At 37.5% G+C, this 72,089-nt stretch overlaps 1 protein-coding gene across 1 annotated transcript; it reads left to right on the forward strand.

The window, feature by feature from the left end:
* The first annotated feature begins 37,637 nt into the window (after window positions 1-37,637).
* Window positions 37,638-52,059, forward strand: LOC145791358 (disease resistance protein RML1A-like). Its single transcript, XM_082871710.1, has 10 exons — window positions 37,638-37,763; window positions 37,851-37,940; window positions 38,070-38,240; window positions 39,196-39,318; window positions 39,473-39,612; window positions 39,758-39,808; window positions 47,968-48,982; window positions 49,345-49,740; window positions 50,325-51,365; window positions 51,487-52,059. Exons 1-10 carry the CDS (start codon window positions 37,638-37,640, stop codon window positions 52,057-52,059), a joined length of 3,726 nt encoding a protein of 1,241 aa, XP_082727836.1.
* The last annotated feature ends 20,030 nt before the right edge of the window (window positions 52,060-72,089 follow it).

The following is a 72,089-nucleotide window of genomic DNA, read 5'->3' on the forward strand; positions in this document are numbered from 1 at the left end:
CAAATAGTATGCTCAACACTCAACTATCATCTATAGATAACATGTATCCATGTAAAGGGAAGGAAGCCTGGTATAAAAAATAACATGGCGTGAACAGAAGAAACATGAAACAGTGATAAACAATCACAAACCTATTTATACCAAATTCCAAACAAATCAGAAGACTGCTGGGAAAAAGGAAAATCAGAAGATTTGGCCATATAGCCAACAACGAATACAAAGAGGTTAGAAAATTCCCAATAATGTTCTTCTGTAATCATGAAAATAAATAATGTAAATAGAGACAAATTATGTGAGGTGTGTGTATATTCTTTGTTTCTTCTGAAAAGTACTCAACTCAACAAATCAATATCCCAATTACTTGGGGTCAATTATTTGCTCCAATTAATTCTATTTGAAGTTATATCCTCAATTAAATTTAAGTTAATCATGTTATTTCTTATCACCACATCTCAGGTTCTCCTCGGTTTTCCTCTATTTTTTTTAGGAATCGTACAATCACACAACCATCTTGATACTTTTCCATTTTTTTGTACAACTGGTCACCTCATCCACATAGAACTAGTTTCCTATTTCAAAATCCATTTCTCCTTAATCATTCTATTCTCAAGGAGAGCTAAAATTTCTTGTCTTTAAAAAAAAATGTATTAGAAAAAAAAAATCAAAGGGGATGCCACTTATGTAGAAAAAGAAGAAAAAACAAAACAAAACAAAACGAATCAGGAAAAGACACACACACGAAAAAATAAAGGCATATATATCACCTCTGATATCAAAAGACTCTACAAAATTCACAAATTGAGTAAGTCTCAAGGCAACAATTCCCATGACCCAACTACATGAATGCCACCTGTATATCATGTGCATCTTGAACCATATATGCAACCAGAGTCAACACACAATCAGTCAACAAAAAATTCAACCAATGATCTGGTCTAGAAGGTCTTTAAAAACTTGGTTTTTCATGTTATGTAAACTATGTTTTAAATAATGTGATTCGCAAAACAAGAGAGTTCCCTTTCGAATACAAACAAATTATTGAAGATGTGTGACCTATTGGGAAGAAAAATATAAGAACAAAAAGAAGATGCCACACACCAAAAAACTAAGGCAAAAAAGAAGATGCCACACACGAAAAAACTAAGGCAAAAAAGAAGAAGAGAGAGATTCCATAAAACTTACCTTCAATGCCTCCCATGCAGTAGCATGATCTTCTGGTGCCTGCACAAGGAACAATGAAATAACACATTGTCCTCAAAAACATTTGATGGAATATCCAACATACAACTAGCAAAGGCCCAATACCAATTTTGCAGTTTCATCTTCAAGGTCTGAAGCTGCAATCCAGTCATGGTAAAAACAAACACTTATCATCCTATTGTCCTAACAGTTGATGAAACAGAGCTTCTTATTCCTAGAGAACAAGTTTATCAGAAATTTCGTTTTGTTGAATGTAAGTTCTATGATAAGAGTTTTTACATATGCTTTACTGGAACTCAATATAGACAATTCCTAAAGTATATAATTTTTGTAGATATAAATATAGAACTTTATTCAGTTATTTCCACACAATATAATTTAATATAATCAATTCAATCATAGAACCTCACACAGATCTAACCTAGACGGTCCTTGTTGGAATATGTGAATCCTGTATATTGTGTGAATCCGGTATATTGTGTGATTACGGGATTTTAGGCATATTTCCTTATATTTGATTTTATTGTTATTCTACCTTCCTAAATTGTAACTATAGCGACCCCGGTCTTTTCCCATTTGATTATTTTATCCGGACTTAGGTTCCGTAGATTCTGTCCTTGTATAATTGTTGTTGTTGTCCCTTATTTTCTCATTTGGAATTATAGGATGAATTTGGGCAGGTTTGTTTCAGGTTGGTTGGCTTTAGAAACCAAGTGTTACTGTCCAGGTTTTTGGTTCTTCGCTCGAGCGAGGAGTTGTTCGCTCGAGCGAATGGTTGCGTTTGATTTGGACCTGTAGTTGTTCATTCTTGGCTCGAGCGAGATTTTCTTCGCTCGAGCGAGTTAGTTCGTTCTTCGCTCGAGCAATAGTTCCTTCGCTCGAGCGTGTGTCTTGTTGCAGACCTGAGCGTTTGAGTTCTTCGCTCGATCGAGATTTCTTTCGCTCGAGCGAGCTTTTGAGTTGTTGGCTCGAGCAAGGCTTCCTTGGCTCGAGCGTAGTTTCTCTGTGTCTGGTCGCTCGAGCGACCAAGTCTTCGCTCGAGTGAGCCTGTCCAGTTTATATACCCAGCAGCGGGTTTTGATCAGTCTTTTCTTATTCTTTTTGGTTCTAAGCCCTAGGTCCGACTTCTCTCCCTCAAAATTCATCTTCTCTTTAAGTGTTCATCTACTTCTAGTGTGAATCCATCTTAAGTTCTTTGTAAGAAAGATAGAGGGCGGCTTGGGCTTCATTCTAATCTGAACATTTGGTGATTTGGAGCACATTGGAATTTGGGCATTCATCTCTGTCTTCCTCATTTGGGTTGTTTTCTTTGAGGTAGGGATTTCCTACTCCATTTTATAGGTTTTGTTCTAAGTTTTGGTATTTTAACATGTTGGGGATACTTTGGTAAATTTTGGGAAAAACCCTAGTTGTATTATTGAATTAATTTGTATAAGTAATTCATGGAATTGGGAAAAGAGGGTTAAATTCATGAAGTTCATTGATTAAATGGCATCATTGGGTAATTGGTATCATTTGTATATTGAATTGTTGACATAGTTATTTTCAGTTTAGAAATAACTGTTTTGGGCTATCGGTGGAGGATAGTCGTGATTGTTGTAGACATTGCATGTGAATTAGGAATAACTGAAACTAATCACATTGGTTAAGTCATTAATTTTGACTATGGCATTGATACAGAAAATACGTGTATTGATTGAGCATTGCATTTGCATACATTGTTTTGTGTGTGGGAGGAGATAGGGGATGTACTCCACGGTTTAGGGGAAGATAGGGGATGGACCTCTAAACCGGATTTTGTTTGGGAGGAGATAGGGGATGGACTCCATTAGCATCACTTTTATGTGTGCTTATTTATATAGAAGTGTTTTATTGATACAGCACTAAAATGTGTATCAATCTGGAAGTATGAAGTGTTTGATTTGAGCTTGAGTCTCATTTGTTTGTTGATATTGGAAGAATGTGAATATTATATATGTGATTCACTGTTGTAAGTTTGGCCAGGTTCTGAGCCATGTTGGTAAAATTGGAAAGTAAAACGTATCTTAGACAATAGTGTCATGAGATTGTAAAATGAAGTAATTGATTATCTTGGTTAACCATCTGTTGAATACTATTACTTTATTCATTGCTTATAAGTGGTTTAGTATATTTCTACTGGGCTGTGGCTCACCCTTTATGGGAACATCATTTTCAGGTTCAGGTGATAAACTACCTCCAAGGACTTAGCTTGGGAGGGTTTGGCTTTTGGATTGGAGAAGACTACCTTTAGTTAATTGTCTTTAATTATTATTACATGTAAACATTCAAGCCTAGGGCTTTTCTTGTATTGAGTTAGAACTCATATCTTTGTATCCAAGTGTTGGCTTGGAAAGATGTATGCCTGTAGGGCGTTTTATTCGATGTTACATGTAATGCTTTATTTAATATTACTCTGATGAATGAATTCATAAATTGTCTTCTTTAAATAATGCATGTCAATGATATATAATGGGTTAATTTTGAGGGCGTTACAACTTGGTATCAGAGCGTACCGGGTTTGAATACTTTGGGTACGTGGGAAGTGATTAGTATCACATTGGGTTCGTCTCGTTTGGTAGAGACTTAGTGTGATGTTATATGCTTATTTGATAACATGTTTATGTGATTATGTGGGTATGGAATGTAGTTTCTAGGATGTTGATTGGACCCTTGAGTTTCTAGTAGTCTTGTTGGAAAGGCACTTGATCACTGCTGCTTCCAACCGGAACTATAGTAACGCATTGGGACTATCATTATCCGGGAATGAAATTCGTAGGTGCTTATGTGATTATGTGCTTACGTGGAATGAATTATTGTTGTCCATTGCATTAGGACGCGAGTGTTTAGCTTCGGCACATTTATTAATGTGCTAATGTCTTTGTTTCCTTTATTAGGATGTCAGGACGAGGACGAGGTCGCGGTAGGCGTGGTAGGCCGGGTAGGCAGGAGGTGCCTGTGCCAGAAGAGATTCCGGCAGTTCAAGAGGGAATTGGCCAGGCCAATGTGGCCGAGCCAGTAGGCCAGCAGGCTATGGGCGCTCTAGCCCGAGAGATAGCAGGAGCATTCAGGGAGTCAGTAGGCATTCTCAGAGCTGAGAATCAAGCTCAGGTTGTTGCTGCTGATGCAGGACCATCCTTTCTGAAGAGGGAGTTCTTCCGGTCTAATCCGGATGAATTTGTGGGTGATCCAAAAGAGCCGCTTAAGGCAGATGAATGGCTCGAACAGACAACGAAGACGTTTGAGATGCTTGGCATCGAAGACGAGGGGTTGAAAGTGACCTTGGCATCTTTCCAGTTGAAAGGGGATGCGGGTCAGTGGTGGAAGTTTACTAAGGGGCGTATAGGAGATACGTGGGAGGCTTTTGTGAATGCTTTCCAAGAGAAGTTCTTATCTCCGGCTGTCAGGGAGAAGCTGCGAGACCAGTTTTGTCAGCTTAAGCAGTCGAGTTCTTCAGTGGCCGAGTTTGAGGCTGCATTTACTAGCTTGTCCAGGTTTGCACCTGAGTTGGTGGCGTCTGAGGAACGCCGTTGTATTGAGTTTGAGAAGAAGTTGAGGCGTGGCCTCAAGCTGAGAGTTGGGGGAACTATGATTCGGGATTATGGGCGTATGGTTGATGCTGCAGCCCACATGGAGATTATGATGCAGGAGGAGGAGGAAGGGCAGAAGGGCTCCAAGAGGAGTCAGGATAGTCAGAATGATGGTAGGAGACAGAAGGGTTTTAATCCCCAGCAGTCTCAGGGTAGCTTTTCGAGATCGACTTTTCCTGTACCGAGTGCTAGTTCGGGGAAAGGCAGTCAGGGAGACATTACCTGTTTCAAGTGTGGCCAGCTGGGCCACAAGTCTCCAGTTTGTCCTCAGAGGGGAGGAGTTCAGAGAGCAGCACCTTCTTCGGCTCGATCTCAGAGCCAGAGTCAGGGTAGAGGTCAGCCACTCTCGTGTTATCAGTGTGGTCAGCTAGGGCATATGAAGAGGTATTGCCCGCAGTTGGGTGGCACATCTGGTGCATCTGGTTTGAGGCCGATTCAGGGTCAGCAGCCAGCTCAGTCGGGTCAGGCCTCGAAGGCCAATCAGGGTGGGGCTTCATCGTCTCAGTCGGTGCAGCAATCTTATGCTCCTAGGGTTGAGCAGGTTGATCAGAGGTCGTCTGGGCGCGTGTATACTGTTACCGCGCAGGATCTTGTGCCAGCACCATCAGTTGTGAGAGGTACCTTCTTGTTTTGCAACTCGGTTGCTAATGTTTTGATTGATACGGGTGCATCTCATTCCTTTGTGTCTGCTGCATTTGCATCTGTTTTGGAGTTGGAGCTAGCACAGTTAGCATCTCCTATATGTGTAGTATCACCTCTTGGAGGTGAATTGATTTTGAAACAAGGCGTTAGGGGTTGTGATATAGAGGTAGATTATCATAGAATCCCATTTTCCTTTGTCGTTATGCGTATGAGGGGTTTCGATGTTATTTTGGGTATGGACTGGTTATCGTCATACCGGGCAGTTATTGATTGCTATCGCCAGAGGGTCACTTGTTGTACCGTGAGCGGAGAGTATTTTCATTTTCTGGGGGACCGAGTTGGTGATGTGTTGCCACCGGGGTATGTTCGGCGAGGAAGGAGTGAGCTTAGTGGGCTACGTGCTAACCTTTTGATTAGTGAGGATAATCAGACTCAGATTGTGTTGCCAAGGGTGGTTTGTGAGTACTCGGACGTCTTTCCCGAGGATCTTGTTGGTTTGCCACCGCATAGGGAGATTGAGTTCTCCATTGACCTAGTGCCCGGCACAACGCCGATTTCGATGGCACCTTATCGTTTTGCCCCAGCTGAGTTAGTTGAGTTGAAGATCCAACTCCAAGAGTTGCTAGATAAGGGTTTTATACGCCCTAGTGTTTCACCGTGGGGAGCACCGGCCCTCTTTGTTAAAAAGAAAGGTGGTGCTTTGAGACTTTGTATAGATTATCGGAAGTTGAATCGGGCTACGATCAATAATAAGTACCCTATGCCCTGTATAGATGATCTGTTTGACCAGTTGAAGGGTTCCCGTTGTTTCTCTAAGATAGACTTGAGATCGGGTTACCACCAGTTGAGGGTCAGGGAAGAGGATATTTCGAAGACGGCATTCCGTACGCGGTATGGCCATTATGAGTTTCTGGTGATGCCATTCGGACTCACCAATGCACCGGCAGTCTTTATGGACTTGATGAACCGGATCTTTCGGGAATTCTTGGATCAGTTTGTAGTTGTTTTTGTGGATGATATCCTTATCTATTCGCCTTCTGAGGAGGAACACGAGAAACACTTGAGAGTGGTGCTTGAGTTACTTAGAGCCCATAGACTGTATGCCAAGTTTGGGAAGTGTGAGTTCTGGCTGAGAGAAGTCAAATTCTTAGGCCATGTGGTATCCGGTGAAGGAGTGTCTGTTGATACATCCAAGATAGAGGCAGTGCAGGATTGGGCACAGCCTAAGAGTGTATTTGAGATCCGCAGTTTTCTGGGATTAGCTGGGTATTACCGTCGGTTTGTGAAAGATTTCTCCAGGTTAGCATCACCGTTGACTAGACTGACTCGGAAGGGAGTCAAATTTGTATGGAGTGAGACTTGTGAAAAGTCGTTTCAGGAGTTGAAAGTTAGACTGACTACCGCTCCAGTATTGATTATTCCAGAGAGAGGGTTGGGTTATACAGTCTATTGTGACGCCTCACGAGAGGGTCTGGGTTGTGTGTTAATGCAAGAGGGGAAAGTAGTTGCCTATGGCTCACGTCAGTTGAAAATTCACGAGCAGAATTACCCTACACATGATCTAGAGTTAGCAGCTGTGATATTTGCCTTGAAGATTTGGAGGCATTATCTTTATGGTGAGAGGTTCGAGGTGTTCTCGGATCATAAGAGTTTGAAGTATTTGTTTACATAGAAAGACTTGAACTTGAGGCAGAGGAGGTGGATGGAGTTCATAGAGGATTATGACTTTGAGTTGCATTATCATCCGGGAAAGGCCAATGTGGTGGCCGATGCCCTTAGCAGGAAACCTGTTGGTGACATAGCTAGTATAGCTATTCGAGAATGCGAGATGTTGGGTGCACTTGGGGAGTTTGATTTATTTTTGGGCGAATCCGTTGAGGCTGCGGCCTTGTTTTCTGTTGTTGTTCAGCCTACGCTTGTGACTCAAGTGTTAGAGGCTCAGAGAGGTGACCTTGAGGTAGAATCTCTCCATGAGAAGATTTCCGGTGGAAAGGTTGAGAAAGGTTTGACGGTGTATCCCGACCTTAGTGTGAGATACCGAGACCGTCTGTTTGTGCCGGAGTCTTGCCGAGAGGAAGTACTCCGAGATTTTCATCATTCACGCCTTGCGGTGCATCCGGGAGGCACTAAGATGTATCGAGATTTGAGTCGCCAGTTCTGGTGGCGGGGTATGAAGAGAGATGTGGCAGCTTTCGTATCTAAGTGCCTTACTTGCCAGCAAGTGAAGGCCGAGCATCAGAGGCCAGCGGGTTTGTTGCAACCCTTGCCTATTGCCGAGTGGAAGTGGGAGCATGTCACTATGGACTTCGTTGTAGGTCTTCCGAGGACTCAGCGGGGTAGTGATGCTATTTGGGTAGTTGTGGACCGGTTGACTAAGTCGGCGCATTTTATTCCTATGCGTGTTAGAGATTCAGTCGATCATCTTGCCGATTTGTATATTCGGGACATAGTGAGGTTACACGGGGTTCCAGTGACGATCGTCTCAGATAGAGATCCTCGTTTTACAACCAGGTTGTGGCAGAGTTTGCAGAGTGCCTTAGGCACTAAGTTGACCTTTAGCACGGCTTATCATCCTCAGACTGACGGACAGTCCGAGCGTACTATTCAGATACTTGAGGATATGCTTCGGGGTTGTGTTCTAGACTTTAGTGGATCGTGGGAGAGGCATTTGCCGTTGGTAGAGTTTGCCTACAACAACAGTTTCCAGTCTAGTATCGGTATGGCACCATTTGAGGCCTTGTATGGCCGACCGTGTAGATCTCCTGTTTGTTGGGCTGAGGTGGGTGATACACCTCTGTTGGGTCCGGAGTTGGTGAGGGAAACGACGGAGAAAGTTGAGCTTATCCGTAAGAGGCTTGTTACAGCACAGAGTCGTCAGAAATCGTATGCCGACCGTAGGAGGAGACCTTTGGTGTTTGAGGTGGGTGATCATGTCTTTCTGAAGATATCACCTAGACGGGGTTTGATGAGGTTTGGGAAGAGTGGGAAGTTGTCCCCTCGGTTCATTGGTCCGTTCGAGATCCTTGAGAGAATTGGCGAGGCTGCTTATCGCTTAGCTTTGCCGCCGCAGTTGTCCGGAGTACATGACGTGTTTCATGTGAGTATGCTTCGGAAGTATGAGCCGGATACATCACATGTGTTGGATTGGACCGATTTAGTGGTTGATGTGGATGTCTCGTATGAGGAGAGACCGGTTCGGGTATTGGATAGGCGGGATCAAGTTTTGCGAGGCAAGACCATCCCTTTGGTAAAGGTTTTGTGGAAACATCATGGAGTGGAGGAAGCCACTTGGGAGCGTGAATTGGAAGTCCGCGAAAAATACCCGGACATGTTTATTCATTTGTAATCTTGTATTTAGATTTTGTAATATTGTTGAACTTAAGGGCTTTACATATATCTTAAATTGTAAAACGTTGAGTATGTTTTGGTGAATGGGTGTATCTTGAAACTTGCTTCATTATAGAAGTTTAGTATAACATTGCATATGTTGATTACATTGCTGAGTGTGTTATATATATCATGCAATTGAATATGATATGGGGATTGTTAACATTGGAAGGAATAATGCATAATATTGTTACAGGTTGAAATATATGTTATTTTGTACATGTTGTGAGATGCCTCTTGATAAAGAGATGAAGTGACCAGCATTGGGTCAAGCTGTCTTTTATTGTTTTTTAATATCATTGGGGAATTGAGAGAAAAATCTGTTTTCAAAAACTTAAGCTTAATTTGGGGGACGAAATTCTTTGAAGGGGGGGAGGTTATAGCGACCCCGGTCTTTTCCCATTTGATTATTTTATCCGGACTTAGGTTCCGTAGATTCTGTCCTTGTATAATTGTTGTTGTTGTCCCTTATTTTCTCATTTGGAATTATAGGATGAATTTGGGCAGGTTTGTTTCAGGTTGGTTGGCTTTAGAAACCAAGTGTTACTGTCCAGGTTTTTGGTTCTTCGCTCGAGCGAGGAGTTGTTCGCTCGAGCGAATGGTTGCGTTTGATTTGGACCTGTAGCTGTTCATTCTTGGCTCTAGCGAGATTTTCTTCGCTCGAGCGAGTTAGTTCGTTCTTCGCTCGAGCAATAGTTCCTTCGCTCGAGCGTGTGTCTTGTTGCAGACCTGAGGGTTTGAGTTCTTCGCTCGATCGAGATTTCTTTCGCTCGAGCGAGCTTTTGAGTTGTTGGCTCGAGCAAGGCTTCCTTGGCTCGAGCGTAGTTTCTCTGTGTCTGGTCGCTCGAGCGACCAAGTCTTCGCTCGAGCGAGCCTGTCCAGTTTATATACCCAGCAGCGGGTTTTGATCAGTCTTTTCTTATTCTTTTTGGTTCTAAGCCCTAGGTCCGACTTCTCTCCCTCAAAATTCATCTTCTCTTTAAGTGTTCATCTACTTCTAGTGTGAATCCATCTTAAGTTCTTTGTAAGAAAGATAGAGGGCGGCTTGGGCTTCATTCTAATCTGAACATTTGGTGATTTGGAGCACATTGGAATTTGGGCATTCATCTCTGTCTTCCTCATTTGGGTTGTTTTCTTTGAGGTAGGGATTTCCTACTCCATTTTATAGGTTTTGTTCTAAGTTTTGGTATTTTAACATGTTGGGGATACTTTGGTAAATTTTGGGAAAAACCCTAGTTGTATTATTGAATTAATTTGTATAAGTAATTCATGGAATTGGGAAAAGAGGGTTAAATTCATGAAGTTCATTGATTAAATGGCGTCATTGGGTAATTGGTATCATTTGTATATTGAATTGTTGACATAGTTATTTTCAGTTTAGAAATAACTGTTTTGGGCTATCGGTGGAGGATAATCGTGATTGTTGTAGACATTGCATGTGAATTAGGAATAACTGAAACTAATCACATTGGTTAAGTCATTAATTTTGACTATGGCATTGATACAGAAAATACGTGTATTGATTGAGCATTGCATTTGCATACATTGTTTTGTGTGTGGGAGGAGATAGGGGATGTACTCCACGGTTTAGGGGAAGATAGGGGATGGACCTCTAAACCGGATTTTGTTTGGGAGGAGATAGGGGATGGACTCCATTAGCATCACTTTTATGTGTGCTTATTTATATAGAAGTGTTTTATTGATACAGCACTAAAATGTGTATCAATCTGGAAGTATGAAGTGTTTGATTTGAGCTTGAGTCTCATTTGTTTGTTGATATTGGAAGAATGTGAATATTATATATGTGATTCACTGTTGTAAGTTTGGCCAGGTTCTGAGCCATGTTGGTAAAATTGGAAAGTAAAACGTATCTTAGACAATAGTGTCATGAGATTGTAAAATGAAGTAATTGATTATCTTGGTTAACCATCTGTTGAATACTATTACTTTATTCATTGCTTATAAGTGGTTTAGTATATTTCTACTGGGCTGTGGCTCACCCTTTATGGGAACATCATTTTCAGGTTCAGGTGATAAACTACCTCCAAGGACTTAGCTTGGGAGGGTTTGGCTTTTGGATTGGAGAAGACTACCTTTAGTTAATTGTCTTTAATTATTATTACATGTAAACATTCAAGCCTAGGGCTTTTCTTGTATTGAGTTAGAACTCATATCTTTGTATCCAAGTGTTGGCTTGGAAAGATGTATGCCTGTAGGGCGTTTTATTCGATGTTACATGTAATGCTTTATTTAATATTACTCTGATGAATGAATTCATAAATTGTCTTCTTTAAATAATGCATGTCAATGATATATAACCATGTTTAAACCAATTACAACAATGATAGTAATTTAATTTCATCATCATGACCCATCCACCGGTCATTCATTCTCATCACCATGATAAACACGTTCTCATTGCTGAATATACAATTCAAATTTCCAAAACATATGCAACGTTTATATTACATTAACATGACAAGATTTTCAATACAAGTTCAAAAATCAACAAATAGGTCTGGATACTTCTCATGGACTTCCAACTCACGTTCCCAAGTTGCTTCATTAACCCCGTGATGTTTCCCAAACACTTTCACCAAAGGAATTATCTTGCCACGCAAGATTTGGTCTCGAGTGTCTAAAACTCTAACCGGTCTCTTCTCATACGAGACATCCTCACCTATCTCTAGCTCAGTCTAATCCAACACATGTGATGGATCTGGCTCATACTTCTGGAGCATACAGATATGAAACACGTCATGAATCCCGAAAAGCTATAGCAGGAAGGCCAAACGATAGGCTACCTCTCCAATACGCTCTAGGATCTCAAAAGGTCCAATAAACCTAGGAGACAACTTCCCACTCTTCCCAAACCTCATGAAACCTCGTTTATGTAATATTTTTAAGAAGACGTGATCTCCTACCTCAAAGGACAACGGTCTCCTCCAACAGTCGGCATAGCTCTTCTGACGACTATAAGCCGTGACCAACCTCTTACGAATAAGTGCAACCTTCTCTGTTGTTTCTCGGACTAACTCAAGACCTATCATCGGTGTATCACCCACCTCGGTCCAACACACAAGAGATCTATACGATTGGCCATACAAGGCCTCAAATGGTGCCATGCCAATGCTCGCCTGAAAGCTATTGTTATAGGCAAACTCCACTAAGGGCAAGTGCTTCTTCCACAACCCTTTAAAGTCAAGAACACAACTCTGAAGCATATCATCAAGGATCTGGATGGTATGCTCGAACTGCCCATCATTCTGAGGATGATAAGCGGTGTTAAAGGTCAACTTAGTGCCTAAGGCATTCTGTAGACTCTGCCACAACCAAGCCGTAAAACGCAAATCTCTATCCAAAACAATAGTGACTGGGATCCCATGATGTCGAACAATGTCCCTAATATAAAGGTCAACAAGATAACCTACCGAGTCACTCGTGCACAGAGGTACAAAATGCGCTGACTTAGTCAACTGATCAACTATCACCCAAATGGCATCATTACCCCGTTGAGTCCTCCGAAGACCTACAACAAAATCCATCATAACATGCTTCCATTTCCACTCGGAAGGGTTGTAACAAACCTCTTGGCCTCTGATGCTCGGCCTTCACTTGCTAACAAGTAAGGCACCTCGACACAAACACGGCTACATCCTTCTTCATTCCCCTCTTCCCTGAACTAGCGGCCAAGGTCACGGTGCATTTTTGTGCCTCCAGGATGTACTGCTACGCGTGAATGGTAGAACTCTCAGAGTACCTCCTCTCGACGAGACTTCATCACAAAGAGACAGTCAAGGTATCTAACACTCGAGTCAGAATACACGTTCATGCCCTTCTCCACCTTCTCACTAAATATCTTCTCTCGGAGGGCTTCTACCTCAAGATCACCCCGTTGTGCTTCTATAACTTGGCTTAGGCTGTGCAACCACCGTAAACAAAGCTACTGACTCAACGAACTCGCCAAGGTGCAAGTCAAACTCACTAATAGCACCCAACATCTCCTATTCCTGAATGACAAAGCTAGCTATACTGCTAAAGGATTTTATACTCAAGGCATCGGCCACTACATTGGCCTTCCCCGGATGATAGTGCAACTCAATGTCATAATCCTCCATAAATTCCATTCACATTCTCTACCTCAGATTCAGATCTTTTTGTGAAAACAGATACTTTAAACTCTTGTGATTGGAAAATACCTCAAACCTCTCACCATACAAGTAGTGCCTCCAAATCTTCAAAGCAAAGATCACAGCTGCTAATTCTAAGTCGTGAGTGGGATAATTTCTCTTGTGTGCTTTCAACTGTTGCGAACCATAAGCTACTACCTTCCCCTCCTACATCAAGACACAACCCAAACCTTCTTGAGATGTGTCACAATATATAGAATAGCCCAAACCCCTCTCTGGAATAATCAACACTGAAGCAGTGGTAACTCTAATCTTAAGCTCCTGAAATGACTTCTCACAAGTCTCACTCCATACAAACTTAATTCCCTTCCTCGTCAATCTAGTCAACGGTGAGGCTAATCTAGAGAAATCCTTCACAAACCGACGATAATACCCAGCTGACCCCAAGAAAGTACGAATTTCAAAGACATTCTTAGGTTGTTCCCAATCTTGCATTGCTTCTATCTTAGAAGAGTCTCCTATCACTCCTTCCCCAGATACTACATGGCCTAAGAATTTTACTTCTTTCAGCCAGAATTCACACTTTTTGAACTTAGCATACAACTTGTGGGCTCTAAGCAATTCAAACACAACTCGCAAGTGTTCCTCGTGTTTCTCTTCAGAGGGTGAATAAAGCAGGATGTCGTCAACAAAGACGACCACAAAACGGTCAAGGAACTCTCGAAAGATCCCATTTATCAAATCCATAAACATTGCAGGTGCGTTGGTTAATGCAAAAGGCATCACTAAGAATTCGTAATGGCCATACCGTGTACGAAATGTTGTTTTCTGGATATCCCTCCTCTTTTACTCTTAACTGATAATAACCCGATCTCAAGTCTATCTTAGAAAAGCAACAAGACCCCTTCAACTGATCAGAGAAATTATCTATACGAGGCATTGGGTATTTGTCCTTAATCGTTACCTGGTTCAATTTCCAATAGTAAGTACAAAGTCGCAATGTGCCATCCTTCTTCTTAGCAAAGAAAGCCGGTGCTCCCCAAGACGATGTGCTAAGGTGGATAAAGCCCTTATCTAGTAATTCTTGGAGTTGAATCTTCAACTCACTCAACTCAACGGGTGCAAATCTGTACAGTGGTATAGAAATCGGTGTTGTGCCAGACACTAAGTCCGTAAAGAACTCAATCTCACGGTGTGGTGGTAAACTAGTGAGATCCTCCGGAAAGATGTCCGGGGATTCACAAACTACCCTCGATAACTCAACTAGAACCGTATTACTCTCGGCACCCAACAATGTAGCAAGTAGGAGACTAAGCTCGCCCTGACCATGTGGATCACATAATGACAATAGGGCTCTGTCAACCCTGTCTCCAAAGAAATAGAAACAATCACCACTCGAGGTACATACAGTAACCCTCTGACAGTAACAATCTATAACCACTTGATAATACGATAACCAATCCATACCCAATATTGTCACACCCCAAATCTGGACATAACCAGCCGTGGCTCACAGGGACTCAGCCCAAGGCTCACGTAAGCCTAACCACTAATCCATAATCACATTGAACAACTATACAAAAGTCCAGTAATAAATGACCAAACTCAATCCAGTGACATGCCACAAGTATAAACAGAAAAACCAATCGTAATCAATACCATCAGAACTTATAGGATATAAGTAGCCCACATATCAAAATAATCCTAAATGAACCTCAATAAAAAATAAAAAGAAATATGCACAAACTGGACATGACAATCTAAAACAAAATAAATGAGTGTCCTAGAGGTCCATGCAATTGAGTCCCCACTACACCATAAGTCTACTCTATGTCTTTCTAACAACTGGAAATGATAAACAACTAAGTCAGCTGATAGCTTACTAGGTAGCAAAATGGATAGTAAATATAGTTTTGAAAACAGGGTTCAATTCTAAAATAAGATATATATCATAGAAACTAGATTAGCATACAGTTTGGTAAAGAGAATTGTTTCAAAAAGAAGGTTCCACAATTCAACAGTTAAAATACTCATGTTTTTCAAGAACATGTTAAATGACATTTTCCACTTAAAACAGATTACAACATGAACACCAATAATTTTTTGGGTACCAAGAAAATAACAAGTAATATGCCACACAGTTCTCAAAGCTATAAGCCCTGTTGGATCCAATACCGAACTAAGAGTCATCCTCAAGGTGGCAACCTAGGCCTTTTCTCTAAAACGATCCGATTGAAGGTCACCTAGTTTAACGTAGGTTTTTTCCTTACAATCGTTGAGCACTAGGGTCATCACGGCCCAACCCGGATCTGTTCCCTAGTGGCCAGAGTGACCACACACAGCGGAATAATTTCCCTGGACTAAATACACAGATGGTCCAAATATTCAATGCACATGAGTTTCACAAAATATGGTAGTTCAACATTATAAACAGGAGACCAAAACAAATAGTTTACAGTATGCCAAGTTCACACATGTTTCAGAAATAATTTGATTCCATTGATAATATAATAATTTATCAAAACAGTTTAGTCCTGAAACAACAATTTAATTTTCCAGGGTAGGGGAACATTTATAAAAATATGTAGCATGAAACTACTCACCTGAAAATGGAATAATGTAATCCTCGAATAAAGTATAAAAGTCCAACTAGTGCCCTGAACCAAGTATGAAAACTACAGGTTACTACTAATTTAAAAATACTAAAGAATAATAACAAAGTACCCCAAACTAAAGCGCACTAACACGGCTCAACCCAACTCACTGTTACTCTTAAATATTACCTAAGCTCATGTTCTTCAATGTAACGCCCTCAAAATTAACCCATTATATATATATCATTGACATGCATTATTTAAAGAAAACATTTTATTAATTCATAATAATATTCATCAGAGTCTTACTAAACAAAAGCATTACATGTAACATCAAATTAAATGCCCTACAGGCTTACATCTTTCCAAGCCAACACTTGGACACAAAAGTATGAGTTCTAACTCAAATACAAATAAAGCCCTAGGCTTGTGTGTTTATCAAATAAAACAAATAACTAAAGATGGTCTTCAAAATCCAAATCCTGCCAAGCTAAGTCCTTGGAGGTAGCTTATCACCTGGACTTGAAAATGATGTTCCCATAAAGGGTGAGCCACAGCCCAGTAGAAATATACTAAACCAAATATAAGCAATGAATAAAGCAATAGCATTCAATAGATGGTTAACTAAGATAATCAATTACAACATTTTACAGTCTCATAACACTAATGTCAATGACACATTCCACTTTCCAACATTATCAATATGGCTCAGAACCTGGCCAAACTTACAACAGTGAATTATATATATCATATTCACATTCTTCCAATGTCAACAAACAAATGAGACTCAAGCTCAAATCAAAACACTTCATACTTCCAGATTGATGCACATTTTAGTGTTGTATCAATAAAACACTTCTATATAAATAAGCACACATAAAAGTGATGCTAATGGAGTCCATCCCCTATCTCCTCCCAAACAAAATCCGGTTTAGAGGTCCATCCCCTATCTTCCCCTAAACCGTGGAGTACATCCCCTATCTCCTCCCACACAAAGCAATGTATGTAAACACATAACATATGCAACACACAATCAATACACATAATGTCTGTATTAATTCAACAGTCAAAATTGATGATTTAATCAATGATTAGTTTCAGTTATCCCTAATCCACATGCAGTGCCTACAACAATCACAGCTATCCTCCACCGATAGCCCAAAACAGTTATTTCTAGACTGAAAATAAATATATCAACAATTCAATGGGTGAGTGATTTAAATTTTCCAACTACACCTCTTAATCAATGAATTCCTCAGTTCCATGAATTTAACCATATTTCCCCAATTTCCTTTAATTAATTATACAAATTAACTTATTAATACCACTAGGGTTTTTCCCCAAAATTACCAAAGTACCCCCAACATATCAAAATACCAAAACTTAGAACAAAACTTATAGAATGGAGTAGGAAATCCCTACCTCAAAGAAGATAACCCAAATGGAGAAGACAAAGATGAATACCCAAATTCCAATGTGCTCCAAATCACCAAATATTCAGATTAAATGGAAGATCGACTCACTCTATCTTTTTAATAAAGGATCTAAGGTAGAAACGCACTCTAAGTAGATCAAACCTAAGAGAGAAGGTGAGTAGAGGGAGAGAAAAGTCGGACCTAGGGTTTTGGAATTAAAAGGAGGATAAAAACTGATTAAAATCCCGCTGCTGCCTATTAAAACTGGACAGGCTCGCTCGAGCGAATACTTGGTCGCTCGAGCGACCAGACACACGAAAACCTCGCTCGAGCGAAGAAAAGCTCGCTCGAGCCAAGAATGCAATGCTTCAGGTCTGCAACCCTGGAGCACGCTCGAGCGACAGAATGCTCGCTCGAGCTAGGAACTCGAAAACATACACCTCCCTCGCTCAAGCGAAGAAGATCTCGCTCGAGCGAATAAGCACTACCCTCAGGTCTAAACCAAATTTAGTCGCTCGCTCGAGCGAAGAAAAGCTGGATCGAGCCAGAAGACACAAACTACAACCCTCGCTCGAGCGAAAAATCCCTGGCTCGAGCGACCAACTCAAAAACTGGACAGCAACACTTGGTTTACGAACCCAACCAACCTGAAACAAACCTGCCCAACACATCCTATAACTTCAAATAAGAAAATATGGGACAACATCAACAATTATAATGACAGAATCTACGGAACCTAAGTCCGGATACAATAATCAAATGGGAAAAGACCAGGGTCGCTATAACCTCCCCCCCTTAAAAGAATTGCGTCCCCGAAATTAAGCATAAGTTTGTAAACAAAACAGGTTTTTCTCAATTCTCAAAGATATTAAATAACAACATTAAACATCTTGACCCAATACTGGTCACTTCATCTCTTTATCAAGGGGTATCTCACAATATATAAAACAACATATATCTCAACCTGTATCATTATTATGCATTATTCCTTTCAATGTTAACCATTCCCATATCATATTCAATCGCATGATATATACAACTCATTCAACAATGTAATCAACATATGCAATGTTACACTAAACTTCTACAATGAGCAAGTTTCAAGATACACCCATTTACCAAAACATACTCAATGTTTTACAACTTAAGACAAATGTAAGGCTCTTAAGTTCAACAATATTACAAAATCTAAATACAAGATTACAAATTGATAAACATGTCCGGGTATTTTTCGCGGACCTCCAATTCACGTTCCCAAGTGGCTTCATTCACTCCATGATGTTTCCACAAAACTTTCACCAAAGGGATGGTTTTGCCTCGCAAAACTTGATCCCGCCTATCCAAGACCCGAACCGGTCTCTCCTCATACGAGACATCCTCATCAATCACTAAATCAGTCCAATCCAACACATGTGATGGATCCGGCTCATACTTCCGAAGCATACTCACATGAAACACGTCATGTACTCCAGACAACTGCGGTGGCAAAGCTAAACGATAGGCAGCCTCGCCAATCCTCTCAAGGATCTCAAAAGGACCAATGAACCGAGGGGACAACTTCCCGCTCTTCCCAAACCTCATCAAACCCCGCCTAGGTGATATCTTCAGAAAAACATGATCACCCACCTCAAACATCAAAGGTCTCCTCCTACGGTCTGCATAAGATTTCTGACGACTCTGTGCTGTAACAAGCCTCTTACGGATAAGCTCAACTTTCTCCGTCGTTTCCCTCACCAACTCCGGACCCAACAGAGGTGCAACACCCACCTCGGCCCAACAAACAGGAGATCTACACGGTCGGCCATACAAGGCCTCAAACGGTGCCATACCGATACTAGACTGGAAACTGTTGTTGTAGGCAAACTCCACCAACGGCAAGTGCCTCTCCCACGACCCACTAAAGTCTAGAACACAACCCCGATGCATATCCTCAAGGATCTGAATAGTACGCTCGGACTGCCCGTCAGTCTGTGGATGGTAAGCCGTGCTAAAGGTCAACTTAGTGCCTAAGGCACTCTACAAACTCTGCCACAACCAGGCAGTAAAACGAGGATCTCTATCTGAGACGATCGTCACTGCGACCCCGTGCAACCTCACTATGTCCCGAATGTACAAGTCGGCAAGATGATCTACCGAATCTCTCACGCGCATAGGAATGAAGTGCGCCGACTTAGTCAACCGGTCTACAACCACCCAAATAGCATCACTACCCCGCTGAGTCCTCGGAAGACCCACAACGAAGTCCATAGTGACGTGTTCCCACTTCCACTCGGCAATAGGCAAGGGTTGCAACAAACCCGTTGGCCTCTGATGTTCGGTCTTCACTTGCTGACAAGTAAGGCACTTAGATACGAAAGCTGCCACCTCTCTCTTCATACCCCGCCACCAGAACTGGCAACCCAAATCCCGATACATCTTAGTGCCTCCCGGATGCACCGCAAGGCGTGAATGATGAACTCTTGGAGTACCTCCTCTCGACAAGGCTCTGGCACAAACAGAGGGTCTCGGTATCTCACACTTAGGTCGGGATACACCGTTAAACCCTTCTCACCCTTCCCACCGGAAATCCTCTCACGGAGAGATTCTACCTCAAGGTCACCTCTCTGAGCCTCTAACATTCGAGTCACGAGTGTAGGCTGTGCAACAACTGAAAACAAGGCCGCAGCCTCAACGGATTCGCCCAGAAGTAAATCAAACTCCCCGAATGTACCCAACATCTCCCATTCTCGGATGGCTATACTAGCTATGTCACCAGCAGGTTTCCTGCTAAGGACATCGGCCACTACATTGGCCTTTCCCGGATGATAATGCAACTCAAAGTCATAATCCTCAATGAACTCCATCCACCTCCTCTGCCTCAAGTTCAAGTCTTTCTGTGAAAACAAATATTTCAGACTCTTATGATCCGAGAATACCTCAAATCTCTCACCATAAAGATAATGCCTCCAAATCTTCAAGGCAAATATCACAGCTGCTAACTCTAGATCATGCGTAGGGTAATTCTGCTCGTGAATTTTCAACTGACGTGAGCCATAGGCAACTACTTTTCCCTCTTGCATTAACACATAACCCAGACCCTCTCGTGAGGCGTCACAATAGACTGCATAACCCAACCCTCTCTCTGGAATAATCAATACTGGTGCGGTGGTCAGTCTAACTTTCAACTCCTGGAACGACTTTTCACAAGTCTCACTCCATACAAATTTGACTCCCTTCCGAGTCAGTCTAGTCAAAGGCAAAGCTAATCTGGAGAAATCTTTCACAAACCGACGATAATACCCCGCTAACCCCAAAAAACTGCGGATCTCAAACACACTCTTAGGCTGTGCCCAATCTTGCACTGCCTCAGTCTTGGATGTATCAACAGACACTCCTTCCCCAGAAACTACATGGCCTAAGAACTTTACCTCTTTTAGCCAGAACTCACACTTCCCAAACTTAGCATAAAGTTTATGGGCTCTAAGTAACTCAAGCACCACTCTCAAGTGTTCCTTGTGCTTCTCCTCAGAAGGTGAATAGATAAGGATGTCGTCCACGAAGACGACCACAAAACGATCTAAAAATTCCGGGAATATCCGGTTCATCAAATCCATAAAAACTGCCGGTGCATTGGTGAGCCCAAATGGCATCACCAAAAACTCATAGTGGCCATACCGCGTACGGAATGCCGTCTTCGGAATATCCTCCTCCCGGACTCTTAACTGATGATAACCCGATCTCAAGTCTATCTTCGAGAAACAACGGGAACCCTTCAACTGATCGAAGAGATCATCTATACGAGGCATAGGGTACTTATTCTTAACCGTAGCCCGATTCAATTTCCGGTAATCTATACAAAGTCTCAAAGCACCACCTTTCTTTTTAACAAAAAGGGCAGGTGCTCCCCACGGCGAAACACTAGGACGTATAAAACCCTTGTCTAGCAACTCCTGGAGCTGAATCTTCAACTTAACTAACTTGGCTGGGGCAAAACGATAAGGTGCCATAGAAATCGGCGCTGTGCCGGGCACTAGGTCAATAGAGAACTCAATCTCCCGATGCGGTGGCAAACCAACAAGATCCTCGGGAAAGACGTCCGAGTACTCACAAACCACCCTTGGCAACACAATCTGAGTCTCATCATCTTCACTAATCGAAAGGTTGGCAAGTAGACCACTAAGCTCACTTCGTCCTCGCGAAATATACCCCGGTGGCAACACATTACCGACCCGGTCCCCCAGAAAATGGAAACACTCCCCGCTCACGGTACAACAAGTGACCCTCTGGCGGTAGCCATCAATAACTGCCCGGTATGACGATAACCAGTCCATACCCAAAATAACATCGAAACCCCTCATAGGCATAACTACAAAGGAAAATGGGATTCTATGATAATCAACCTCTATATCACAACCCCTAACACCTTGTTTCAAAATCAATTCACCCCCAAGAGGTGACACTACACAAATAGGAGACGCTAACTGTGCTAACTCCAACTCCAAAACAGATGCAAATGCAGCAGACACAAAGGAATGAGATGCACCCGTATCAATCAAAACATTAGCAACCGAGTTGCAAAACAAGAAGGTACCTCTCACAACTGATGGTGCCGGCACAAGATCCTGCGCGGTAACAGCATACACGCGCCCAGACGACCTCTAATCAACCTGCTCACCCCTAGCAGCATAAGATTGCTGCACCGACTGGGACGATGAAGCCCCCTGATTGGCCCTCGAGGCCTGACCCAACTGAGCTGGCTGCTGACCCTGAATCGGCCTCAAACCAGATGCACCAGGTGTGCCACCCAACTGCGGGCAATACCTCTTTATATGCCCTGGCTGACCACACTGATAACACGAGAGTGGCTGGCCTCTACCCTGACTCTGGCTCTGAGATCGAGCCGAAGATGATGCTGCTCTCTGCACTCCTCCCCTCTGAGGACAAACTGGAGACTTGTGGCCCAGCTGGCCACACTTGAAACAGGTAATGTCTCCTTGACTGCCTTTCCCCGAACTAGCACTCGGCACAGGAAAAGTCGATCTAGAAAAGCTACCCTGAGACTGCTGGGGATTAAAACCCTTCTGTCTCCTACCATCACTCTGACCATCCTGACTCCTCTTGGAGCCCTTCTGTCCTTCCTCCTCCTCCTGCATCATGATTTCCATGTGGGCTGCAGCATCAACCATACGCCCATAATCCCGAATCATAGTTCCCCCAACTCTCAGCTTGAGGCCACGCTTCAACTTCTTCTCAAACTCGATACAACGGCATTCCTCAGACGCCACCAACTCAGGTGCAAACCTGGACAAGCTAGTAAATGCAGCCTCAAACTCGGCCACTGAAGAACTCGACTGCTTAAGCTGACAAAACTGGTCTCTCAGCTTCTCCCTGACTGCTAGAGATAAGAACTTCTCCTGGAAAGCATTCACAAAAGCCTCCCATGTACCTCCTATACGACCCTTAGTAAACTTCCACCACTGACCCGCATCCCCCTTCAACTGGAAAGATGCCAAGGTCACTTTCAACCCCTCGTCTTCGATGCCAAGCATCTCAAACGTCTTCATTGTCTGTTCGAGCCATTCATCTGCCTTAAGCGGCTCTTTAGGATCACCCACAAATTCATCCGGGTTAGACCGGAAGAACTCCCTCTTTAGAAAGGAAGCTTCTGCATCTGCAGCAACATCCCTAGCTTGATTCTCAGCTCTGAGAATGCCTACTGACTCCCTGAATGCCCCTGCTATCTCTCGGGCTAGAGCGCCCATAACCTGCTGGCCTACTGGCTCGGCCACATTGGCCTGGCCAGTTCCCTCCTGAACTGCCGGAACCTCCTCTGGCACAGGCACCTCCTGCCTACTCGGTCTACCACGCCTACCGCGTCCCCGTCCTCGTCCTGACATCCTAATAAAGGAAACAAAGACATTAGCACATTAATAAATGTGCTGAAGCTAAACACTCACGTCCTAATGCATTGGACAACAATAATTCATTCCACGTAAGCACATAATCACATAAGCACCTACGAATTTCATTCCCGGATAATGATAGTCCCAATGCGTTACTATAGTTCCGGTTGGAAGCAGCAGTGATCAAGTGCCTTTCCAACAAGACTACTAGAAACTCAAGGGTCCAATCAACATCCCAGAAACTACATTCCATACCCACATAATCACATAAACATGTTATCACTTAAGCATATAACGTTACACTAAGTCTCTATCAAACGAGACGAACCCATTGTGATACTAATCACTTCCCACGTACCCAAAGTATTCAAACCCGGTACGCTCTGATACCAAGTTGTAACGCCCTCAAAATTAACCCATTATATATATATCATTGACATGCATTATTTAAAGAAAACATTTTTTTAATTCATAATAATATTCATCAGAGTCTTACTAAACAAAAGCATTACATGTAACATCAAATTAAATGCCCTACAGGCTTACATCTTTCCAAGCCAACACTTGGACACAAAAGTATGAGTTCTAACTCAAATACAAATAAAGCCCTAGGCTTGTGTGTTTATCACATAAAACAATTAACTAAAGATGGTCTTCAAAATCCAAATCCTGCCAAGCTAAGTCCTTGGAGGTAGCTTATCACCTGGACCTGAAAATGATGTTCCCATAAAGGGTGAGCCACAGCCCAGTAGAAATATACTAAACCAAATATAAGCAATGAATAAAGCAATAGCATTCAATAGATGGTTAACCAAGATAATCAATTACAACATTTTACAGTCTCATAACACTAATGTCAATGACACGTTCCACTTTCCAACATTATCAATATGGCTCAGAACCTGGCCAAACTTACAACAGTGAATTATATATATCATATTCACATTCTTCCAATGTCAACAAACAAATGAGACTCAAGCTCAAATCAAAACACTTCATACTTCCAGATTGATGCACATTTTAGTGCTGTATCAATAAAACACTTCTATATAAATAAGCACACATAAAAGTGATGCTAATGGAGTCCATCCCCTATCTCCTCCCAAACAAAATCCGGTTTAGAGGTCCATCCCCTATCTTCCCCTAAACCGTGGAGTACATCCCCTATCTCCTCCCACACAAAACAATGTATGTAAACACATAACATATGGAACACACAATCAATACACATAATGTCTGTATTAATTCAACATTCAAAATTGATGATTTAATCAATGATTAGTTTCAGTTATCCCTAATCCACATGCAGTGTCTACAACAATCACAGTTATCCTCCACCGATAGCCCAAAACAGTTATTTCTAGACTGAAAATAAATATATCAACAATTCAATGGGTGAGTGATTTAAATTATCCAACTACACCTCTTAATCAATGAATTCCTCAGTTCCATGAATTTAACCATATTTCCCCAATTTCCTTTAATTAATTATACAAATTAACTTATTAATACCACTAGGGTTTTTCCCCAAAATTACCAAAGTACCCCCAACATATCAAAATACCAAAACTTAGAACAAAACTTATAGAATGGAGTAGGAAATCCCTACCTCAAAGAAGATAACCCAAATGGAGAAGACAAAGATGAATACCCAAATTCCAATGTGCTCCAAATCACCAAATATTCAGATTAAATGGAAGCCCTCGACTCACTCTATCTTTTTAATAAAGGATCTAAGGTAGAAACGCACTCTAAGTAGATCAAACCTAAGAGAGAAGGTGAGTAGAGGGAGAGAAAAGTCGGACCTAGGGTTTTGGAATTAAAAGGAGGATAAAAACTGATTAAAATCCCGCTGCTGCCTATTAAAACTGGACAGGCTCGCTCGAGCGAATACTTGGTCGCTCGAGCGACTAGACACACGAAAACCTCGCTCGAGCGAAGAAAAGCTCGCTCGAGCCAAGAATGCAATGCTTCAGGTCTGCAACCCTGGAGCACGCTCGAGCGACAGAATGCTCGCTCGAACTAGGAACTCGAAAACGTACACCTGGCTCGCTCGAGCGAAGAAGATCTCGCTCGAGCGAATAAGCACTACCCTCAGGTCTAAACCAGATGCAGTCGCTCGCTCGAGCGAAGAAAAGCTGGATCGAGCCAGAAGACACAAAATACAACCCTCGCTCGAGCGAAAAATCCCTGGCTCGAGCGACCAACTCAAAAACTGGACAGCAACACTTGGTTTACGAACCCAACCAACCTGAAACAAACCTGCCCAACACATCCTATAACTTCAAATAAGAAAATATGGGACAACATCAACAATTATAATGACAGAATCTACGGAACCTAAGTCCGGATACAATAATCAAATGGGAAAAGACCGGGGTCGCTATATTCAAGGTCTAAAATCACCCAAGACATGGGTTCAAATCGAAACTTAATTAAAAGTAACTTTAAAATAAAACAGAATTTTAAACAAGCTTTCGCAACCTATTCGCTAACTTTGAAAATTACAAAACCCACTCCACGCTGTTCAAAAAATTTCAAAACCCTCCAGATATCAACTAATATATCCTAAGTTTCAAACACAATTGGTTTTACTTGATTTGCTTGTCAAAATAATTATTTACAATTAATTACATCTAAACAGGTTGCTTTCTGTAGCACTTTAAAGAAATTAATGGTTCTCTTAGTATACATGAGCGATCAATGCAAGGAAAAAAATGTACGAAACTAGCCTCATAACCGGTTCTATTGACACTAATTTGATAATTTTCGGATTTATACCCAAAGAGAACATCACTCTCGAACTTACTGTTTTAAACCAGTTTTCTGGACAGATTTGAACGCGTCAGTTTATATGGATTTTGACTCCCAAAAATTATGAAAAAATTCAGATAGGCAATTCAATATGTAAGGGTTTGTTTGGTAACGTTTACGTTTTCAGTTTATATTTACAAAAATTTTATAAACTGGTTTTTGTTTATTTTTTGTTTAATTTTAGAAGAACATAAACTACAAACGCGTTTGGTAATTGACAAAAAGTTTAAAAATTTTAAAAATATAAAAAAGAGTGAGAAATGGCAAGTGGTGGCAAGTGGCGGCGGAAGATGGTGGTGAAAAGTGGTGACGGTGGGTGGTGGGTAGCTGGTGGTGGCGGGTGGGTGGTGGTGGTGGGTGGATGGGTGACGGTGGCGGGTGGTGGGTGATAGTGAGTGGGAGGTGGTGGTAGCGGGTGGCGGGTGGTGGATGGCGAGTGGTGGTGGGTGGCGGGTGGTGGTGGTGGGTGTGTGGGTGACGGTGGCAGGTGGTGGGTGGTAGCGAGTGGGTGGTGGTGGTGGCAGGTGGGTAGCGGGTGGCGGGTGGTAGTGGGTGGTGGCGGGTGGGTGATGGTGGCCGGTGATGGGTGGTAGCGAGTGGGTGGTGGTGGTGGTGGTGGTGGTGGCGAGTGGTGGGTGGTGGTAGCAAGTGGGTGGCGGATGGTGGATGACGGATGACGGGTGGTGGTTGTGGTGGTGGTGGTGGGTGGGTGGGTGACGGTGGCGGGTGGTAGGTGGTAGCGAGTAGGTGGTGGTGGTGGTGGTGGGTGGCGAGTGGCGGGAGGTGGTGGCAGGTGGGTGGCGGGTGGTGGTGGTGGTGGTGGTGGTGGGTGGGTGGGTGGGTGACGGTGGCGGGTGGTAAGTGGTAGCGAGTGGGTGGTGGTGGCAGGTGGGTGGTGGGTGATGGTGGTGGTGGTGGTGGTGGGTGGGTGGCAGGTGGCTGGTGGTAGTGGGTGGCTGGTGGTGGTAGGTGGTGAATGGTGGTGGCAGGTAGGTGGTGAGTGGTGATGGCAAGTAAGTGGCGGGTGGTGGTGGCGAGTGGTGGTAGCGGGTGGTGAATGGTAGTGGCAGGTGGTGGGTGGTGGCGGGTGGATGACATGTGGGTGGTGGTGGTGGTGGTGGTGGTGGTGGTGGTGAGAGGTGGGTGGTGGTGGCGAGTGGGTGATGGTTGGTGGGTGGTGGTAGCGGGTGGTGGCTGGTGGTAGCAGGTGGGTGGTGAGTGGTGGTGGCAGGTGGTGGTGGAGAGTGGGTGGTGGGTGGTGGTGGCGGAAGACGGTGGTGGAAAATGGTGGCGGGTGGTGGCTAATGTTGGGTGATAAAAAAAAAAAAAAAATTGAAAACTCAAAATGGAAACACATTTTTTGTGTTTTCATTTTTTGGCCAAATTTATAAACTGAGAGCACTGATTTATAAATCAAAAATTTTACCAAACAAGTTTTTATTTGAGTTTTTAAAATTTTTGTAAATATAAACAGAAAACTGAAAACGTAAGTGTTACCAAACGGCACCTAATTAATCTACTGCAAAAATTTCAGTTGAAAATTCATTCGTTTGATATGGTTTCTTGATTTTTAAAGTTTGTGGTTCTGTACAGAATTTTTCTGAACTAAGAATTTCACCATTATTTCTCATCACCAACCACTGATTTGGCACCCAAACAACACACCCGTTCCTCCTATTCCTTCTCAGCAACAAGCGGATTACACACATGAACCATCAACACAATATATAAATATAACAAAATAGGACAATACCTTAGAGTTGTTGAGCCACAAAGGTGCTGGAAGTTCCTTTCTCCCCCTCTTTTCTATCTCTTGCTCTCTCTTTCTCCCTCAAACTCACGTTGTTGCTACTGCTCTCTTTTCTATCTCTTGCTCTCTCTTTCTCCCTCACTCTCACGTTGCTAGGCTGCTGCTGCTATATTGTTGGAAGAGCTAGGGTTTTTCTTTTCTTTTCTTTTCTTTGTTATACATAACATAAATGACTCTAGATAAATATCCTTTGTTTTATTTTATTTTATCTCTCCATTAATTTAAATAAAGATACAACTACTATTAGATCAAAATATGCTTACTAATTTGAAACTTAATTTTATTTTATTTATTTATTTTTTTAAAATAATAAATCTTGCCTTTAAATTGAAGACTTTCACCACAAATTTATTTTAGGTTTTAAAATTAATTAAAAGACCCTTCAATAATATTTAATTTGCACTTAAAGATTCACAATAAAATATTTGAGATTTGTAAAATTATTATTATCTAATTATTTATTTGATTTGTATATTTGGGTTCTCACAAATATGACATTAAAGCTCAATATATCAATCAACAGAAAAGCAAAAAGAAGTCGGTGACCGACAACCTCTATCTCACAATCCCGACACCCCTGGTCCAGCACAACCTCACCACCAACTGGTGACTCTACCCTGAGTGGAGATGCTAACCGAGCCACTTCTAACCCTAATGTTGATGCAAATGCAGACAAGATAAAAAAATGAGATGCACCCGTATCAATTAACACATTGGCAATAGAATTACATAACATGAAGTTATTTCTCACTATCGAAGGTGTTGACTCAAAATCTGGCGTAGTAACATCACACACGCCCTGTAGGTCTTTGTTTTACCTGCTCATCCCTCGGAGCATAAGTCTGATGCATAGATTGAGCTGAAGAGTCTCCCTGATTGGCCCTTGAGGCCTATATTGACTGTGTCGGTTAAAGGCTCTGTGTCTGCCTCTGGCCAGATGCACCAGATGTGCCACCCGATTGAGGGCAAAACCTCCTTACATGCCCCGATTGCCCACACACTACTACAAAAATGGTTAAAGATCACACTTTGACAAAAAAAAAGATCTCACTTTTATTGGAAGTGTGATAAAAAACATTAGATTGATATTTTAATCACACTTAATTTAATTGAGTGTGATAATATTTATTTTTTATGTCACTTTTCAATTAAGTGTGATTATATATATATTTTTTTAATAACACTTTTTAATTAAAGTGTGATTATATATACACTTCTACTTTTTAATCACACTTTTTAAACAAGTGTGATTATATATATATTTTTTAATCACACATTCTAATTAAAGTGTGATTATTTATATATTTTTTAATCACACCTTCTAATTAAAGTGTGATTATATATACACTTCTACTTTTTAATCACACTTTTTAAACAAGTGTGATTATATATATATTTTTTAATCACACATTTTAATTAAAGTGTGATTATATATACACTACTACTTTTTAATCACACTTTTTAAATAAGTGTGATTATATATATATTTTTTCTAATTAAAGTGTGATTATTTATATATTTTTTAATCACACTTTCTAATTAAAGTGTGATTATATATACACTACTACTTTTTAATCACACTTTTTAAATAAGTGTGATTATATATATATTTTTTAACCACACATTCTAATTAAAGTGTGATTATTTATATATTTTTTAATCACACTTTCTAATTAAAGTGTGATTATATATACACTACTACTTTTTAATCACACTTTTTAAATAAGTGTGATTATATATATATTTTTTAACTACACATTCTAATTAAAGTGTGATTATTTATATATTTTTTAATCACACTTTCTAATTAAAGTGTGATTATATATACACTACTACTTTTTAATCACACTTTTTAAATAAGTGTGATTATATATATATATATATATATATATATTTTAATCACACATTCTAATTAAAGTGTGATTATATATATATTATTACTTTTTAATCACACTTTTTAAATAAATGTGATTATTTATATATTTTTTAATCACACATTCTAATTAAAGCGTGATTATTTATATATTTTTTAATCACACAATGTAATTAAAATGTGATTATATATAAATTATTACTTTTTAATCTCACTTTTTAAATAAGTGTGATTGTATAAAATATTTCAAATTGATTTTTATATAAAATATACAATTCCCAAATTTTTAATCACCCTTAATATGATTGAGTGAGATAATATTTATTTTTTATGTCACTTTCCAATTAAGTGTGATTATATATATATATATATATATATGGTAAATTACACTGATACCCCCTAAGGTTTATGTTTATTACAGTTCTCCCTTTACGTTTTGGAAATTACATCTCCCTCCCTGAGGTTTAAAGTTTCATTACAGATTCCCCCCTTAGCAATTTAATTTTTTTAAATACTATTTTTTCCCTTACTGGGTAAATTACATTGACACCCCTTACATTTTAGAAATTACAATCCCTTCCCTAAGGTTTAAAGTAGCATTACCAATTGCCCCCTTGGTTAGTATTAGTTGGAAAAAAAATTCATTGAAAAAAAATTAATTGGAAAAAAAATTATTTGAAAAAAAATTAATTGAAAAAAAAATTGTTAGTAAAATTTTTAAATTTCTGTTTAAAAACCAACATAAACTTATTTTTTGAATTTACGTTTTTTCCTGAAATTTACAAACTGAGACAACCATTTATAAATCAAAAAAAATTATCAAATAAGTTTTTATGACAATTTTTAAAATTTTTGTAAATATAAATTGAAAACTGAAAACGAAATGGTTACCAAACAGGCTTCAGATGGTAAAAATGTCTTAAAATGAACAAATAATTAAATAAGTTACCAACATAAGAAACGACTTATCAAAAGATTGTTAGGCTATGTATGGTTTGAATTTTAGAAAAAAAAATTAAAAATTAAAAATTAATTTGGTTAAGAAATAAAAAATAAAAAAAAAATTATCATTTTTAAATAATTTTTATCTTTCGAGTGGTTAGAAATAATTTTTTACAAATTAAATTGAAACAGCTATACATATGTATATAACCTGCCCAAAAGTTAAAATGATAATTATTTTTTACCCTTAAATGATAATTATTTTTTAGTTTTTATTTCTTAACCAAATTAATTTTTAATTTTTAAATTTTTTTTCTAAAAATCAAACCATATATGGCCTAAGAATCTTTTGATAAGTCAATTCTTACGTTGGTAACTTATTTAATTATTTGTTAATTTTTACAACATTTTTACCATCTAAAGCCTGTTTGCTAAGGTGTCATTTTGTAACACTTACGTTTTCAGTTTTCTGTTTATATTTACAAAAATTTTAAAAACTCAAATAAAAACTTGTTTGGTAAATTTTTGATTTATAAATCAGTGGTCTCAGTTTATAAATTTTGCCAAAAAATGTAAACTCAAAAAATCTGTTTTCGTTTTGAGTTTTGAGTTTTTTTTTTTTTACTACCCAACACTAGCCACCACCCGCCACCATTTTCCACCACCTTTTTCCGCCACCACCACCCATCCCCCCCACCACCTGCCACCACCACTCGCCACCAACACCCACCTGCCAGCCACCACCACCAACACCCACTTGCCAGCCACCACCACCCACCTGCCACCCACTTGCCACCACCACCCACCTGCCATCTACCCGCCACCCGCCACCCGCCACCCGCCACTACCATCCACTGTCCGCCACCTATCCGCTACCATCACTCAGCACCCATCTACCACCACCATTCACCACCCGCCACCACCAGCCACCCACCACCACCACCCCACCAGCCCTAAATAGGTGTGATTGTATAAAATATTTTAATTTGATTTTTATATAAAATATACAATTCCCAAATCCACGCCTCTATTCTACCCGTGAATGATAGAGACGACTCACTACTAGAAAATGAGGCTTTAGACACGGAACTTTTTCACCCATTTTTTCATCTTCCTATCTCTCTGTCTCCGTCTCTCTTCTCTCTCTCTCACTCATCACTCTTCTCTGTCTGTCTGTCTGTCTCTCTCTTTCTCTCTGTGTCACTGTCTCTCTTATTTTTCTCTCTCTCACTCATCACTCTTCTCTGTCTGTCTCTCTCTCTCTTTCTCTCTGTGTCTGTCTCTCTTATTTTTCTCTCTCTCACTCATCACTCTTCTCTGTCTGTCTGTCTGTCTCTTTCTCTCTCTCTCTCTCTGTGTCTCTCGTCCATCTCTCTTCTGTCTATCTCTCATCTCTCTTCTCTCTCTGTCTCTCTTCTTTATATCTCTCTTACTCATCTTTCTCTGTCTCTCTCTCGTTTATCTCTTTTCGTTTTTTTTTCTCTCTATCTCTCTTTGTTTATATCTTTTCACCAATTTTTTCATCTTCCTCTCTCTCTTCTCTTTCTCTCTCTCACTCATCACTCTTTTCTTTCTGTCTATCTGTCTCTCTCTCTGTCTCTCACTCATCTATCTATTCTCTCATCTCTTTTCTCTCCCTGTCTCTTTCGCTCATCTATTTTCTCTCTATCTCTCATCTCTCTCTGTCTCTCTCGCTCAACTCTCTTCTCTCTGTCTCTCTCGTTCATCTCTCTTCTCTCTATGTCTCTCTCGCTCATCTCTCTTCTTTCTATCTCTTTCTCTGTCTCTCTTGTTCATCTCTCTCCTTTCTCTGTCTCTCACTCTCTATCTCTTTATCTTTTTGTCTCACTCTCTCTTTTTTTTCTCTCTCTATCTCTCTCTCTCCTACTGTGTTCGCGTTGCTCACTCTCTCCCTTCCGTCTTCTCTATTTACTAAGCTCCCTCTCGATTTATCTATCTACTACAAGAAAATACACTTTTAGCGACCACTTTGTCTCTCTCTCGCTCATCACTCTATCTCTGTCTGTCTGTCTGTCTCTCTCTCTCTCTATCCTCTATCTGTCTCTCACTCATCTCTCTCTCTCTCACCACCCATCTCCTTTACCACATTCACCACTACTGCAAACGCTGTTCCACTACCACCATTACTACCACTGTCGCCACTTCACCTCTACGACTACCATTACTACTACCATTGCCACCACTACTACTACCATTACCTCTCTTTCACCATTGCCACTTCATCTACTCTACCACTACCACAACTTCACCACTAATCTCCTTCGCCACCGCCACCGCCACCACCACCACCACCATCATCTCTTATCCACCACATTTACCACTACTGCCACTACTACTACCATTACCTCTCCTTCACCATTGCCACTTCATCTACTCTACCACTACCACAACTTCACCACTAATCTCCTTCGCCGCTGCCACCACCACCACCACCATCATCTCTTATCCACCACCTTCACCACTATTGCCACTCCCTCTCATCTACCACAAAAAATTAGTTCATGATTTTTAATAATAAAAAAAAATGGGACGTAGAAAAACATTTTTCATTGACCACAGAAAATTAAATTTTATTTTAGTGAAAAATATTTTTCATTAAAATATTACCCCTACTTCTACCAAATAAAAAATAATAATATTTTTTTTCATTGAAATAAATATAAAACAAATAAATTTTCAATCTTAGTAACTAAAAAAAAAGAATTTTTTTTAAAAAAATTCATTAATTACAAAAAAATATATATTTTTAACAAAAAATAATTTTTTTTTTGACGACGATAACCCCCATCGCAAAAAAAAAAAAAAAAAGTAAAACAACATTATTTTGTTATTTAAATTTTATTTCTGAAAAAAAAAATTATTTTCATTCCCGCCCCTTTTTATTTTCCATTCCCGCTCCCTTCCCCATCCCCAATCTCAAACCCAAAAATCCCTAATCTCATCTTACCCCCCCTCTCTCTCTCAATCGACGGCGAGCGGCGGAGGAGTAGCCGAAAGGGCAAACGAGCCCTAGCCGTTCACCATTGCACAGCTCGCAGTCTCTCTCTCTCTCTGTTCTATCCAGGTAACATTCTCTTCCGTCATTCCACTATTTCCTCTTGCCATTGACTTTTATCAGCTGAAAAATGTTCACTCATTGTGTTGAATCCGAATACATGTCTCTGCAATGAAAATAATTTTTTTGTTGTTCCTCTAATATGTTGAAACCAGGTATTTGCAAATATACGACAAATATCGTCACAGAGACACAATTTATTAAAACCCTAGATTATATATATTAGGCTGTATGTATATATATAGATATGCATTTACACGGGCACTGCACTGCACCAATTTATTAAAACCCTAGATTATATATATTAGGCTGTATGTATATATATAGTTTCCTTTTTTTTCAAGCTGCTACACTTGGGTGGTCCTGTTATTGACTACTTGTGCAGGTAGCCAAGAAAAGAAATGCATTTTCTTGATTCATACCTTTAACTATTTTCTCCCTCTGGATATTGATAATATAATAAATTTGTTTGGCTTTGTTGCAATTATATGTTAATTGAATATGAATTGTTGAACTTGTTGGGTATGTTTTTTTTTGTCCCACATGGTGCATATTGCCATCATAGTACCTTTTCATCCCTCACTTTTCAGTCAGAAGTGGTTGCCAATGACCACATTTTATCTACTATATTGTGTTTTGTGTTAAAATTATATTAATTTAATGGTTCCTATAACTCATATTAGTTATTAATCCAATAATAATACATAAGATGAGACAATAAACAAAAATTGCTAGATAAATGTGGTCGTTTTAATATTATGAGTGATTCCTCCATGTTGGAGAAAGGCATTGTGCTAGTAGTTTCAGGTATTTGGATGTTAATTCTCTTTGGATTTGATCAGTGGAGAAGGCGTGTCTCCAGTTTGGGTTTGTGGGTATATCACGGGCCCATTCTAATAACAATAATCCATAAGATAATATATTGGGGGTATAGGTAACAAGATTTGCACTTTTGTATTCCTTTAGTTATTTCTCTTTTCTTGTGTTTGGGTTGACTTTGTTACTTTTTTTTACCTTTTCCCTTTCATTTAGTTTCTGACTGTCTCTCTGTCTCTACTTTCTTTCCCCTTTGGGTCAATGATTGAAATTCATGGCATTTTGTATGTGTTCCAATTTCTCTCCTTAAAGCAGGCTGTTAAGGGTTTTTTATTTTATTTTATGCAGGTACTACCATGTGACCCATTACATAGGCCACCCACCAAAACCCTGCTTTCTTGATATAGACACTGGCAGTGACCTCACTTGGCTCCAATGTGATGCACCTTGTACTAAATGCACTCCGGTAATTATCGTCATCATCACCATAATCATCCTCATCATTGTTATAGATAATTTATAAGCCAATGAATTTGTTTTCCATGATTACAGTAAACCAACATATTTACTAATTGATTACGAAAATTGGATCAGATTTTGCAGTACCTCAATGTGACATGAGCGTGAAAGAATTTCAAGAATTGGTTTTCTTTTTATAAGGGCTAAAAGAACTTATTTTTGCTTTTTACCCATATTGTAGGGTGGATCTCAAAATTAAATATTGTAGGGTGGAAAAATGAAAAGTGGTCACTAGCACCATGTTGTCTTGTTCATCTAGTCTTCCTTTGAAAGCTTTTGTTTCATATTTCTCTATCACAATTCAATACTTTGCACCTATTCATTTGAACTATGAAAACTACAACTCAACTCTACCCACAATCTCTCTCTCTCTCTAGCATGCTCATTTCATTTCTTAGAATTCTAATATGAAGTAAGTGGTCTTTCCTGACCTTGACTAGGAGAAGCAAAGACTATGAGGGAAGATCATTCATTGCTTTCGCAAAAAGATTGAGAAAGGAAGAATATAGTAAGGAATTATACTTTGCAGCATGACCGCGTCAACTAGTATTTTTTTATTTTTATTTTTTTTAATTATATATATATATATATATATGAAGATGATTGTATGAAGCATAGGTAATTATAAAATAAAAAGTTATTGTTTCCCTATCTTTCTTCTTCTTTAATAATAGCCAGTTCTATGGTGGGACTCATAATAGAAAGAAGAAATGATAAATTATAGAAGAAGGAATGCTTTGGTAGTTGGAATTGGTCTAAATATGTTCTGACCTATGCGAGAATCTTATCAAACAAAGACCTTTCACATTTGAAACTCAATTTAGCATGACAATCTCTACAATAAACAATAGACAAAAATATATGGGCTTTGCTTATTGAACCTTTTTTATTATGCAATTTTTTTATTTTATTATTATTATTATTATTATTTTTTAAAAAAATATAAGAACCCCAATGGCAATATGGTGTTTAAAAATTTGAAATATTGACTTATTGGAACATTCCAAGTGGAGTAGATGGCAAATAATGATTAGGGTATGTTGTTTCTGCATAAGGTCTGCAGAATAGTTCCTGTGCCTACCTCCTAAAGATTAATAAGAAACAACAGGTTGTTGTGTCCTCTGTTCATTTGTTGACAGATTTCTTTCACTTTTCTTTTGACCTTGAGGTTCTTTGGACCATTTGTTAGGAAGGAAGGTGAAGCACAGCACGGAACCTTTCTATAAGCCTTTCATTATCATTTTCATTAAGATTCAGAACAAGTTTCCTCTTACTGTGTCTTCTCAGCAATCAACTAGAGCCTTAGAGGGTTAGCATATGGGTTGGCAACAGGATGAAAAAGAACATGATAATGTAGTAGATAACAGTTTGCTGTATTTTTTCTTTAGAAGTGCAGTATACATGAAAAGGGGATCTCATAATTCCTATGAAATGCCACAAAAAGATTACTTGTCATTTTTGCTTAAATCATATGTAAATTACTTGTCTTTTTTCTCCCTTTTTTTCTGAATGTTATTTTGTCTGTCTAAGTCAATTTTCTCATATTGCAGCAACAAAACTTGTGACCAAATCTATTAAAGTGATGATGGAATCAGGTTGTGAATAGGTATGCTGTCAATATAAGAGTTTTATGCCTTAAATTATAAATTTTATTATGACAATTAGTCCTTCTTGCTTTCTCATCTCTTTGTGCCTAAAGCTGAAACCGAATACTGTTCTCCAGGACACTGTGAGAGAAAGAGAGCTGATCTATAACTTGCTAGATAATTATATACTAAATTTTCCTAGGTGGAAAACATACTCAATGCTATAACGAACTAGATAAATTATGTGGGTACAATTAGTTGAGAAATTAGTAGTAGTTTTAGATTTATGCAAACTATAGGGCAGCACCATAGTATCTGAATGGCTGCTTTAAGATGGCAACTTCTTTGAAAAACTTGTGTAAGACGAGTGCAATTGGTTAAATAGTTTTCGCATGATGATCAAATTGAGAAGTTTTCAATCTTCAGCTTGTACTCCATTAAGATATTTGGTTTCAGTGCTTGAGCAGGAGCTTATCAAGGCTAAAGATGATACTAATGATACCATGAAAAAGTTGAGGGAAGTTGATAAAACATGTTCACAGTTGCAACAGAATTTGGAAAAGGTGTTCTATAACTACTTGAAAGATTTATGCTGCTTAATAGCTATCTTTTTTTTTCCCAATAACAAATAATTCATGTACTTGACTACTAAGCTCATGTATCTATCATCTTGCTTGTCAAAAAGCTGCTTTGCATTCCTTTTTCTTCTCAAATATGTTTTTAAATTGTTATGCCTCCTTTTGATATCTTCCTGATTTGAAAGAGATGTTTTGTGAATACAAGTTTGGAGGAAAAGCTCTGCAATTTAGAGGATGAGAATCATGTACTGCGTCAAAAAGCATTGAGTTCTCCGAAGGGCAGTTGTCCTGGTTTTGTCAAGCCATTTTTGGAGGTAAGATTTGATTCAGTCATTACTTTACATCCACATTCATGTGCACATGCATATAGCATATGTAGTATGTTTGTGCAACCACGTATATGCATCGGTGTCGGCGTGTCTATGTAAATTTTGCTCCTTTTTAACCTGTTTTTTAGTGTTATGACCTATAGCAAACGGTTTACAATTTGATGCATGTTCAGCTGTCCCTTCAATAAGAATATGAAAAGAAATGGAAAGAAAGAGAGGACAAATGAGAAGAAAAAGCAGGAAAATAGAAAGAAAATTCTAGATGTGTAGATTTTCCACCTTTTTAATTTTTGTTATGTTATGACCTATAGCAAATGGTTTATAATTTGATGCATATTCAGCTATCCCTTCAGTAAGAAAGTGGAAAAAAAAAAAGTACAAATGAGAAGAAAAAGAAAGAAAATAGAAAGAAAATTCCAGCTCTACTCTGTATAGGATGGTTTGGTTGACCTTGTACTTGGAAAGTGGGAACTATGGTTTTGTGATTAGTTCCTCTTTTCTGATGAAACAGAAGTACTCTGCTGCACTTGCTCTTCCCTATGCTGATCAGAAGCCTGTATTTGTAAGATTTGTCCCTATCAGTCATTGTTTTGCATAACTAGGAAATCTAATTTTGCGTTGTTGTTCTCATATATTACCTTTGATGCAGGAATCCCCTACACCCACAAAACTTATAACACCCCTTTCACAAGGTTTATCTGATTCTCGTAGGACAAAGTTAACCACTGAAAGACAACAGGTTTTCTTCTCCTATTGTTTACAATATTACAGCTTCTTATTTCTAACTCACTTTGCTTGCTCAGAGTAAATTACTTGATGAGTTCTCTACACCACTAAATAGGGTTTTAAAAGTAATATTGTTATGCAGGAGAATTATGAATTTCTTTCAAGCTGTATTAAAGAGGATTTGGGTTTTAAAGATAGTAAACTAGTGGCTGCTTGTTTCATATACAAATGCCTTGTTCATTGGCATGCCTTTGAGTCTGAGAGGACGACAATTTTTTACTACATTATTGAGGGCATTAATGAAGTTTTGAAGGTGATTCACCCTTTCCATTCCTTAAAAAATTTATAGACATTTGATTTTTTTTTTTTTTTGGGAGGGGTTCTTGATTCACGTTTCTTCGCCTACATTGCCTTTGGGGATTTTTAGTTTTCTTTCCAGAAACACAAGCATTAGTTTACTTCCCAATAAATAAATAAATATAGGAAATTTTTTATCTTGATATCTAAAAAAGCATTGTGTTCCATATGTTATTCAACTGCTATGTCGACATTTAACATGATTAGTGCATCATCATCCCAATGTTGGTTTTGAAAAACTTCTTAAAAATAAGCACTTCTAGGCTTCAATACAACTTCTCGTCAAGTAACTGAGGCGTAAGCAACAGTTGTTTATTTATTTGCTATTCAGTTTATTTACCATTCATTTTGAGGTGGCAAGTTTGAATTTCATTTGGTGTCATCTATACAAATTCATTCTTCATGTTCTTTTTAATTTCAAGTTCTTCATGGTTGTGTTCTCTGAATATTATGGTGGCATGTTTTCAATTGAAACAGTTACTGTTTTCAATATTTTATTTGATTCACTTTAGGCTGTGAGATTATTATGGAGCTGGGAGTTGTGATGCAAGGCCCTGTCATAGTTTGTTAGCTTATTTCTTTCTCCTCTGGGCACCTCTTCACATAGACCTGGTACCACTTAAAGGTCATGGGAATTGATAAGTTAAGATCTTGACTGAAGTGATTTGAGTTATTTATTTTTACACTGAACCTGTATATTGGTTTTTTCTTTGTTACCTCTATTTAGTCAAAAGTTGGTTGATTTCGAATCATAATTTTAAGTTCAACAAAACACATGACTCCCACACATTTGAAGTGTAGGTTCTTTGGAGGGATGAATTTCTTCTTGTTGAAAACTTTCTTAAATTAAATGTTTTCCTTTAGCTCTTTATAGTTTCTCATTTTGTTGTGTTTATGGCTATGTTTGTCAGGCATCTCAAGCATCGTTGGAGTGGCTTATGAAAAAGCGAAAAGCTTTTGACCGGCGAGGTGATATGGTTGTTGCAGCTTGGGCTGAGCAGCAGCAGCAGCAGCAGCATGAAATGAATCTCCGTGTGCACCGTCTTTTCCATATTTCTAGCATGAAATGGAGCTTCACCCTGCATTGATTTCTCCCGAGTGTGAGACAAGGTGTGAGTGTTCTTATGAAAAATTTCTACTTATTGATTTTATTGTTAGCATGCCTTCTGATGCTTTTATTTGCTACAGGTTCTTCAGCAAATTATAGGTGGGTTGTTAGCTGTATTGCTGAGGCCACAAGAAGCTCAATGTCCCCTGGTTCGGTGCATTGCTCGAGAGCTTGTAACTTGCTTGGTAATGCTACCTATTATGGATTTTGCAAGCCCTTGGTGAGTTCTTTTAGGACTTCATTTGTTTTTTCATGCAGTGTTTTATGGCAACCCTGTTGCTCATAAGTATATATTCCTCTGAATGTTTTATACCGTACATGGTCTAATTTGTAAGACTTAAATGTGAAAACGAAAAATCTTATAGCTGTGAAAAATTCTTATATCTTCTCCTTGTTTCTGCTTCGAATATCTCAATGTTTACATAAGATACGCAGGTAGGTTGCTTCCCTCTTTTGGTGCCTTTAAGGTTATTATTTTTCTCTTCTTAAATAAAAATGTTGTCTCCCAAGTTTTTCTGATGTAGAAACAATTCGCTAGTGTGATGTATCAAAAAATAAATAAATTGTTGTACTTAGTCAAACGTAATTTAGGTTTATGAAACAAACAGAAATATTTGGGAAAGGGTTATGAGTTCTCTACTTCTGCAATTAGGTCAATTAATAATTCATTACTGAAAAATCATATTGTTAAAAAAAAATTCTTATTATATATATATATATATATATATTGTGGTACATCATTCTTACTCTAAGAATGTACCTGCTGTGATAAAAATAGGATCGAGGTACTAGTTACAAGAAGCATAGGCTGAATACATGAGGTTTGCAATGTTTAACTATTTGTGGGGCTTCTGGAGTAAAGCCACATTTACCTCTAGCCTCTTGTAAATCATAGTCCAAATTTTCTCATTTTTTTGGCGCTATAATACTATTTGGTAGGTTTGGCATTTAGCAAGTGACTCTGGTAATTTTCAGGTTAATCTTGGCATTTATCATTTTTAAATACTATGCTCATTAGTGATCTCCTAATTACAATGCCATTGACACTGAGCTGCAGGGAAGTTACTTCCAAAAAGATTAAGATCAACCAGAAATGATTAATGTTCCTATTTTGGTTTGCTGAATTAACTTTTTAGTTTATTCATATGCATCAGCGGTTTCTGGATTAATTTGTGTTTTCTTTTTTCAGGTCAGAATTTTTTTGGAGAGATGCAAAATATGGTCCAAGAATTAAAGAACTTTGTTTTTTTAAGTTTTTTCATTTTTTAATATATGTAAGCACAATTAATTTTTTTTATTTAATTCTTTTGTATATACTTTTGAATATTTAATTTCCATTTATGAAATATATGATGTTATTCTATTCAATACGTGGTTATGATTCAAAATATAGTATATAGTGTGTATTACGTTCTTCAAATGTGCATACAAAAATAATATTGATTATTTTTCAAATATGTCGAATCTTTTTTTTATCACAGATTTTATTAGTTATTAATCACACTTAAAAGATGTGATCTAAATATTATTAATCACATTTAAAAGATGTGATGTAAATATTTTTAATCACACTTAAAAGGTGTGATCTAAATGTTATTAATCACACTTTTTAAGTGTGATTAAAAATGACTCTTTTTAATCACACTTCCAAAGATCACACTTAAAAGGTGTGATCTAAATATTTTTAATCACACTTAAAAAGTGTGATTAAAAATGACTCTTTTTAATCACACTTTCAAAGATCACACTTAAAAGGTGTGATCAAAATATTTTTAATCACACTCAAAAGGTGTGATCTAAATATTTTTAATCACACATAAAAGATGTGATCTAAATATTTTTAATCACACTTAAAAGGTGTGATCTAGATGTTATTAAGCACACTTAAAAAGTGTGATTAAAAATGACCCTTTTTAATCACACTCCCAAAGATCACACTTTAATAAAACTTAAAAGGTGTGATTAAATAACATACATCACACAAAAAAAGTGTGATCTTTATCTGTTTTTGTAGTAGTGACATTTATAACAGGTAGGCAACTGCCCTCTCTCCTGACTTTAGCTCTGTGAACGAGCCCTCCTCTGATGGTGCAGACGACTGCCCTCCTCTCTTCTTCAGGCAAATAGTGGACTTATGACCCAGCTGGCTACACTTGAAACAAGTGATCCCTCCCTGACCACCTCTCCCTGACTTGGAACCCGGTATAGGAAAAGTATACCTAGACTATGCTCCCTAGGACTACTGTGGGTTAGAACCCCTCTGCCTCTTACTATCCTCAGTCTCTCCTTGAACCTCATAATTTCTCCTGGAGCCCCTCATCCGCTCTTCCTCCACCTGAACCACGGTCTCCAGATGAGTCGACGCCTCTACAAGGAGTCCATAGTCCCTAATCACTGACTCAACTACTTTGAAAAGAAGCCCAATCCTTAATCATTTCTCAAACTCGATACAACGGTGTTCTTCTATCACCATGAGTTTCGATGCAAATCTAGAGAGGCTAGTGATAGTTGCCTCAAACTCGGCTACAAGTAAGCTAAGCTGCTTGAGCTTCAGAAACTGATCTCTCAACTTCTCCCTAGCGGTGGGAGGCAAGAACTTGTCCTGGAAGGTGTTGGTAAAGGCCTCCTAAGTCACCCCAATGCGCCCACGCGCAAACTTCCTTCCACCACTGTCCGGTATTTTCCTTCAGCTGGAAGGATGCCAAGGTCACTCTCAACCCATCGTCCTCGATGCCAAGCATCTCGAACATCTTAATCATCTGCTTGAGCCATTCATTCGCTTACAAGGGCTCTTTCGGATCCCCTATAAACTCGTCCGGATTAGACCAGTAGAACTCCCTCTTTAAGAAGGACGGCCTTGTCTTAGCAACATGGGCCTGGACTTGATTTTCAGCCCTAAAAATGTCCATGGATTCTCGTAAAGCTCTGGCCATTTCAAGGGCCAAAGCACCCATGGCCTGCTGACCCACTAGTTTAGTCACATTGGCCTGACTGACCCCTTCTTTTTGCCCTGGAATATCATTCGGTAACGGCACCTCCTGCTGTCTAGGCCTGCCATGCCTACTACCACCACGCCTACGTCCTAACATCCTAATAAAGGTAACACCAGAGATTAGTACATTTATAAATATGCCAAAGCTAACTCACTCATGTCCTAATGCGATGGACAACAGATAATTCACTCCACATAAGCACATAATCACATAAGCACATACGAACTTCTTTTCTAGATAATGATTGTTTCGCGGCGCTGCCAGAGTTCCAATTAGAAATAGCAGCAATCAAGTGTTATTCTATCAACAACTTAGAAATTAAATTCCATACCCACTTAGTCATGTAAGCATGTTACCACAAAGAGTACCATACTTATAAATATCTCTATCAAGCGAGATAAACCCATTATGGTAAGAACCACTTCCCATGTACCCAAAGTATTCAAACCTGGTACGCTCTGATACCAAGTTGTAACGCCCCAAAATAACCACAATAACCCAACCGCAATATTAGTAAATGACAATAATAAGATGGTAATTATATTCCATTAAGTCCCTAATAAGTTTACAAAAGAGTAGCATATGCAGATATACATTAATAAGTGTATCCCTAAATATATAGCATATGTTACACAATAGAATGAACTTCAAGCAAAAAGAAATGCCCTAAAAGCTTACAGTTTTCCAAGACAGTGCTTGGTGACAACAAAATGGATGGAAAATCCAATACGGTTAAAGCCCTCAGCTTGTACAAATAAATACAATGAAAATATGCAAAATGAAGCTCTTGCTTCCAAGTCCTCCCAAGCTATTGCCTTGGCGGAGGCATATCATCAACACCTGAAAATAGTTTTCCTATATAGGCTGAGCCAAAGCCCAATAGAAATAATCCGACACGGTATATGAATCTTAACAAAGATATAAGGGTGAAATGCATATGCAATACTAGTGACAAAACATTTTATATCTCTTTCAAACCAAGTAATGCTAGGTTTATATCACAATTCATAAAACATTTCCTTCTCAATAGAAAGTAGGACAATCAATTCTACTCTGTGAATCTCTACGTACGTGCCTACAAGTAGACTATACAAGTACTACCAATTTGTCATTTTTACCGGTATTAATCGGAAGGCTCGATACCTATCTGCGCGAGTTTTTGGTATTTCACCAAGGACACACAGGCTAACTTAACATTGTAACCACATCCTCTACCCAGATTCACCAAGTATTCACCATTTCTCTCAAAACAATATACATGTTCAATGTGATAATACGCAAAAATGCCCAATGCAAATGAATCAGAAAATAGTTCCAAATTACTTAGTTCTCATGCAATTTCTACGATAATCATAGTTATCCTCCACCGATAGCCCAAAACAGATATCTTTAGACAATAAATAATTTTCATCAGCATAAACTTTCAAATTCCAAGATGTGAGTGGTAATACATACCCAACTCCACCATCCTCATCAACATCAACCCAATTTCACAATTTTAACACCTTTTCCATTTATCAATACAAAATCAACACTTGAGATTTCTAGGGCAAAAATCATCTTTCTTTTATAAACCATTTTTCTAGATAAAACCCATCATTTCATTATATCTCATTTATATACATCTATCCACAACCATTCCCAATAGACCATTTGAAAACCCCTCCGTTTGATTTCGAACCAAAACCCAAGATTGTTCAAAAATCTGTTTCATTCACAAAGTGGTTTTATAAAAACAAATAACTAAGTTAAGACTCATAAGGGAGTGTAGAGAATCCCTATCTCAAGCTTAGAAGGTGGAAGAGAAGAACTCGGAAAACTCAACGTCAACGAAATCACGAGCCACTTGGATCAAAAGGAAGCCTTTGAGACAATCTACAATCTATTTCAATTGACCAAGATGTTAAGGTAGCTCTAAGTGAGTAGATCTGAAGATCAAGGTGAGAAAAGTTGAGTTTTGAGAGAAAAGAAAGAAGTCACGGTTTAAAGAGAGAAGAGAGAGAGAGAGAGAGAGAGAGAGAGAGAGAGAGAGAGAGAGAGAGAAAGAGAGGAAAAGCGAGTAAGAAAAGTATGTTTGGGGTCTATTTATAGTGGTAGAATAATAGCCCTAAAGTCGAAGGAAGAAATAAGTCAAACCCCCAAAAAGTAGGGCCCAAAACCGAACCCAAATCTAGAAATAACTCACAAGGGTCGACCATTGCGACAGTGGTGTTGACCCTTAGGAAGAAAATTTGAGACACTAATGTTCTGCTGAAGATGAGGGTCAACCCTAGGAGACAGTGGTGTCAACCCTATTTTTCATAATGCAATCCAAGACAAAGCAGTAATGGAAGGGTCGACCCCACCAAGACTTGTGTCGACCTCAAAGGCCAATAACAGGGTGAGTGTCGACACCACCAAGACTGGTGTCGACCACAAATTTCAATAGCTACACCAAGAGCCAGCAACAAGGTGGTGTCGACACCACCGAGGCTGGTGTCGACCCCCGAAGTAGAACAAAACAAAGAAAAAAAGGCAGTGTCGACACCACCAGGGATGGTGTCGACCCTCAAGCCATAACCCAACAAGGGAAAAAGAAAGGACAATAGCTACGGATATGGTTTCCCAGATTCAAAAGCAATAAATGGGTCGGGTCTAAGCCTAGATCGCTATAAAATACAACAAAGAAATCAAAGAGAAAGAAAGATAAATAAACAAAAGATTGTGTTACCATGAAAAATAGAGTTTCGTGATTCTAATTTATACAAAATCCTTGTTCATCTTCTTAATTGTTCACAATCTGAGTTTTGTTTTAGTCTAATACAATCATATGTTAATGTAAATTTTGGGATAAAGTGTGTATTGGTGGAAAGTGTAGATGATTTTCCTTACCCTCATGTTGTAGTCACATTCGTATCACATGATTAGATTCTGTTCATATATGCTACTCAATTCATTTTCCTTCAATTCATTTCCAGTTCATATATGCTACTCAATTCATGAGTTAAATTCATTATCTTTCAACAACCAAAATGATACTACAACTCAATGATTTTCCAACTATGCAAAACACACATAAACACTTCAAACCTGCCATTTTACGGATATTTCGTCCGAAGGAATCGGCACCCATTTATATACGAAATTTCGGGCCTTTCACCCAGGACACCCCAGCCAACTTGCTTTAAATGGAGTCCATACCCTTTCTCCTCCCAAACAAATATACATATGCAATGTATTTATAAACATAATCACATATGGAGTATATCTCCTTTCTCCTCCCAATAAACATACATATACAATGCATTTATAACATGGTCATATTCAATGACACCAACAATGGATTAGCATTAAATTGCCTAATCTTCATGTAATTTCTACACAATCATAGCTATCCTCCACCGATAGCCCAATACAATTATTTCTAAAGAGATGTTCAATATCAAAATAAATAGTTTATTCAAAACTTCCATAGGTGAGATAATACATATCCAATATTACCATTTATAGCCACAACCTTCCAATTTCACATTTTCAATGTTAATCCCACTTATTTGTGCAAAATAATGACTTAATCAAATTAGGGAAAAATTCCCCTTTTTACCAAATATCAACCCAAACACCAAAAACAACTATTTTGGCGCAACTTGATCTTATACTCAAGCCTCATACTCATTTACCCCGTATTCATCAAAAACCCCTCTTTTCCATATAACACCCAAATCTTAGATTTGTCCAAACTACAACCGAATCTCATCATCTATACACAATAGCAAATAACTAAGCTAAAAACCATATTAGAGTGTAGAAAATCCCTACCTCAAGCTTAGATGAGAGAGAAGAGAGAAAGCTCAAAAGTTGATGGTGACAAAACCACGTTTTGCTCGGATCAAAACGAAGCCCTTGACAAGCTCAACACTTTATTTCAAAGGAGCAAGGTGAAAAGATCGCTCTAGGTGAGTAGATCTAGAGATTTAAGTGAAAAAGTTGAGTTTTAGAGAGAAAAGAGAGAATCACGGTTTAAAAGGAAAAAGGGAAGGAAAATCATGAGTGAAAAATGGTTTGGGCCTATTTATAGTAGTGAGGAAAAGCCCTAAGGTCAAATAAAATAATAGGCCAAAAAACTCCCTTAGATAGGGCCCATTTGGACCTCAAAAATCTGAAAAAAACACGTAGGGGCCGACCCTTAGACATGAGGGGGTCGACCCTATCTTCCAGCAACCAACACACAAACATAAGAGGGTCGACCCTCTCCCAGTCTGGTGTCTACCCTATCTTCCAGCAACTAACACGCAAACATAAGAGGGTCGACCCTCTCCTAGTCTGGTGTCTACCCTATCTTCCAGCAACTAACACACAAACATAAGAGGGTCGACCCTCTCCCAGTCTGGTGTCTACCCTATCTTTCAGCAACACTCCCAGAAACTTCACCAACAGGTAAGGGTCGACCCTTAGGAAGGCTGGTGTCGACCCTAGAATGGAATTTCTAAGTCTCCAAGGAACTTTTGACAAGAATAAGTGCGAACAACCAAACCCAACAAGTTTAAATCGGATTGTACTCCTCCAAAACCAACCCATAACAACACCAAAGATTTCCAAAATAAAAATAAAGGATTTGAATACACTTTCCCATAAGCTTTGAAGGATACAGGTGCTACACATGATTTCATATGTAGGGGCCAAAGTGAGTTTGGTGCAAAGTGTAAGGGTGCAAATTGTAATTTATCCATTAAAAGTATTTCATACGAGGGTCTTTTAGATTAAGAATTATTTAATCAAAATTTGGAATGAAATTTTCTTTTCCTTAACTACAAGAGTTTGATGTTTTTAATTTTTAGAACACAACCTTTAAATACAAGAGTTAAATTGTCCTCGAGGGAATATCCCAACATACTACAAGTCGATTTCTTTTCAAATAGGTACAGGTTCACAAGAAGTTCTTCGTAATACTCTAAAAAAGTTTGAATTTATTAACTATGATTTCTTGAGTATGCTTCTCCCTTTTAAGTTATTTGAAAAGATGATATGAAGTTATTCATTTCCAACCATAAAAATTTGGGTCAATTACACCAAGACAGACCCCCTCAACTAGTAGTGTGTATCACTTTACCCCCATCTGTGAATCTGTACCTATTGACCCTCTTAACTATAAAAATCATACAAATTGACTAATTCTAGAGGTGGTCTAGAGGGGGTGAAAATTATACACTTTTATTGTTAAAATGGTCAAAAAGTATGGATATTCATAGTTGTGGAGATAAATGATATTTACTAATAGTTGAGGGGTTTTGGTATAATTAACCCTAAAAATTTTATTGAAAAAAAACTAGACTATTCTTCAAAAATTTTAATAGCTTAGCTTACTATATAAATAACAAACAAAAAAAATTGCAAAATAGAGAAAACAATTTATATTAGAAAAAATAATATTGATGCACAACCATGATTGTGAAACCCTTTTCTTTTCATCTAGGACTCATCCAATTGTTTCACCAAATAGAATAACATAGTCATTTTGTTCATTATTGCATGAGAATTTATAATTAAGTTCTAGTCACGACATCCTTATTGTGCTTTATTTTTAATCTTGATCTTATTTTCAGATTCGAGTCAAAATTTATCCAGAAAATTGTAGAAGTGGTTGCAAACAAACTAAGATGCACAATCTTGGGCAATTCCCCCTACTTGATTGGAATGCATTCTCGAGCCAAAAATATTGGGCTTTGGTTACAAGATGAGTGTAGTGATGTTGGTATAGTCGCAATTTATGGGATAGGTGGAATAGGGAAGACAACCATTGCCAAACTTCTATATAATTCATACTTCTCAATATTCGAAGGTAGTAGTTTTCTTGCAAATGTAAGAGAAACTCTAAAACAACCAAATGGTTTACTTCAGTTACAAAGACAACTTCATTCAGACATTTTAAAGAAAAGAAAGGAAAATTTGTACAATGTTCACGAAGGAATTGTTAAAATTAAAGATGCATTATGTTGCAAAAGAGTTTTTGTAATTCTAGATGACGTGGATACAATGGACCAATTAGATGCAATACTTGGAATGCGAGATTGGCTTTTTCAAGGTAGTAAAATCATCATAACCACTAGACGTGAGCGGTTGCTAAGGGCTCATGAAGTTTGTAAGGTTCACAAGGTTAAAAATTTGGATTATAATGAATCCTTGGAGCTCTTTAGTTGGCATGCCTTTGGAAAAAACCGTCCCATTGATGGTTTCATAGAAGACTCGGAAAGGGTGGTACAGTATTGTGGAGGGCTTCCACTAGCTATCAAAATTTTGGGGTCTTCTTTGTCTGGAAGAACCTTAAATGTGTGGAAAAGTCAACTACAAAAATTGAAAGCAATTCCCAATTCTGAAGTCATTGAAAAACTCAAAATAAGCTATGACTCTTTACAAGATGACCATGACAAAAATTTATTCCTCCATGTTGCTTGTTTCTTTGTTGGGATGGATGAAGATTTGGTAGTTACAATTCTAAATGAATGTGATTTTTACGCAATGGTTGGAATTCAAAATCTCATTGATAGATGCTTGTTAACGGTTGATGAAGGCAAAAAGTTGGTGATGCATCAATTGGTTCAAGAAATGGGAAGAGAAATTGTGCGCCAATAATCACCTAACGAGCCAGGAGAACGTAGTAGACTCTGGAATCATAAGGATTCCTTTAATGTCTTGAGAGAAAATACAGTAAGAATTAACCTTGCTCCTCATTTATTTTTGTATCTATTTGTGTAGTTAATTACTATAAAAAAATGATCCAAACTTCGAAAATTTATACCAAAAAAAAAAAAATCATTTAGAATGATGTTTTAGTCAGATTTTTGAAATTGTAAGTCACATTGGTGGGTGTTTTTATTTGAAACAAAAGCTACATCATTTTGCATGAGAATTTCGTACAAAAATTTTGTTTGTATTGCATTACTCTTTTTTATCAATGCCATCTCCTTCTCATTCTTTGTCAGGGGACAGGAAAAATTGAAGGCTTGATACTTGATATGAATTTTTTGGAAGATAAATATTGCAGGACAGTCTTTGGTGTCAATAGAAAACATCAAGCAAATTCGTTTAAAAGACCTTGGTTTGGCATCTTCTCCTACCATACAGAAGGCACAACTCTAGGAAATTTAGATAAGATAGCTTTGGAAATTGATGCATTTGCAAGGATTCGGAAACTAAAACTTTTGCAACTCAAATATTTACAAGTCAGTGGAAGCTTTGAAAATTTTCCTAAAGGATTACGATGGTTGTCTTGGCATGAATTCCCTTTCAAATCTATATGTGATGATTTCCCTTTGGAGAGCCTAGTTGTTCTTGAGATGCGGTACAATAACTTGCAAAAAGTTTGGGAAGGAACTAAGGTATGTTACTCATTTCTTTGTTTTCATTTCAATTTGGATAAAAGACACTTTTAGTCTCTAAAGTATACGTTGTTGGTCATTGTAGTCCTTTAATTTAAATTTCGTATTTTTAGTCCTCAAAATTGTCAATTTGGGTCAATTTGGTCCTAAGTCTTACATCCATCTACATTGATAACAGGAATATGAATGAAAGACAATTTTAATCCCCAAAGTATGCATTTTTTTGTTATTTTTAGTTCTTTAAGTTCTAATTTTGTTATTTTAGTCCTTAAAATTATCAATTTGAGTCAATTTGGTTCTAGCTCAAATTGACGACTTTGAAGATCAAAATGACAAAATTGAAATTTAAGGAACTAAAATGACAAGGAACACATACTTTAGGGACCAAAATCATTTTTCACCAAAGATTAAATATTTTTTTCCGTTATCAATATAAAGGGACGTTACATATATGACCAAATTGATAATTTTGAGGACCAAAATAACAAAATTGAACCTTGAAGGACTAAAACTGTCATTTATCCTTCAATTTTGTTTGAGAATAAAAATAAACATTAATAGCCAACAATTTTTTTTTATTACAGTTTCTCGAGTCATTAAAAATCCTTGATCTTAGTCATTCCCATTGCCTTTCTGAAACTCCTGATTTCTTGGACGTGCCCAATCTTGACCGACTAATACTTGAAAATTGTGCACGGCTGGTAGAGGTTCATGAATCTATTGGACACCTTCAGAGACTTGTTTTATTAAATTTAAAAGATTGCAAAAATCTAAGGAAGCTTCCAAGAAGCATTGTTATGCTAAAATTTTTGGAAACACTTGACATCTCCGGTTGCTCAAATATTAAGGAATTGCCAACAGAGATAGGGACTATGGATTCTTTAACAAAGCTCATTGCAAATAGAATTGCCATAATTCAATTACTCTATTCCACTAAGGAGGTCAAACCACGGTATTCATTCATCTGGCTTTCTCTATCAAAACCAAGAAGAAGTGTAGAAATTTCATGTGCTCTTTTACCACAGTATTTGGTACACTTAAGTCTTGTGGAATGCAATTTATCAGACGATACTTTTCCAAAGGATCTTAGCAACCTATCCTCATTGCAGATATTAAATTTGAGCAATAATCCATTTTGTAGCCTCCCGAATTGTATCAGAGGTCTTACTGGACTTCAGATCCTTAAATTAAATGAGTGCAAACGGCTTCAATCACTTACAGTGGAGCAAAATGTGAAAGTATTGTCGATCGCTGAATGTACATTGTTGGAGAAAGTAACATTTCAATCATTTCCATCAACCGTAGAATTAAAGAACCTCTATGATGTATCTATAATCTTGCAGAATTTGGAAGAGTTGAAATGTGCGTTGCATTCAGCTCCATCAACCATGGAGTACATATGGAAGAATCAATTTGTTGTGATCAAGCACTGGAGCCCATTTCTATTCTATGGTATGCGCGACAATATAGTTGAGATTATGGGCGAATTTAAATTAGAACCCCTAGGGAATATTGACATGGAGATAATGAATAATTTGGGCTTGCCCAACTTAGGATCCATGGGAAGCCCAACTGTTACGCTTTCAAGCAGGTACTCAGAGAATCCAAGGAAGCTTCCCCTACAGGTCTCCCTCTCTCTCTCTCTCTCTCTCTCTCTCTCTCTCTCTCTCTCTCCCTCTCTCAAAATAAACAAAAATAAAAATAATAAAAAATTGTAATGGTTAAATTATGGCTTCTTTAGTACAGGGATGTCATGAAGAACACATATTTTACGCTTATCTTTCGGAAAGCAAGATTCCAACTTGGTTTAATCTTAAAAATACAGGATCTTCAATATCTTTTATTGTGCCATCGCATTTCAGAATTCAAGCCTTGAGTGTGTGTTCTATTTATGCATTTTCCAATAATACAAAAGTTCCTTACTACAATAGTAACACACATACTATTATCAATAATAGGACCAAGAGTTTGACTTGGAGTCATTCCCCATTTGCCTTTGGCATTCCAGAAGCTAATGAGGATATGATGTGGTTAAGTTATTGGAAGTTTGAAAATCAATTGGAAGGTGGGGATGAACTGAATATTTCAGTGGTTGGAAATGAAGATTTTCAAGTGAGGGAGGTCGGAGTCCATCTTGTATACAAGGAGGAAGAAGAGAAGAGTAGCCAATCAACTAGTGAAGAAGCATCCTCCCAATTACAATTTTCTCTCTATGGAAATGTCGTTCCTGGAAATGCATCTGGAGTGCATCCAGTGAGCAAAAAAGTCTACCGTCTTGGCAGCGATACGCTGACGTGTTGGATTTGTGACGATCTATAACCTCAACCTTTGTGCACTAACTTGGCAATTGGTTGCTTCGGGACTAGAGAGAGATTTGGTAGGCAATAATTCTTGCTCTTTCTCCTTATAATTATGTTATGTTGTGTGACGTTAAAATGTTATGTGCTGGATATTCTTCATGATGTTAAGGATTTTGAATAACTACTATGAATTTTAGTTCTTTTCTCTACTTTTGTTGAAGCTGTTACTGATTTATTTATTTTGCTTTGGACTTTCTGATGTGCTTTGCTAACCAGTGGCAATTTGAAGCATGGTAGAGGAGGTATTCCGCTTTATTTAAGGTTTGGGGATGGATGTGCTCTCCGGGGAGTCAATTCATTGGAGAAGACAGTTTTCTAATGACTTGCTATTCATCTTGGTTTGGCTGTTATTCTGGTTGGATTTTTTTGCTTAGTCTCTTGATGGAAGAATTTGTTGTTCATTAGTTAGTTTGAGAGGGTGTTTTGTAATTTGTTTTGATGTAAGTGCTTATGCTTTGTTTGCCTCCGCTTTCCAATTATGTTCATTTTCAGTTGTCTTTGTTTGTGGTTAAAGTGTTTGCTCACAATTGGTTTACGGTATGTAACAATCTAATTGAGGTGTGCCTTTTTTCCATAAAATTTTCTCCTTAGTTAATTAGCCGGTGTTTGATAATACTGAGTGTTGAATTTTCTAAACTCAAAAAATATTTGATAAAAATTTGACAGAAATTTGTAGATTAATTTTGTAGACCCAATGATGTGTAAGTGAGATGATTAGTTGATGATTAGAGAAGGAAAAATACTAAAAATTCCAAAAATTCTACCAAATGTCTGACATGAGTGTGAAACCCATACTATATGGGTCTCATGTGCGTCCCACACTCACGTGAGATATTTGATAGAACTTTTAGGATCTCTAACATTACTCTTAGAGAAGATATGATAGAGAATTGTCTTAGATATTTATGTCATTGGGTTTGAAAAGTGGATCAAATTTAAATGATAAACTCCAATGAGTTGTTTAATATGAACAAAATAAAAAATTTCAAATTTTAGTTTTTAATTTTTATATTGTAGTGATGGTGGAGGTGTTGGCGACCACAATAGTTACGGCGATAGTGTTGTAGTAATGGTAGGGTTGGAGTGGTTGTAGTAAATTCAGTCAAAATTAAATTAATATTATATTAATTCAAAATTTTCAAATTTTAGCTTACACTATAAGTGTCATTTGAAATTTTAAATCATATAAATTATAATTATTAAACAGATTTAAATAATTTTTACTTAATATATTTGTTAATTTTAAATATTGATTTGCATTATCAAACATTCATTATTATTAACTTCTTATTATCGACGTGGGCCATATTAATATTAATATGACATTACATGTTCAAAATGTGATTTATAAAATTGATGTTGGATGGAATATACCTAAATTACCAATCAAAGAAATTTATAAAACTACTTTTATACAGAACGTTTTTAAAGTTACATTACATGTTAAAGCTATTGAACAAGTTTATGCTTCAGAAAAACCTAGAGAAACCTGTCAATTATTTGATGCTAAGTTAATCAAAAGACATTTAAATAATGGTTACAATTTTATGCACATTGGTTTAATTCAAGTTGGTGTTAATCCATTAACTATAGTCGGAAAAAATACCTCTGTTTTATTATGTTTAAGAGATGCTCGTTTTCTTGATTACAATGATAGTTTAATGGGTATGATGGAAACTGGTCTTCATAAAGGTCCAGTACATTTTAATTGTTTTCCTGATTTTACACTAAGTTTACGTGATCCACATATTTTAGATGCATTAACATTAAATATTCAATTACATGGTTCATTTACTAACATGAAAGAAAAAGTTCATAATATTGCTTTAATATATCGTGTTCATTATAAATGTATGCAAACTAATCTAAATGTTCATGCTTTACATAAGAGTCCTAGAGATAAAACTCTATTAATCCAAAGTAGTAGTAATACTGGAGAATCACATATTAATGTTCCTCAAATGATTGAATGGAAAAATGTAGATTTACCTGATCAATGGATTACTGTTAATAAAAATTACAAACATAATTCACAACAATCCTCAATTCAAGACATCCAAAATATTCAACAGTTTAATGATGGTTCTGTACGAATTAAATTTAATCGAAGTCAATCTTCTCGACATAGTACATCTAGTGTTCCCACTGAAATTGAAACTGAAGATGAAATATTTAATACTCCATTATTTCGCAAAAATAGTCAAATCCATCTTGGTCAAACCTCAACTAGTAAATTAAAAGGCATTGATAATACTACTTCCTCTCAAATTAGTAAACCTGTTTATACTACACACACACATTTACCAGAAGAAGAAATTGCTTCCAACAATTCCCCCACCCAAACTGATTTTGAAGAATTTATACCTCCTGTCAATCCTCAACTAATGACCATCAAAAAAGATTTTAAACCAGATTTAGATAAATTACTCATTGAATTTAAATCTCCAAAAAATAAAATACTTCGCCATGCTTACTATGCTAAATATAATTCTGCCCAAATGTCTAAAATCTCTCGCCAATGGTATGATTTTATGATTGAATATGGTTTTGAATTATCTCTGTTAGAATATGTTGATAAATATTATAAAAAGATAAATACAATCACCAAACATAAATGGAAAACTTCTGACACTACTTCGGTTAGTTTTAGTCATCCTCCTTTAGAAAAAATCATCCTTACTCAACAAGGTTCTGAAATCCCTACTTCACCCTTCAAATTACCTGGAAATGACAATGAAATTAAAAAGGTTATTGAACAAAATAATTATACTAATCAATGTTTAAATACAATTGGCAAAAAATTAGACAAAATAGAAACTAATTTAGAATCTGTTCAAACTACATCTACTAAACAACCCTTAGATCCTCCTTTACTAAATCTACCCAGTAACCGTTCCAAAAGAACTAGTTTAGTCACCAATGATCAATCTACTGTTAAAGCTATTGAAAAATTATTTACTAAATTATCTACCTCTGATAATGCTTCACCCTCTAAGGATAAAGGTCTCACTGTTCTAAATCACCAACCTTATGCTAACGACATTTCTACCCAATCTGATACTGACACCACTGATAATGAGATAAACCAATTAGCCCAACAATTCCAATCTCCTACTCTTAAAAAAATTCATTATCCTAAAATTAATCCCCAAACCACAAAAAATTGGTATTCTCGACCTACTCCTGTTGATCTCCAATTCGAAGAAACTAATCTTAATAATCAATTTTCTGTATCTGCTAAAAAATTATACGAATGGAATATTGATGGTCTCAGCGAAGATCAAATCCTCCAAAAATTAAATCATCTATCTATGGTTTCCAACAGTTATCTCTCTAACTATCCCCAATACTCTCAACCTGAAATTGTTTCCCTCATTACCTCTAGTTTCACTGGTATGCTCAAATCTTGGTGGGAAAAATATCTTACTGAAGATGAACGTGAATCAATAATTCATGCAAATCAAACTGATGAAAATGGTCTACCTATCTTTGATGAAAATATTGGCTGTTGCCATCCTGATGGTATTAATGCATTAATTTATACAATTGTTAGACATTTTATTGGAACCCCTACTAATATCTATTCTCGCATACATGATCAACTTAGTAATCTTACTTGTCCAACCTTAAGTGATTTTAGATGGTATAAAGATGTATTTACCTCTAGAGTTATGTTAAGAGAAGACTGTACCAAATCATTTTGGAAAGAAAAATTCATTAATGGATTACCTAGTTTGTTTGCTCATAAAATTAGAGATGTTCTTAGTCAACCTACTGGTGTTATTGAATATGATAACTTAACTTATGGCGATATTATTAGCACTATTCAAAATGAAGGATTAAAAATGTGTATTGATCTTAAACTTAGTCAAAAAGCCACTAAAGATAAACACAAAGCTAAATACAAATTAGGAAATTTCTGTGAACAATATGGTTTACCACCTGTCGCACCCTCTCGTAGGAAATCACATAAATATTCTAAGCACAAATATAAATCCAAATATTCCAATAAATACAAAAAGAACTATTCACCTTCCAAATCCAATGATAAATTCTATACTAAACCCAAAAAGAAACATTATAAAAAATCGCATCCAAAATCTAAATCTAATAAAGATATTACATGCTATAATTGTGGTCAAAAAGGTCATTATGCTAATAAATGCAAAGATAAACAAAAATTAAAAGATAAGATTAATCAATTACAAATAAATGATGAATCAAAAAATCAAATATTTGAAATCTTTCAATTAAACCACTCTGACAGCGATACCTCTTCTGATAATTCAAACACTTCCTCCTCAGATAACACCTCTCCCGAGACTGATTCTGATAATAATAACATCACAATAGGATGTAATGATGTTTGTTGTAAACCAGTTAAACAAATTAGCGTTTTTACAAAAAATACTCAAGAAGAATCTGCTTTAATTGAATTAATTAGCAAATTAGATGATCCCAATCTCAAACAAAAATATATTGATAAATTAAAATCTTTATTAATCCATTCAGATAAAAAACCAAAGTTTGACAAACCAATTATTAGCTTATCTAAGACATTGGAAAGATTTAAAAATAAAAACAAAGAAATTACATTGCAAGATTTACAGTCTGAGATCCATCAAATTAAACAAACTATTAAAGATTTACAGAATAAAGATCGAAAATTAGAGGACGAAATTATTACTCTAAAACTTAATCACAGTTTAGATAATTTCAAACCTAATTCACATGAATTTGATAATAATTCTGAACATGATTCTGATCATACTAATCCAGAAAAACTTTTATTTGATAATCGATCTCAATCACAAAATCTTGAAGATAAACGATTAAATCTAATTAACAAAATCTATATACAAAAATGGTATTCGAAAATTAAAATCAATGTTGAAGATTTTGAAACTGAATTAATTGCTTTAATTGATATTGGTGCTGATTTAAATTGTGTACAAGAAGGTTTGCTTCCTACTAAATGTTATGAAAAATGTCAAGAGAAATTAACATCTGCCAATGGTAGTCAAATGTATATCAAATACAAATTACCTAAAGTTCATATTTGTCAAAATAATGTATGTTTTAAAACTTCATTTGTTTTAGTAAAAAACATGACTGATAAAATTATTTTAGGTACGCCATTTATCTATTTACTATATCCATTTACTACATCTAGTGAAGGCATAACTACTCATGTTTTAGGACAACCTGTCACATTTAAACTTTTATCTCCACCTGAAATGTTAGAATTAAATCAATTAAAAGATTGTTCTATTTCTCATACTATTAACAGATTAACTCGACATTTAAATTTTCTTAAAGAAGAAATTAATTATAAACGTATTGACCAACAATTAACTGTTCCAGTTGTTATTTCTCAAATTAATGATTTCAAATTAAAATTAGAATCAACTGTTTGTTCAACTTTACCTACTGCATTTTGGCATAGGAAAAAACATGTAGTTACTTTACCATACATTAAAGATTTTAATGAAAAACAAATCCCTACTAAGTCTAGACCTATTCAAATGAATCATGATTTACTTGAAATGTGTAAAAAAGAAATTAATGAATTATTATAAAATCGAATAATTAGTCCTAGCAAATCACCATGGTCTTGTCCTGCTTTTTATGTTAATAAAAATGCTGAATTAGAACGAGGTGTCCCTCGCTTAGTCATTAATTATAAACCATTAAACTCTGTTTTAGAATGGATTCGATATCCTATTCCAAATAAGAAAGATTTGATTAAACGCCTTAGTCAGGCTGTTATTTTTAGTAAATTTGATTTAAAAAGTGGTTTTTGGCATATTCAAATTCACCCTAAAGATCGATATAAAACTGCTTTTAATACACCTTTTGGTCAATATGAATGGAATGTCATGCCCTTTGGATTAAAAAATGCTCCTAGTGAATTTCAAAACATAATGAATGACATATTCAACCCATTTAGTCATTTTTTTATTGTTTATATTGATGACATATTAATTTTTTCAAAATCTATTAATGAACATTGGAAACATTTAACTGCATTCTTTTATACAATTAAAAGTCATGGTTTAGTCATATCCGCTCCTAAGATTAAACTGTTCCAAACTAAAGTTAGGTTTTTAGGATATGATATTCACCACAATACCATTTTACCAATTAGTCGCTCCATTGAGTTTGCATCTAAGTTCCCTGATGAAATTCTTGATAAAACCCAATTACAACGATTCTTAGGTTCCCTCAATTACATTGCCGAATTCTATCAAGACCTTAGGAAAGTCTGTCAACCTCTGTTTGATCGGTTAAAAGATAATCCGCCTCCTTGGTCTTCTGTTCATACTAATATTGTCCAACAAGTCAAGCAGTATGTTAAGTCCCTTCCTTGTCTTGGTATTCCTACTGAGAATTCATTCAAAATTATTCAAACTGATGCTTCTGATATTGGTTATGGTGGCATTCTCCTTCAGTAAGCCACTCCTCATTCCCCTGAACAAATTGTTCGTTATCATTCTGGTGTCTGGAATAAAGCACAATTAAATTATAGTACTATTAAAAAAGAAATTTTATCTACAGTTTTATGTATTCAAAAATTTCAAGATGATATTTTAAATCAAAAATTTTTACTTCGTGATGATTGCAAATCTGCTAAATATGTTTTGGAAAAAGATGTTCAAAACTTTGCTAGTAAACAAATTTTTGCCCGATGGCAAGCTATTTTAAGTATTTTTGATTTTGATATTACCTATATACCTGGTTGCCAAAATTCCCTTCCTGATTTTCTTACCCGGGAATTTTTACAGCGGGGTAAGGGATGAGTGCTACTCCACATCTTGCCTATATTAAAACCCAAATTACCCATTACGCAACCCTGATACACCAAGTTAAACACCGTATCCATCGCCTTAGATCAGCCAGACCCACTACGAAAAGAGCTCAATATATCAACCACCATCAGATCCAAGCTCGTCGCCATTTACTCATTGATTACATTAGTCATTTGAATTACTACCAGAATTATTTAGATCTTCTTTCTGGTTGCTAATCCATTGTTTTCTGTTTCACAGATGTCTCGCCCAAGGCCTCATTCGAAGGCTTTGGTCCCTTCTTCCAATAAACCTAATCAACTTCTTGTTCCTCCTCCTTTGGAGTCAATCACCCACTCTCTTGAAATGGTTAACCGTTACCAAGCTCTTGGTAACATTTATCGCCCTGATTATTCCTCTGCATTGGCCTCAAATCCTTTTGCATCTAGCCAATCAGTTTCAGTTACTCCATTTCCTGCTCACCCAGCCAAATCATCCCGAACTGAATACACCAAATCACATGTTACTAACCTATTTTACAAAGAACCCAGTCACCCAAAGAGTCAAACCGTTAATGAAATTGCTAAATCCTATTTTGGTCCTGGATGTCATTTCACTCTCTCACATCCAGAGAAAACACTCTCCTACTACAAAGATATTCTGCTTCACCACCAATCAATTTTGATTAAACCAATCCAAGATCGAACTTATGCTTACAAAATTCTGTACCATTCCATTTATATTCACAACATTGTTTCCTTAGCTGAATGGGGTCCTCCTTATCAGCTTCGTGATCTACCTGGTCATTCCGTTCAATATAATTACCATGATTACATTGATGCCTGGTTCAAGATTTTCATGTACCAGAATGAAACATTTAGTCATTCCTGGTTCATTTCCTTTGATCAAAAATTCAAGTCAGAATTCCCTTCCTGGTTTCTGAGATGGTGGACTCACTATGGCACCATTTCAGATATCCTCCCTGATAATCTGCTTGAATTAATCAACTATTTTGCTACTGTTTACCCGTTTACCACTCATCAAAGATCCTTTCCCTTATTGTTAATTTTCATATCCAAATATAAAATCCCTTGGATATTCAAATGGCATTATGGGATTGATGATAACATAATTATCCGACATCACTCAATCAAATGGTGGGTTAAATTTAATTTACCCTGTATATTTGAAATTGTTCAAGAAGAATTTCCAGCTGATCAATGTGCTCCAACCCCTACAATGGTTAAAGCCCAGCAGATCCCAACTGCTGCAATCAGCCAAGGAAGTCAGCCCAGCCTTCCTCCAATCAATCTTGGAAGCCCCTCATCTAGTGGCTCCAAGCCCAAATCCAAAACAGCCCAGTCAATACAATCAAAATCCAAGGTTAAGTCCAAAGCTCCTGCAGCTTCGGCCCAACCCAGCGATCATTCAAGGCCCAAATCAAAATCCAAAGCTAAGGCTAAACCTATTTCACCTCCTGCTCAACCCAAAGCTAAATCAAAGATCAAGCCCAAGTTATCCAGGGATGAACTGCTCCAGTTAGCCCGACAAATTACAGTTCAAGCTGAAGCCCAATCTGCTTCCAGTTCAGACCATTCAGAAGAAGGTTCAGACAGTGCACACTCTTCTGAAGAATCAACTAATCAGTACTCAAGACCCGAGTTTCAAGATGCTCAGGATCCATTTGCCTGATCAACATTGGATTCCATATAGATACAAATTAGCTTCAATCAATACTCTTTTGAGAAAAGCTGCTCATTTGCATTTATATTGATTCCAATAATCACATGTTCCACCAAAAGTGATGAATAGTAAAAGTTATTGTTCACCGTCACTATTCACCCAATCAACTTTTGTTAAAAGCTGCTCAACTGTGCAATCACTCCACCGAAAGCATCCGACAGCATCTGCTTTTGCCTCATGCTCTGCCAGTTGCCTTCGTCAGTCACATGCTGCTTCTACTTTCCATTTTCTATATATTGTAATCACGATGTATTCACTCGGCACTTCTCAATTTTCTATCTCTCCATTATTGTAAGAAAAAGAAAAAACAGAGTGTTCTGAGTGACAATCACCTCCTCCCGTTTTATTAACCAATTAAGACCCTTGCAGTTGCTACAATTGTAATTGTAAGTTATTTTCTGTATTTGAAATAAATGTATGTTTTATGAAATGATTTTGGTTATGGTTAATTAATGCAGATATTCCAATTGTGTTCAATTTTAATCATATTTGATTTCGTAATCCATTTCCTTCATTCTATGCTGCTTCCGCCCTTTTGGTATCAGAGCCTAATGGTTACAATTTTATGAAATGATTTTGGTTATGGTTAATTAGTGCAGATATTCCAATTGTGTTCAATTTTAATCATATTTGATTTCGTAATCCATTTCCTTCATTCTATGCTGCTTCCGCCATAGTGAAATCACATTTTGAACCTGTGATTTTAAAAAATAGGTTAGTTTGTTAAATAATTTGAAAAGTTAATTATTTACATAAATAGTTTAATTTTTTAGAATATTCACAAAAAAAACTCCCCAAAATAGATTGTGTATTATAAAATTTCCTATTGAATTATATAAAAATATTAAATTATTTTCCAAATGCGTGTATTATTTAAATTGACAAAATAGCATTGGCATAAAAAATTATGATATTAAAAAAAAAATTCTCATTTAAAAATTTCAACATAGGCCCAAAACCTTCAATTATGATGTTGTCAACAGCCTCTAATTTACTAATAACAATTGTTTCAAATCTTGTTATTGGGTCACTTTCCAAATAAGAACCAAGGAAGATTGTGAAAAAGTCCAAAAACTAAATCTTAACTTTTGAAAATCCCCCAGCAAATCATTTACTAAAACCTGATAAGACTGTAACCTAATGGTTTAAGTAACAAGAAAGAAAAACAAAGGACAGAGAACAATTGTCGAAAAAGCATATCACTTCCTTCCCTCTTATATTTTTTTACGGGGAGGCTTGTCTCCAATCCAAGTGGACTGCACAGTACAGTTAGGCTTATAAGGTTCACTACAAGTTTTGTTTTGATAATCCGAATCATTCAATGTGTAGAGCTCATTGAATTCTTTATCTCTGTAAAAAATCACATTGATCGAATATCGATAGTTACTTAATCGGATCATTTTTTGTCAACAATTTATTTAAAAAATTATATTTACTATTGACAGAAATGCAATCCGATCAAGTAGCTATTGATATTCGATCAAGTAGCTATTGATATCCAATCAATGTGATTTTTTACAAGGATAAAGTACTCAACGAGCTCTACACATTGAACGATTCGGATTATCAAAATAGAACATGTAATGGGCCTATTTGAAATGAGCAGTGCCCTCTCATTTATTGTAAGCTGTGGGGCATTCTATATGAAATGATTATGTAATATTAATTGAAATACATGGAGAGTGGGTTTATGGTTTCATTCATAGTATTTTCTTATATAGACTTGTGAAAAGTATAGAAAATGGTTGATGAAATATATTTTTATAATTAATTGAGTGAGAATGAGGGTATCTTTCAAAAACCTCATGATTATGGTGGGGATTCACAAATGGTTTTGAGGGGAACTTGTCGTGCACCTTGGAAGTCATTTTCTCACATCTATCTACTTTGGTCTTGTTTATCTTTCTGTGAGGGTGCGCAATGGGGAACTTGTTCAATTCTGGGAGGATCTTTGGATGGGCTCCTCTTCCTTTGCCTCGGATTTTCTACATTTATATAGAGTGGCTCGGTCTCATAATTGTTCTATTGCTTCCATGGCTTGTTCTTTTTTGGCTCTAATCTCTTGGAATTTCAATTTTTCTAGGAATCTCAATGATGGGGAGATTGTAGAATTGACATCTTTGTTGTTAAGACTTGATCATTTCTCCTTGGTTCCTCTTTTGAAGGATAAGAGGTTTGGGCTCTTCATTCATTAGGTATCTTTTCTTGCAAGTCCTTTTTTTGACAAAATCATTGACAATCCTCAAGTTCCTTAGTTTTCTTTCTGTAAAAGAATTTGTGAGGCTTGTGCTCCTCTTAAGGTGAAGGTTTTCATGTCGTCTTTGGTTCAAGGAGGCATTTTGATCAATTAATATGGCCGGAAGACCCCCTGCAAAATGGATCCCCAGAAGCATATTATAAACAAAATAAAAAAATAAAATAAAATGAAGTAAATACACAAAAGCAACAAATAGAGCTTGTGATGAGCTAGCCAGAGAATATCATTGTGCTTCTATCTCTCCTCTTTAACGTCCCACCAACCATAGCAAATATAGTATTCTAAACAAGTGAAATCCTATACATGAAATAGAGTAGCATTAAATATTTAATATTGAATAATCTAGAAATCCCCTAGATGTTGATTTGTGATTATGTATCAATTTTAAGCAGAATATAACAATCCCAATCAAACAATCAAACAATCAAGACAAAGAGACACAACAAATTTTAACGTGGAAAAAACCACAATTGGACACCTCCAACTGTGATCAAAAAACCACGGGCAACAGCCACAAGATAATCCACTAAGAAGAATTAAAGGAATTACACAGGTATACTCTCAATTACCTAGCGAATCCACAACGCCTAATTGAACCAACCTTTATGTGCCTCTTCCAACCCCATCTTCACCACGGAATTGTTTTTCTGATGAGCCACTCCGGATTCCACCAAAGCTTCAGGCTCGAATTCTTCAGAATCCACAACTGAAGAATAACTCTATCTTCTGTGTATAACAAACAAACCTTTGATGTACTCTCTTTAGATCATGAGTTGAATACTCAATAAAAACATCAAAGAAAACTCCCAAAGTATCCCCAGATATAAACCCTAGAACCCAAAAAGAAGATCTGGAGAAGTTATCCTAAAATCTGACCCAACACGCGAATTTATAGAATCTGTCCCGCGATCTCCGCTCGAGCTCAACACAGCCCGCTCGAGCGGACTGACCAAAAACTGCGTGCGAATAAACTGAGATGCGCTCGAGCGTAGGAGAATCCGCTCGAGCGTAAAATCACACCTTCCAGTATTTTTACAGGCGACTGCAGAGATGCTGAGAGCTTCCAATCCCCGCTCGAGCGTCCCTTTCCCCGCTCGAGCGGACAGGCCAAAACTGGAAAAACTGGAAAAATATAATATGATCGAACAGGCAACTTTGAATGTATTTTTGCATTTTGCTTAATAAGAGAAGTATAAAAATCCAATATAACCTGTCCAGTTCTATGCACCATGTGACATCTGTTTTTTCAATATGGTTTCAACAAAGAATTTGATGATATAATAATTGGGAAGGTTATATAAACAATATGCCCTGTATCAATATTCTGAAATATTTAGCTAGTTTGAATAGAACTCACAATAAAACTCTAATCATGGCAACAGATGGTATATCTAGACTAGGCTATGTAGGTTGTGACCAGTGACTAGGATACATTCTACTCAATCACCATGGTGGCTGGTCATATGCCAGTGCAAGCAGTTACTTTCAATGTTTCACACAATGGGTTGTACTATGCTTGTCCAAATTTCAGCCCAAGTGCTAGTCAAATAATATTCAACTGACATAAATATATTACTGAAGATTATTGGCACTGTGAAATTATCAAACATAAGTCTAACACAGTCATGATTTACCAATGGTCAGCACTTTGAAAGAGAATCAACGGCGCAAAAACAAAAACAAAAATTCTAAAAAGAAGATCAACATTGCTTCTGATTTTACTTTATTAAGAATCTAAGATCAACCTTGCTAGAAAAACATAGCACAGAGGAGTAAGGGACAGAAGTGTTGGAGCTTCAAGTTTAAAGTTACTTGCCTCGAGGTTGTAGTCCTATTATAAGTCCTACATCTTTGAGGCTTTAAGATCTTTGGATGGACTAATTATTTCACTTGATTTTCACTTGAGGCCATAAGTTTTAAAAATAAATCATTATTGAAATCTATATACAATTCTACGTACATATATATACTACAATAAATCAAAGTGAGACTGATATTAAAGGATCCATATTGCTTACCTTGCTACTGTGTTGATTACACCAATAGCCACCAAGGAGTACCCAAGTAACTGAATGAATCTATATCTCCTCCCAATAAATATATACAAGGAGAAGTTGCCAAACTAGAAAGCCCTGCTGATATAACCGAGCAACTGAAGGGTGAGGTTCAATTGAAGAGAGAGAGAAAACCAGATCTGACAGAGCAATGAAAAGAATGAGCAAGGTTTGATCAGAGAGAGAGAGAGCATACCTGAGAAAAATGGTCTCCTTTTCACATAGGGCACGCCTGATACTTGAACACGATTGGAGACTTTGATGTTCAAACCCAAGATACAATCCTTTGCCATCGTTGTTGCTCGATATGAGAGAGAGAGAGAGAGAGAGAGAGAGAGAGAGAGAGAGAGAGAGAGAGAGAGGGAAAATGAATAAATGATCAAGAGCTTCCAGATTCCTGGCTGGAACCTATGCAGCTTTTCACTCCTCCAGGATTTCTGTACAGACTTCATCATTCCTGCTGCTTCATCTCCGGTTGATTTTTGATCTGATTGTTTGATTTGTCCTATTGTGAGTGAGAAATATAATTTAGAGAGATAAATTAGGCTGTTTTTAATTTTTTTTTTCCTTCCAAAAGGCTGTTTTGATCTAAACAGCTGTCAGGTTAAGAAATTTGAAAGACAATCCAACAACTAAATTGGTGTCGTATCATCATGGGGCTAACACAGCATTTTCTGAATGACATTGAATGCTTGGCGTTTCACAAAAATGCCAGTAATAAAATGCCGTCTTAAGCCCTTTTTCTTGTAGTGTGTATCAGTTCCTCATGCCAAGCATGCAAGCTTTACAATAGAACTCACCCAGGCTAACCATGCAGACATAAAAGGATACTGAGCTGGCCATAAGAGTATAAACTAGCTGGAAAGTATGTTTCAATTGCAGTTGGTGATGGTCAATAGTTTCATGTTCTCTGCAAATGCAGTAAGAAGGGCTTGAAAATAGGAGAAACCTCGGATGGATGAAACCATGCGAAGAGCTTTGTTTGCCAATAGGCTTAAGGAAAGATGTATGACCTTTGAGGCTTACATGAAAGAAAAGTACACGGTAGGTCGCTTAGTTTAGCCTTTTGAAAAGTTTCATCGACATCATATAACTATTGTTTAGTGGCCATTGTTACTCATCATGTGGTGATCAACATGATCACCAAAAACTCCAATAATTTGTAAAGAATCAGAAGAACATTTCAAAAGTAGATCAAATATAACCAAATATGGTAAAGGGGAGTATGAATTATATATATATGGCTATAACCAAAATTAAGAAGAAACAAGAGCTTCAACTAAAACCAAAAAGATAGAATTTGGGACCTCTTCAATCCAAGTCTAGAACCAATTTGCATGATCGAAGAGTTCGCCCTTGGCAACACCCGATGTTGTAGGAACACACCCGCAACCTCCATAGATACAAATGGAACAAAGTAAAACTCGGATAAAAGTGGAGAGTGAAAAGTATATTCATACTTTTTAAATCAAACCCAAAAACTTAAAGAGTGTCAGATTTTCAAGTAAGAAGCGAAATCCAACTAGAAATTTGTTAAAGTTATCAACAAAATGAACATAGAATGTGAAAAAAATCTAGAAATCCCCTAGATATTGATTTATGATTATGTATCAATTTTAAACAATAAATAACAATCCCAATCAAACAATCAAAGACAAAACAACACAACGATTTTACGTGGAAAAACCACAATTGGAGCGCCTCCAATTGTGATAAAAAAAACCATGGGCAAAAGCCACAAAACAATCCACTAAAAAGACATAAAAGAATTACACAGGTATACTCTCAATTACCAAGCAAATCCACGCCCAAATTGAACCAACCCCTATATGCCTCTTCCAGCCCGTCTTTCCCTTGGAATTGTCTTGCCCAACGTTGAATCCACAATGCCGATGTCAAATCACGATGAAGAACCACTCCGGAATCCACCAAAGCTTCAGCCTCGAATTCCACGGAATCCACCGAAGAACAACACTCTCTTTTGTATTGAATGAACAAACAATCCTTTGATGTATTCTTCTTAAACCTTGAGTTGAATACTCAATTAAACATCAAAGAAAACTAGCAAAGAAACTCTAGATATAAACCCTAGAACCCTCAAAGAATATCTGGAAGTCGTTTCTCTAGATTTGGACTGAAACACGTATTTATAGAAATCTGTTCCACGATCTCCGCTCGAGCGCCGGAATGGCCGCTCGAGCATACTGACGCTCGAGCACGGGAAATTCCGCTTGAGCGGGAAAAACCAAGTCGCAGTATTTTTGCAGGCGATCAAACTTCTGGAACCAAGGATTCTTTGCTCGAGTGGGGGAATGTCTGCTCAAGCAGACAGGCAACTTCGAATGCATTTTTGCATTTTGCTTCGGGGGCGCTGCCCCTCGACCCTGTCTGGGCGCTGCCTCGTCAACCCCCGTGAGCTGATCGGGCAGCTCGATCCCCGTCATAGTTAGCGAAGTGGCAATCTTGAAAGAATTAACATCACAAACTTCTCTGCAGGGCACAATTCGGGTTGGATTCGCATCTAACAACTCATAGCCTCACTAAAATATAAAGTGCGAAAACAAGTACAACTGAAAAGAGTTTTGTCAAACGAGATTACCAAGAATAAAAACCTAACAGAACGAGTATCAATAAATTAACTAACAAAAAAAAGCATTGCTTCCTTGTAATTTGAAAACACAAGAAATAGATGAAAGTTGTATTAAAATGTATAAAAAAAAAATGTAAAACTATTTTGGAATGCATAAAAGTTGTTCTGAGATTCAAACTTTTTTCACATTTTCTTTCTTCTATTGATAACCATATGGGTTGTCATTAGCATGATGCTTAATTATTAGTGTGTTGAGGAGAATTACAAGAATGACTATGAACAAGATTGGTAGATGTAATTATGTAGAGAACAAGATTGGTAGATGTAATTATGTAGAGTTCAAAGTGTATTGTTATGACAAAGGAAAATTATATTTGCACATAAATGGATTGTAGAATGAATCACAGAATAATCATAAGAGGTGAGTTTCACTACACATCATAGAACTCACACCTTTCTAAGTGTTTTTATAATCCATTCTGTACATATTTAGCAATGCTCAATGACAAAAGTGAGGATTCTGTTTCACTTACCAGTAAGTTGTAGAGCTTTGGGATTACACTTCACTATAGTTAGTTCAGTTAAAGATCTATTGGGTTTGTGTCCTCTTCAAAGCTGCCACTTCCATTGAGTGAGATGCCTCATTGTTGAGGTCAAGATCTGCAGAGTCAACTGTTGGCATCCGATTCCCATACTGGTTTGTGGAAGCATCCTTTGGGCTAGAGTCCAAAGGAACAAACTTCTAAGGTCGTTTGTTGAGTTGGTTTATAGCGAACAATACTTCTAGGTACTGGTTGGGTTGCACCTATAACATCAGCCATTGGCCTTAAACTTTTTGTGATTATGGTGAACCTTGAAACTACTACTTTCAGTGGGTTCTATTTCTGTTGGCTCGCAGTCACTGAGATCATCACGTCTTCGCTTTGATGTAGCAGTAGCAGTAGCATCTTTTTCACCAGCTCCTACTGATGATCTATCAGAGTCTCCATCGAAGACACCTAAGTTGAAGTTGTTAATATCATACCTCTATATACTATTACTCACTGCTTCTTCATTATCATATTCCTTGTAGTATACCAAACGAACCCCACATTTTGTTACCCCATCATGCATCAAATTCAACTTAACATCGTACTTGTATCCGATACACCCATCTGTGATGTCAATGTTATCTTTTTTGACGAAACTTATAGCGATCCCGGGTTTACCCTTGTTGTACAGTGATCCGGACATGTGTCCGTGGATGTTGGTAGTTGTTTATTATCTTGTTTGCATCCTCTTTACTTTGTATATAGAGTTATAGGATGTGTTGGGCAGGTTTGTTACAGGTTGGTTGTGTTTGGGAGCCTAGTGCTGCTGCCCAGATTTTTGGACCTTCGCTCGAGTGAGGAGTTGGTCGCTCGAGCGAGAGTTGAGTTCGTTTCTGGTGGATCGAGCCAGAGTGGCTTCGCTCGAGCGAGCGATTGCGTCTGGTTTTGGACCTGAGAGTTGCATTCCTTGGCTCGAGCGAGCTTTCTTCGCTCGAGCGGTCTGGTTTGTTCTTCGCTCGAGCGAGAAGTATGTCGCTCGAGCGTGCTGGTTGCAGACCTGAGGGTTTGAGTTGTTGGCTCGAACGAGCATTCTTTCGCTCGAGCGCACTTCTGAGTTTTTGGCTCGAGCGAGAGTTCCTTGGCTCGAGCGAGAGTTTCTGTGTCTGGTCGCTCGAGCGACCAAGTCTTCGCTCGAGCGAGAGTGTTTTATATCAGCGGGCAGTAACGATTTTGAACTTCAGTTTCTCACTTCTTTTTTTGATCAAACCCCAGATCCGAGACTCTCTCTCTCTAAACTTACACTCTCTCTAAGATTTGATCTCCCTAGAGTGTGAATCTAGCCTAAGGCCTTTGTTAAAAAGATAGAGGGCGTTGAGAGCTTTGTTTTAATCTGAAAAAGTTTGGATTTGGAGCACGTTGTTCTTCGAGTCTTCATCTCCTTTTTGGCTCAAACTTCGAGGTAGGGATATCCTACTCCTCTCTATGGATTTTGTCTTTAAATTTTAGTATTTTGAGATGTTGGGGTTGGTTTGGTAATTTGGTGAAAGTTTGGGGCTTTTGTGTTATTTTACAAAAGTTGGGGTTTTATTCATAATAAACCTAGATGCATGTTTGGCATAGAGAAATGGAATAAATGTTGAATCATTGATGAAAATGGGACCTAAGGGTTGAAATGTTAATTATGGATACTGACCTAATTACATTGTTTGATTAATTGGGATAATTAATTGTGAGAAATGAGGAAATGAAATGTTGATTGAATATCCATTGTGCATTTATTTTCTGTTTAGAAATAACTGCTTTGGGCTATCGGTGGAGGATAGTCGTGATTGTTGTAGACAATGCATGATGATTAGGCAAACGGAAACTAATCAATGAAATGTGTCATGGAACTTGACGGTTGATAGAATACATTAACTGTATGTATTGAGTAATTATATATAGAACCAATGTGTTTGTATACGTTATGTGTAGAGGAGGAGATGGGGGATGTACTCCGCGGTTTAGGGGAAGATGGGGGATGTACCTCTAAACCGGATAGTGTTAGGAGAAGATAGGGGATGAACTCCGTAGATACAGCTTATATGCTTGTCTAGAGAAGTGAAGATAGAGCTCATATGCTTATCTTTGTGAAGTGTGGATAGAGCTTATATGCTTATCTGTGAATGTGAATATTGTTGTTATACATATTTGTTGAGATGATGATAGAGCTTATATGCTTATCTGTTGAAAAGGGAAAATGAAAAGAAAGCTTGGACTCATAAGTCGTATGACATAAATATGTGATTTATGTGAATGTATCAGTGTTGGCCATCTATCAATTGCTAATCTTTTAGTCATTGTTCATGGTTGGTTTAGTATATTTCTACTGGGCTGTGGCTCACCCTATATGGGAATATCATTTTCAAGTATAGGTAGCATGCCACCTCCAAGGACATAGCTTGGGAGGCTAGAGGCGGACATACTTTTGTCGTTTTACTTTTGATGTATTACATGTAATTTCAAGCCAAGGGCTTAATGTGTATGAGTTAGTACTCTTTTGTTGTAACCAAGTGTTAACTTGGAAAGCTGTAAGCCCATAGGGCATTTGCTTTTGTTGTTAACATGTAATACTTATGTAATGGAATTCTGATAAATGGAAGAATGTAGAACTTTTACATATCAATGCATGTCTTATTTGATGGGTTTAATGTTATCATTTTGAGGGCGTTACAAAACTAGCTACAAACTCAGTTCTGCCCTCATTCAATTCATCCATCTTCAATTGATCTAACTCCAGAAAATGGCGCGAGATATACCCAACCCACACTGTCTCAGATTTCATTACACAAGTGATGTACGGAAGGTGGCGTGTGAGGTGCTTCCCAATGCTGACCTGAACACCAATCTTAAGCAATGTATCCTCCATTAATCTTATAACAGCACAAAAAGCAAATCCCAAGAACCTATTATTATACCAATTTGGTGGCAACAAAAATGATACTAAAGACCCAATCCCTAGGTCATTTTGATGGTTGAACCACTTTGGAATCTCACTTCCCGGAAAAATGATATTAAGACATTTTCTTCATCAACCATAACTTCCCTGTGCAATGGAGAATATTGGTCACAAACAATTACGACATGGGAGAAGGGGAAATTACACTATTGGTCCCTCTAGCTTGAGTGAGATTTCACTTTGTTCTCTATAGTTTTAATTTTATCAATTTAAATTTCACAGTTTCAATTACATTTTAATGTGGTTCCTTCATTTGCTATTAGCATTGTGGATGAGAAAGGCCACGTGCGACTCACGTGGGCATTTAAGCAATTCTAACCCAAAAAGGAAAAATGAATTAATTATACAGGTGATCACTGTAGTTTCTTTTGAATTCCACTTTCTCCCTTTTGGTTTCACACGTGTCATTTTTATTTTCATTTTGTCCAAATGTAACAATAATTGACAGGTGGACTATATTGAAAAGCAATTGGAAGTATAGGGTTCAAGTTGATGAAATCAGAATTATGGAACCAAAATGAAATCTATCCAAAATCATAGAAACCAATGTTGTAATTTTCCTAATAAGTATATATATAAATAGTGAAAGAGAGAGAGAGAGAGAGAGAGAGAGAACCTAAAATTGATTTGAAAGTAATCTATCTGTTAGGATGTTACTGTGCTTATTCTCAGCCAGTTTGCGACAATTTGTGAACCAAAATTCATCAATTTTGTTGTATGTGGATGGACTTGATATTGTTCTTAACGACTCACAATTGCATGCAGTATATAGCGATCCCGGGTTTACCCTTGTTGAACAGTGATTTGGACATGTGTCCGTGGATGTTGGTAGTTGTTTATTATCGTGTTTGCATCCTTTCTACTTTGTATATTGAGTTATAGGATGTGTTGGGCAGGTTTGTTACAGGTTGGTTGTGTTTAGGAGCCTAGTGCTGCTGCCCAGATTTTTGGACCTTCGCTCGAGCGAGGAGTTGGTCGCTCGAGCGAGAGTTGAGTTCGTGTCTGGTGGGTCGAACCAGAGTGGCTTCG

Source organism: Camellia sinensis, chromosome 5 (genome assembly GCF_055761805.1).
Source record: "Camellia sinensis isolate YWXY chromosome 5, ASM5576180v1, whole genome shotgun sequence".
Lineage (NCBI taxonomy): Eukaryota > Viridiplantae > Streptophyta > Magnoliopsida > Ericales > Theaceae > Camellia > Camellia sinensis.

What these genes read in the sequence shown, in the direction of transcription:
- LOC145791358 (XM_082871710.1), top strand. Translation starts at nt 37,638, where the DNA reads ATGGTTTGGTTGACCTTGTACTTGGAAAGTGGGAACTATGGTTTTGTG. An exon ending in GCATTAATGAAGTTTTGAAG is followed by an intron (nt 38,241 to 39,195) that starts GTGATTCACCCT and finishes TATGTTTGTCAG; the next exon opens with GCATCTCAAGCATCGTTGGA. An exon ending in AAGTTTGGGAAGGAACTAAG is followed by an intron (nt 49,741 to 50,324) that starts GTATGTTACTCA and finishes TTTTTATTACAG; the next exon opens with TTTCTCGAGTCATTAAAAAT.